Source organism: Ranitomeya variabilis, chromosome 1 (assembly GCF_051348905.1).
Source record: "Ranitomeya variabilis isolate aRanVar5 chromosome 1, aRanVar5.hap1, whole genome shotgun sequence".
Lineage (NCBI taxonomy): Eukaryota > Metazoa > Chordata > Amphibia > Anura > Dendrobatidae > Ranitomeya > Ranitomeya variabilis.
Genome location: NC_135232.1, coordinates 111232016 through 111304104, shown reverse-complemented (window position 1 = coordinate 111304104; position 72089 = coordinate 111232016).

The following is a 72089-nucleotide window of genomic DNA, read 5'->3' as shown; positions in this document are numbered from 1 at the left end:
TTGTGTTGAAACACAATATCTTCACCTTTAATAACAAGACCTATTTGCAGCTCCAAGGTACGGCGATGGGGGCTTCTTGTGCCCCCTCGTATGCCAACTTATTCCTTGGAGCATGGGAGAGAGATATCTTTATGGGAGACAAAATTGTGGAGATAGGGGGGGTCCACAACTGGATGAGGTATATCGACGACATTATGTTTGTCTGGGAGGGTACGAAACAGGGTCTAGAAGATTTGATGAAACAACTAAATAATAATGACATTAATGTAAAACTTACCTTCAAATCCGGCAGGTGTCTTGAGTTTTTGGATATTTGGATTGAGGTCTCGGACACTGGCATCATCAAAACTGACGTATATAGAAAACCGACGGCTACAAATTCGTATCTCCAGGCTGATTCTGCACATCTGGCCAGTACTGTCCGCGGCATCCCTATAGGTCAGTTCTTAAGGGCTAAGAAAATCTGCTCTGATCAATTGAGTTATGACAAACAAAGTATAGAACTGACCAGGAGATTTGAAAATCGAGGATATAGCCGCAGGATGATAAAAAGAGGACAACGGAGGGCGGAAGCAGTTTCTCGTAATGATCTTTTATATAATAATCAACCTAAGAAAAAGGAGGATAATAAACAAGTAAGATTCATCTCTACATTTAATGGCCAATGGCGTAATGTGCAAGAGGCAATTCAACAACATTGGAAAGTGTTGTTTACGGATCCCATTTTGAGAAAGATTTTACCAACATCTCCCCAATGCGTCGCAAGACGTTCTGCCAATTTTAAAGACCTATTAGTGCATAGTCACTACGAGTCAAAAGGAGCTCCGGGTACCAAACCTTTATCTTGGGGCTTTTTCCCATGTGGCTTGTGTAAAGCCTGTGGGAATTTGGATAAATCCAAAAAATTTGGTAATTTTGATGGATCACGACAATTTGACATTCGCAGGCATCTTACCTGCATGTCCAGAGGGGTGGTTTATCATGCTCTCTGCCCATGTGGGAAAGTATATATAGGCCTGACCACGAGAGAACTAAAAATTCGGGTCAGAGAACATGTCTTAGACATAGAAAAAGCTGTTACAGCAAAGGATGATGCTTTGTTAAAAACACTCCCGAGGCACTTTAAAAGGTATCATAAGTGCAATCCTCGTGGCCTGCGAATAAAAGCTATTGATCAGGTGGACTTGGGAGTGAGGGGTGGAGACATTAAAAAATCCTTGGGGAAACTTGAATGCCGTTGGATATACCGTTTAGGCACTCTAAGTCCGGCTGGACTTAATGAGAATATGGGTTTTTCTGCATTTTTATGATTGGCATCCTTTTTAGTAAAGGTTAGGGGAGTTAATTTAGAACTGATATTTGTATATTTATATAAGCTGATTTTAACATTTTTCTTTTCATTTTCATCAATTTTAGCTCTATTTATGCGAGTCGTTGTCCATACTAATGGAAGGGTATAAGAAGACTTATGGATTAATCGTCTGGCCATTATATTACTATTTTCGTGCCCTATGGAGGAAGAGGGAAATATGAAGGAGCATTTTATTCATATCTGGTTTTTTGTGTATAAATAATTGTAGTTATGAGATTAGACGTGTGTATAATGGATTTCTATAGGAAATGGTAGAGTCTTTTATGTATGTGTATATTTTTAATGTATAGGTTTTGGCACAGCAACAATATTTATTTTGCACTGTATATTTTCAAAGTATAGGTTTTGGCACAGTAATAATATTTATTCTGTACTGTATTATGGCAATATTTAATGTTATTATAATATGGAATAATTAGTTCACTATTATAGTCTTAAATCTATAGCAATAAGCACTAATGCACTTTAGGTATATTATTCGTATTTTATAGGTACATATGCACTCTATATACTTAGTTTTGCACTTCTCAGGAGGTACCAAAATTATATGGAATATTATAGTATCCATTGCACTTTATATATATATTTATGCACTAGTTATGGAATATCATATTATTTATATTATATATTTATATATTATTATCATTTCATGTGTACATATGCACTTTATATACATAGATTTGCACTTTTTTAGGAGGTATCAAAATGATATGGAATATTATAGTATTAATTGCACTTTATTTATATATTAATGCACTATTTATGGACATTCCCGGAAATACGAGATATTTCGGCAGTAAATTAGCATAAGTGCAACGAACACAACAGGGATATACACACATTGAGGAGGCACAAAGTATTGTAGATTTTTATTTATTAATATAGTCGCAGTTTGAGATTCCTTAGGAAGATGATCACTTGTCTTATTTCTTTTTCTTTCTCCTCTTTTTATTTCCTCCTGTTCGTCGTTTCTTCTCTCTTATGGCGCGATTCTGTATATATCCTTTTCTTAGTGCCGGTGGGCAGTGCGCATGCGTGCCGGCCCCGGACTCCGTCACTTCCGGGGGACGCTCTCACACTGACGCCGACACGCAAAGGATAGCGTGCGGGTCATTGAGCGTCGGCCTGAAGGGATGACGTAGGAGACGGGGAGGACACGCAATGCGCCGTTTGGCCTGACCGGCGCTGACCATTTCTGATAGGGCACGGCCCGCATAAATACACGGTCTCCCCTCACCTTGACACGCCCCCGGAAGAAGCTGGCGGCGAAACGCGCGTCGGGGTGAGGGGACGCCAGAACTATCCACGCTATAGGTAAATACACTGCTTAAAATTTAAAGTCTATCATTGTTATGTTATAGCCCATCATGCTCCAAATTTTATTGCACTTTAATATAGAGAGGTAGTGTTTGCAGATATTGGCCTGTATGTTAATTATAACACAGGCTTCTAATTATAACACATGCTTGTCATGCTACTGATAACATAGGCTTTTCATGCCATTGATAGTGCATGTTTTGGGACTCACAATTGTTTGGGACTTTCTTTATATGTGAATACCTTGAGTGGGGAATTTTTCTTTATATATACCTGGCGTCCTCTAAGCGGTATTTTGCTTTTTATTGTGGTTTTTTATATATTGTCACATGTGACTTAATAAAAATATTGATTTTATTTATATATACTTTGTGGGATCTCTTCTTTGTCCCTGGAATGAACTAGATGGATTTGGTTGCATAATCCCAGAGTGTCTATCAGCCATATCCTCCTTCTTCACCTCTCGCTTCCTAAAACTCAATGTAGGCAAAACCGAACGCATCATCTTTCCTCCATCTCTCGTATCTCCACTACCTGATTTATCTATTATGGTATATGACATCAGGCTCTCTCCCGCACCTGAAATCCGCTGCCTCGGAGTAACTCTCAACTCTGCCCTGCCCTTCAAACCACACGTCTAAACTCTTGCCACCTCGTGTCGCCTCCAACAAAAATATTGCCAGAATCCATCCCTTCCTCAGCCCTCAATCTACTAAAACTCTTGTGCATACCCTCATCATCTCCTTCCTCAATAACTGCAACACCCTCCTCTCTGGCCTCCCTGCTAATTCTCTTGCACCATTCCCGTCTGTCCTCAACTCTGCTGCCCGGCTAATCCACCTCTCTTCTCGCTACTCCCCTGTTTTTCCCCTCTGCAAATCCTTCCACTGGCTCCTTATTCCCCAATGAATCCAGTTCAAACTACTAACACTGATCTACAAAGCCATCCACAACCTGTCCCCTCCCTATATCTCTGAACTAATCTCGCAATATCTTCCCTCACGGAATCTTCGATCCTCCCAAGACCTCCTACTCTCCTCCACACTTATTCATTCCTCACACAACCACCTCCAAGATTTCTCACGAATATCCCCCATCCTCTGGAATTCCATACCTCAACAATTCCGATTATCCACCACCCTCAGATCTTTCAGACGGAACCAGAAAAACCTTCTCTTCAGGAAAGCCTACAGCCTGCAATAACTATTCTGCTGCCTCATCACCACTCCCGTGAGCTGCCGTCTTACCACCACCAGAGCTGCTGCACCCCTGACCTTCTGTCTCTTCTCCATTATCCCATAGAATGTAAGTCCGCAAGGACAGCGTCCTCTCCCCTCTGTACCAGTCTGTCATTGTAAATATGTTTACTGTAAATGATATCTATAACTCTATATGTAACCCCTTTCTCATGTACAGCGCCATGGAACTAATGGTGCTATATACAGTTATATGAAAAAGTTTGGGCACCCCTATTTATCTTAAGCTTAATGTTTTCTAAAAATAGTTTTTTTTTTTGCAACAGCTATTTCAGTTTCATATATCTAATAACTGTTGGACACAGTAATGTTTCTGCCTTGAAATGAGGTTTATTGTACTAACAGAAAATGTGCAATCTGAATTCAGACAAAATTTGACAGGTGCATAAGTATGGGCACCATTATCATTTTCTTGTTTTAAATACTCCTACCTACTTTTTACTGACTTACTAAAGCACCTTTTTTGGTTTTGTAACCTCATTGGGCTTTGAACTTCATAGCCAGGTGTATGCAATCATGAGAAAAGCTACTTAAAGTGGCCACTTGCAAGTTGTTCTCCTGTTTGAATCTCCTCTGAAGAGTGGCATCATGGGCTCCTCAAAACAACTGTCAAATGATCTGAAAACAAAGATTATTCAACATAGTTGTTCAGGGGAAGGATACAAAAAGCTGTCTAAGACATTTAACCTGTCAATTTCCACTGTGAGGAACATAGTAAGGAAATGGAAGAACACAGGTACAGTTCTTGTTAAGGCCAAAAGTGGCAGGCCAAGAAAAACATCAGAAAGGCAGAGAAGAATGGTGAGATCAGTCAAGGACAATCCTCAGACCACCTCCAGAGAGCTGCAGCATCAACTTGCTGCAGATGGTGTCACTGTGCATCGGTCAACTATACAAAGCACTTTGCACAAGGAGAAGCTGTATGGGAGAGTGATGCGAAAGAAGCCGTTTCTGCAAGCACTCCACAAACAGAGTCGGCTGAGGTATGCAAAAGCACATTTGGAGAAGCCAATTTCTTTTTGGAAGAAGGTCTTGTGGACTGATGAAACCAAGATTGAGTTGTTTGGTCATACAAAAAGGCGTTATGCATGGCGGCAAAAAACACAGCATTCCAAGAAAAACACTTGCTACCCACAGTAAATTTGGTGGAGGTTCCATCATGCTTTGGGGATGTGTGACCAATGCCAGCACCGGCAATCTTGTTAACGTTGAGAGATGCATGGATTCCTCTCAGTATCAGCAGATTCTTGACAATAATGTTCATGAATCAGTGACAAAGTTTAAGTTACGCAGGGGATGGATCTTTCAGCAAGACAATGATCCAAAACACCACTCCAAATCTACTCAGGCATTCATGCAGAGGAACAATTACACTGTTTTGGAATGGCCATCCCAGTCCCCAGACCTGAATATCATTGAACATCTATGGGATCATTTGAAGAGGGCTGTCCATGCTCGGCGACCATCAAACTTAACTGAACTGGAATTGTTTTGTAAAGAGGAATGTTCAAAAATACCTTCATCCAGGATCCAGGAACTCATTAAAAGCTACAGGAAGTGACTAGAGGCTGTTATTTTTGCAAAAGGAGGATCTACGGTACTAAATATTAATGTCACTTTTCTGGTGAGGTGCCCATACTTATGCACCTGTCAAATTTTGTTTGAATGCAGATTGCACATTTTCTGTTAGTACAATAAACCTCATTTCAAGGCAGAAACATTAGTGTCCAACAGTTATTAGATATATGAAACTGAAATAGCTGTTGCAAAAAAAAAACTATTTTTAGAAAACATTAAGCTTAAGATTAATAGGGATGCCCAAACTTTTTCATATAACTGTAAATAAATAATAATAATAACAATAACTGTGTTATTTTCTGCACAAACAAGCCCTGACGGGAATAAGTGATGGTAGTCTGTGGTGGATGAAGAAGATAAGCAAAGATGAATATCTTCAACTAGAGTCTTCACTGGTGACGAGTAGTGTTGAGCGATACCTTCCGATATCGGAAAGTATCGGTATCGGAAAGTATCGGCCGATACCGTCAAAGTATCGGATCTAATCCGATACCGATACCCGATCCCAATGCAAGTCAATGGGACGAAAATATCGGAATTAAAATAAACCCTTTCTTTCCTTGTAGGTTAATTCTACATGAAGGAAAACAACTAAGAATAATGTAGGATGTATTAGGGGAGGTGGCGGAGACATTAAAGGCACAGAGGTTTAGCCCAAACAAATAGAATAGCAGGTTTTTTTGTTTTTTTTTATGACGTTCGGCGTTAGAAAGATTTTGACTATTTTTTTTATTTTTTATTTTGTCAGATATTGATGTTTCACTACTTCCACGTCCTTCACCTTCTTTTTTACTTCCCCCACACTTTCTTCTTCATTATCCTCATCATCAGCTTCTTTGACATCAACTATCTTCACCTTATTCATCTTCTTCTTCTTCTAACTATAATTTTTTTTTTTTACATTGTTCATATTCTTTTTATTTAACTATTATCTTTTTCATATTCAACTTCTTCATCATATTCTTATTTGTGACAGGCATTCCCGTAGTTGTTATCTATAAAAGTTTGAAGATTACACCTTCCGTTCTGCCTGTCACAAAAGAGTTACATTTGTCCGCGTTCAGTTTGGCCTGCAGCATCAGGTTTTATCCAGGGGCACCACGAGGAGGAACGGACTCACCCCCATACACTGCTTAGTCTTCTTCTGCTTATAATTTAGATAATATCTTTTGCTCCGATATTTAGTCTTATGCTTAATGTTCTTCTGCTCTTTGTTCTGCAGCCTCTTGTTCTTCTGCTTCTCGGTCTCCCATGTCGTCGTCGTCTCCAGGGTTGTCGTCTCCGGGGTCGTCGTCATCGGGGTCGTCGTCATCGGGGTCATCTTCAGGGTCATCGTCTCCAAGGTCGTCGTCATCTCGGTGGTTGTCGTCTCTGGTGTCGTCATCATCTTAGGGGTGGTCTTCAGGGTCATCGTCTTTAGGGTCTTGAACTTGGAAATGTAGCAGAAGGTACAAGAAGGCTGAGAAAATGCCGAAAAACAGCTTATGGAACTGGAACTCGGATGGCTACCCGAAGGTCCAAGAGCCAATGGAACTACCGTGGACCAGCTGACGTTACTGGAACCCGGTTACTAAGCAGGAGGTACCCGTGCCTGAAAGCACTACCAAGGACCACCTGACGTTGGTGGAACTCGGATACCCATAGGGAGGCACCTAAGCCAAAGGCTCTGCCCGGAACCAGCTGACGGTACTGGAACCAGGATGGGGAGCAGAAGGTACAAGAGAAAAAGACACTGCCGAGAACCAGCTGACGGTACTGGAACCCGGATGGGTAGCCGAAGGTCCAAGAGCCAATGGAACTACCGAGGACCAGCTGACGTTACTGGAACCCGGTTACTAAGCAGGAGGTACCCGTGCCTGAAAGCACTACCAAGGACCACCTGACGTTGGTGGAACTCGGATACCCAGAGGGAGGCACCTAAGCCAAAGGCTCTGCCCGGAACCAGCTGACGGTACTGGAACCAGGATGGGGAACAGAAGGTACAAGAGCAAAAGACACTGCCGAGAACCAGCTGACGGTACTGGAACCCGGATGGGTAGCCGAAGGTCCAAGAGCCAATGGAACTACCGAGGACCAGCTGACGTTACTGGAACCCGGTTACTAAGCAGGAGGTACCCGTGCCTGAAAGCACTACCAAGTACCACCTGACGTTGGTGGAACTCGGATACCCAGAGGGAGGCACCTAAGCCAAAGGCTCTGCCCGGAACCAGCTGACGGTACTGGATCCAGGATGGGGACCTATTCAAGCTTGTCTTCCTAGAGCCCCAACTGGCGGTGTTAGAGCCCAGGGTCAGCAGAAGGAGGAGCAGGGGGAGGGGAGTGTAGGCCGAAGCCTGCACTGGCGGCAGCTTTGGGTCTGTTGTGCCTGCGTGGCGGTCGCAGGACACGTTGCCGGCTACACAGCAGGGGAACAGCTGGCGGTGCTGAACCCCACTGACACATTGGCGAGGTGTTTGGCTCTGTGCAGCCAGCACTTCCGGACAGCAACTAGCGGTGTTGGAGCCCGGGCTCTGCCGGTGGAGCAGAGTGTAGGCCGAAGCCTAATTGAACCGATTTCAAAGGTAACCTTTAACCCCCCCCTCAGGGGTTACAAACTAGAAGAGCCACAGCTTATGCAGCAGTAGTGCCGCACAAGTCAAAGGTTGCTCTTTTAATTTTTCTCCTTGCACACGCCGAATGAAACACGTATAACATTTAGCCCTTTATACAGTCAAACTGTGTTGGAGGCGTGAGTTCCCTTCTTAATGAGACGCAGCACAGCTGACAAAAATGCCACCTTGGTGCTTTGCGCGGCCTCCTGAGCTTCGTTATTTGCTGCACAGGAGTCTGCGCTGTCGTGTTATCCCTTGGCCTTGCGCTGTTAGCGCTGCCCGTCCTCTGACAACATTTGATGTCGGCCGGTGCGGTACGCGATGACCATGAATCCCAGCCCCGCAGTGTCTTAACATTGTTAAAACACTGCGGGGCTGGAATTCATGGCCTGGCGCAGTACATATGTTCGCCTCTCGCTCGGGTTCTTACACCCGCTTCAGACTATGCGGCGTCAGCTGATCCCTTATCGCATGCCACGGCCATGAAGCCGCACAGTCCAAAGAAGGCGGAAGGAGATGAGGGATAGGCGAAGAAATGCACCGTTCATGCCCGTCAATCACACCCTCGCAGTCAAAATAAATAAGACACCGAGGGGCGTTGTGTGGGGCAAGGCGGCGGCAGAGGCGCAGCCAGCCAAACAATGAGGCCAGAAGACGGGCAGCGCTACCAAGGAGCTTGTTGCGTGTCAATACAAAGGAAAATCACACCTGAGGGACGTTTTAATGGTCTCAGAGGACTCATTTTAGACGTGTTCAGTTCCCCATGGGCAAGGAGAATAAGTTTCCTAGCCACCTTGCACACATGCAGCATTACTGCTGTACAAGGTGGCTGTAAACCATAGAAACACCTGGGGGAGGGGGACAGGTTCCCTTCAATTTCAGTTCTTGTGTCTGCGTGGCTGTCGCAGGACATGTTGCCGGCTACACAGCAGGGGAACAGCTGGCGGTGCTGGACCCCACTGACACATTGGCTGGTGTTCTTCTCTGTGCAGCTAGCAGTACCGGGCCCCAACTGGCGGTGTTAGAGCCCAGGGTCAGCAGGAGGAGGAGCAGGAGGAGGAGCAGGGGGAGGGGAGTGTAGGCCGAAGCCTGCACTGGCGGCAGCTTTGGGTCTGTTGTGCCTGCGTGGCGGTCGCAGGACACGTTGCCGGCTACACAGCAGGGGAACAGCTGGCGGTGCTGAACCCCACTGACACATTGGCGAGGTGTTTGGCTCTGTGCAGCCAGCACTTCCGGACAGCAACTAGCGGTGTTGGAGCCCGGGCTCTGCCGGTGGAGCAGAGTGTAGGCCGAAGCCTAATTGAACCGATTTCAAAGGTAACCTTTAACCCCCCCTCAGGGGTTACAAACTAGAAGAGCCACAGCTTATGCAGCAGTAGTGCCGCACAAGTCAAAGGTTGCTCTTTTAATTTTTCTCCTTGCACACGCCGAATGAAACACGTATAACATTTAGCCCTTTATACAGTCAAACTGTGTTGGAGGCGTGAGTTCCCTTCGTAATGAGACGCAGCACAGCTGACAAAAATGCCACCTTGGTGCTTTGCGCGGCCTCCTGAGCTTCGTTATTTGCTGCACAGGAGTCTGCGCTGTCGTGTTATCCCTTGGCCTTGCGCTGTTAGCGCTGCCCATCCTCTGACAACATTTGATGTCGGCCGGTGCGGTACGCGATGACCATGAATCCCAGCCCCGCAGTGTATTAACATTGTTAAAACACTGCGGGGCTGGGATTCATGGCCTGGCGCAGTACATATGTTCGCCTCTCGCTCGGGTTCTTACACCCGCTTCAGACTATGCGGCGTCAGCTGATCCCTTATCGCATGCCACGGCCATGAAGCCGCACAGTCCGAAGAAGGCGGAAGGAGATGAGGGATAGGCGAAGAAATGCACCGTTCATGCCTGTCAATCACACCCTCGCAGTCAAAATAAATAAGACACCGAGGGGCGTTGTGTGGAGCAAGGCGGCGGCAGAGGCGCAGCCAGCCAAACAATGAGGCCAGAAGACGGGCAGCGCTACCAAGGAGCTTGTTGCGTGTCAATACAAAGGAAAATCACACCTGAGGGACGTTTTAATGGTCTCAGAGGACTCATTTTAGACGTGTTCAGTTCCCAATGGGCAAGGAGAATAAGTTTCCTAGCCACCTTGCACACATGCAGCATTACTGCTGTACAAGGTGGCTGTAAACCATAGAAACACCTGGGGGAGGGGGACAGGTTCCCTTCAATTTCAGTTCTTGTGTCTGCGTGGCTGTCGCAGGACACGTTGCCGGCTACACAGCAGGGGAACAGCTGGCGGTGCTGGACCCCACTGACACATTGGCTGGTGTCCTTCTCTGTGCAGCTAGCAGTACCGGGCCCCAACTGGCGGTGTTAGAGCCCAGGGTCAGCAGGAGGAGGAGCAGGAGGAGGAGCAGGGGGAGGGGAGTGTAGGCCGAAGCCTGCACTGGCGGCAGCTTTGGGTCTGTTGTGCCTGCGTGGCGGTCGCAGGACACGTTGCCGGCTACACAGCAGGGGAACAGCTGGCGGTGCTGAACCCCACTGACACATTGGCGAGGTGTTTGGCTCTGTGCAGCCAGCACTTCCGGACAGCAACTAGCAGTGTTGGAGCCCGGGCTCTGCCGGTGGAGCAGAGTGTAGGCCGAAGCCTAATTGAACCGATTTCAAAGGTAACCTTTAACCCCCCCTCAGGGGTTACAAACTAGAAGAGCCACAGCTTATGCAGCAGTAGTGCCGCACAAGTCAAAGGTTGCTCTTTTAATTTTTCTCCTTGCACACGCCGAATGAAACACGTATAACATTTAGCCATTTATACAGTCAAACTGTGTTGGAGGCGTGAGTTCCCTTCGTAATGAGACGCAGCACAGCTGACAAAAATGCCACCTTGGTGCTTTGCGCGGCCTCCTGAGCTTCGTTATTTGCTGCACAGGAGTCTGCGCTGTCGTGTTATCCCTTGGCCTTGCGCTGTTAGCGCTGCCCGTCCTCTGACAACATTTGATGTCGGCCGGTGCGGTACGCGATGACCATGAATCCCAGCCCCGCAGTGTCTTAACATTGTTAAAACACTGCGGGGCTGGAATTCATGGCCTGGCGCAGTACATATGTTCGCCTCTCGCTCGGGTTCTTACACCCGCTTCAGACTATGCGGCGTCAGCTGATCCCTTATCGCATGCCACGGCCATGAAGCCGCACAGTCCGAAGAAGGCGGAAGGAGATGAGGGATAGGCGAAGAAATGCACCGTTCATGCCCGTCAATCACACCCTCGCAGTCAAAATAAATAAGACACCGAGGGGCGTTGTGTGGGGCAAGGCGGCGGCAGAGGCGCAGCCAGCCAAACAATGAGGCCAGAAGACGGGCAGCGCTACCAAGGAGCTTGTTGCGTGTCAATACAAAGGAAAATCACACCTGAGGGACGTTTTAATGGTCTCAGAGGACTCATTTTAGACGTGTTCAGTTCCCCATGGGCAAGGAGAATAAGTTTCCTAGCCACCTTGCACACATGCAGCATTACTGCTGTACAAGGTGGCTGTAAACCATAGAAACACCTGGGGGAGGGGGACAGGTTCCCTTCAATTTCAGTTCTTGTGTCTGCGTGGCTGTCGCAGGACACGTTGCCGGCTACACAGCAGGGGAACAGCTGGCGGTGCTGGACCCCACTGACACATTGGCTGGTGTTCTTCTCTGTGCAGCTAGCAGTACCGGGCCCCAACTGGCGGTGTTAGAGCCCAGGGTCAGCAGGAGGAGGAGAGGGAGTAGAGTGTAGGCCGAAGCCTGCACTGGCGGCAGCTTTGTGTCTGCGTGGCTGTTGCAGGACACGTTGCCGGCTACACAGCAGGGGAACAGCTGGCGGTGCTGAACCCCACTGACACATTGGCGGGTGTTTTTCTCTGTGCAGCCAGCACTTCCGGACAGCAACTAGCGGTGTTTGAGCCCGGGCTCTGCAGGTGGAGCAGAGTGTAGGCCGCAGCCTGCACTGGAGCAAGTTGAAAGGGAACCTTTAACCCCCCCCCCCCCAGGCGTTTGTAGCTGAAAGAGCCATCTTGTACAGCACTAATGCTGGAAAAGGTAAACTTAGCTCTTTTAATTATGGTCCTTGCACATGCTGAACCTAACACTTTTGAAATGTGTCCCCTCACACGGTTAAACCGTCCGGTCGGTGGAACTTTCCTTTGTCATGTGACGCAGCACAGCTGTCATTCTTACCCCCTTGGCGCCGTGCGCCTCCTCCTCAGCGTTGTTTGAATCTGTCCCGGAGTCTGCGCTGTTATGTTATCCCTTGGCCAGGCACACTTAGCGCTGCCCGTCTTCTGACATCATTTGGTGTCAGGATGGCTGCGCCTGTGCGGCCGCGCTGGATGAGATCCCGCCTCGCCGTGTCATCTAATGTAATCACTCTGCGGACCTGTGATCTATGGGCATGAGCAGTGCATATCCTTGCCTCTCACTCCCCTCCCTACGGCTTCTTCATACTGTGCGGCGTCACGGCTGTGGCATGCTATTAGGGATCAGCTAACAGCGCACAGTCTGAAGAAGGCGTAGGGAGATGAGTGAGAGGCGGAGGTTAAGATATGCACTGCTAATGTCCATGGATCACAGGTCTGCAGTGGGATTAAATCAGAAGACACTACGAGGCGGGATCTCGTCCAGCGCGGCCACACAGGTGCAGCCATCTTGACACCAAATGATGTCAGAAGACGGGCAGCGCTAAGTGTGCCTGGCCAAGGGATAACATAACAGCGCAGACTCCGGGACAGATTCAAACAACGCTGAGGAGGAGGCACACGGCGCCAAGGGGGTAAGAATGACGGCTGTGCTGCGTCACCTGACAAAGGAAAGTTCCACCGACCGGACGGTTTAACCGTGTGAGGGGACACATTTCATAAGTGTTAGGTTCAGCATGTGCAAGGAGCACCACGAAAAGAGGCACTTTTTCCCTTTGCATCACTACTGCTGCACAAGGTGTCTCCTTCAGTAACAAACGCCTGGGGGGGGACAGGTTCCCTTAAATTTAACTTGTTGTGCCTGCGTGGCGGTCGCAGGACACGTTGCCGTATACACAGCAGGGGAGCAGCTGACGTTACTGAACCCCAATAACAGAGGAGGGACTGTTGGGACTGTGCGTACAGCACTACCAGGCAACAACTAGCGGTGTTGGAGCCCAGGGACAGGGGGAGGAGGAGGTGGAGGAGATAGGAGGGATTGCCACACACACAGCAGGGGAGCAGCTGACGTTACTGAACCCCAATAACAGAGGAGGGACTGTTGACTGTGCGTACAGCACTACCAGGCAACAACTAGCGGTGTTGGAGCCCAGGGACAGGAGGAGGAGGAGGAGGTGGAGGAGATAGGAGGGATTGCCACACACACAGCAGGGGAGCAGCTGACGTTACTGAACCCCAATAACAGAGGAGGGACTGTTGGGACTGTGCGTACAGCACTACCAGGCAACAACTAGCGGTGTTGGAGCCCAGGGACAGGGGGAGGAGGAGGAGGTGGAGGAGATAGGAGGGATTGCCACACACACAGCAGGGTTACAGCTGACGTTACTGAACCCCAATAACAGAGGAGGGACTGTTGGGACTGTGCGTACAGCACTACCAGGCAACAACTAGCGGTGTTGGAGCCCAGGGACAGGGGGAGGAGGAGGTGGAGGAGATAGGAGGGATTGCCACACACACAGCAGGGGAGCAGCTGACGTTACTGAACCCCAATAACAGAGGAGGGACTGTTGGGACTGTGCGTACAGCACTACCAGGCAACAACTAGCGGTGTTGGAGCCCAGGGACAGGGGGAGGAGGAGGAGGTGGAGGAGATAGGAGGGATTGCCACACACACAGCAGGGGAGCAGCTGACGTTACTGAACCCCAATAACAGAGGAGGGACTGTTGGGACTGTGCGTACAGCACTACCAGGCAACAACTAGCGGTGTTGGAGCCCAGGGACAGGGGGAGGAGGAGGAGGTGGAGGAGATAGGAGGGATTGCCACACACACAGCTGGGGAACAGCTGATGTTACTGAACCCCAATAACAGAGGAGGGACTGTTAAGACTGTGCGTACAGCACTACCAGGCAACAACTAGCGGTGTTGGAGCCCAGGGACAGGGGGAGGAGGAGGTGGAGGAGATAGGAGGGATTGCCACACACACAGCAGGGGAGCAGCTGACGTTACTGAACCCCAATAACAGAGGAGGGACTGTTGACTGTGCGTACAGCACTACCAGGCAACAACTAGCGGTGTTGGAGCCCAGGGACAGGAGGAGGAGGAGGAGGTGGAGGAGATAGGAGGGATTGCCACACACACAGCAGGGGAGCAGCTGACGTTACTGAACCCCAATAACAGAGGAGGGACTGTTGGGACTGTGCGTACAGCACTACCAGGCAACAACTAGCGGTGTTGGAGCCCAGGGACAGGGGGAGGAGGAGGAGGTGGAGGAGATAGGAGGGATTGCCACACACACAGCAGGGGAACAGCTGACGTTACTGAACCCCAATAACAGAGGAGGGACTGTTGACTGTGCGTACAGCACTACCAGGCAACAACTAGCGGTGTTGGAGCCCAGGGACAGGGGGAGGAGGAGGTGGAGGAGATAGGAGGGATTGCCACACACACAGCAGGGGAGCAGCTGACGTTACTGAACCCCAATAACAGAGGAGGGACTGTTGACTGTGCGTACAGCACTACCAGGCAACAACTAGCGGTGTTGGAGCCCAGGGACAGGAGGAGGAGGAGGAGGTGGAGGAGATAGGAGGGATTGCCACACACACAGCAGGGGAGCAGCTGACGTTACTGAACCCCAATAACAGAGGAGGGACTGTTGGGACTGTGCGTACAGCACTACCAGGCAACAACTAGCGGTGTTGGAGCCCAGGGACAGGGGGAGGAGGAGGAGGTGGAGGAGATAGGAGGGATTGCCACACACACAGCAGGGGAACAGCTGACGTTACTGAACCCCAATAACAGAGGAGGGACTGTTGACTGTGCGTACAGCACTACCAGGCAACAACTAGCGGTGTTGGAGCCCAGGGACAGGAGGAGGAGGAGGTGGAGGAGATAGGAGGGATTGCCACACACACAGCAGGGGAGCAGCTGACGTTACTGAACCCCAATAACAGAGGAGGGACTGTTGACTGTGCGTACAGCACTACCAGGCAACAACTAGCGGTGTTGGAGCCCAGGGACAGGGGGAGGAGGAGGTGGAGGAGATAGGAGGGATTGCCACACACACAGCTGGGGAACAGCTGATGTTACTGAACCCCAATAACAGAGGAGGGACTGTTGGGACTGTGCGTACAGCACTACCAGGCAACAACTAGTGGTGTTGGAGCCCAGGGACAGGGGGAGGAGGAGGTGGAGGAGATAGGAGGGATTGCCACACACACAGCAGGGGAACAGCTGACGTTACTGAACCCCAATAACAGAGGAGGGACTGTGGACTGTGCGTACAGCACTTCTGGACAGCAACTAGCGGTGTTGGAGCCCAGGGTCAGGAGGAGGAGGAGGTGGAGGAGATAGGAGGGATTGCCACACACACAGCAGGGGAGCAGCTGACGTTACTGAACCCCACTAACACATTGGCGAGGTGTTTGGCTCTGTGCGTACAGCACTTCTGGACAGCAACTAGCGGTGTTGGAGCCCAGGGACAGGAGGAGAAGCAGAGGAACACAATGTAGGCCGAAGCCTGATTGGAGAAAGTCGAAAGGGAACCTTTAACTCCCTCCCCCAAGGCGTTTGTAGCTGAAAGAGCCAGCTTGTGCAGCACAAAAGATGCAAAAGGAAAAGGTGGCTCTTTTCATTATGCTCCTTGCAAACACAGAACTAAACACTTATAAAATGTGTCCCCTGAAACCGTGAGACTGTCCCGGAGGTGGGACTTTCCTTCGTAATATGACGCAGCACAGCTGTCATTCCTACCCCCTTGGCGCCGTGCCCCGGCTCCTCAGCGTTGTTTGAATCTGTCACGGAGCCTGCGCTGTTATGTTATCCCTTGGCCAGGCACACTTAGCGCTGCCCATCTTCTGACATCATTTGGTGTCAGGCTGGCTGCGCCTGTGCGGCCGCGCTGGACGAGATCCCGCCTCGCAGTGTCGTCTAATGTAATCCCACCGCGGGCCTGGGATCCGTGGCCATGCGCAGTGCATATCCTCGCCTCTCACTCCCCTCCCTACGGCTTCTTCAGACTGTGCGGCGTCACGGCCGTGGCATGCTATTAGGGATCAGCTGACGGCGCACAGTCTGAAGAAGGCGTAGGGAGATGAGTGAGAGGCGGAGGTTCAGATATGCACTGCGCATGTCCATGGATCTCAGGCCCCTAGTGGGATTAAATCAGAAGACAATGCGAGGCGGGCTCTCGGCCAGCGCGGCCGCACAGGCGCAGCCAGCCTGACACCAAATGATGTCAGAAGATGGGCAGCGCTAAGTGTGCCTGGCCAAGGGATAACATAACAGCGCAGGCTCCGTGACGGAATCAAACAACGCTGAGGAGCCGGGGCACGGCACCGAGGGGGTAGGAATGACAGCTGTGCTGCGTCATATTACGAAGGAAAGTCCCACCTCCGGGACGGTTTTACGGTATCAGTGGACACATTTTATAAGTGTTAAGTTCTGCGTGTGCAAGGAGCATAATGAAAATAGCTACCTTTTCCTTGTGCAGCATTACTGCTGCACAAGGTGGCTCTTTCAGTAACAAACGCCTTGGGGGGGGACAGGTTCCCTTACATTTCAGTTGTTGTGTCAGCGTGGCGGTCGCAGGACACATTGCCGGCTACACAGCTGGGGATCAGCTGACGTTACTGAAACCCAATAACACTGGGTCATATGTTTTGACTGTGCAGACGGCACTTCTGAGCCTCAACTGGCGGTGTTGGAGCCCAGGAATTTAAGTTCAGGTGGTGGAAAGATGAACACAACAGGAGACCTGGATAACGTAGACAGTCACCTAATTATTTAGTCAGGAAGAGGAGTGGCAAATTCTTTCGAGATCCAGGCCTTGTTCATTTTCAGGAAAGTAAGCCGGTCAACGTTATCGGAGGATAGTCGCATGCGACGGTCAGTTAGTACACCACCTGCAGCACTAAAGACGCGTTCCGATAATACACTAGCCGCAGGGCAAGCCAGCACCTCCAATGCATACTGGCTTAGCTCTGGCCATGTATCCAGCTTTGAGACCCAAAACTTGAAAGGGGAAGAGCCGTCTGGGAGTACAGCAAGAGGGCAAGACATGTAGTCTGTCACCATCTGACGGAACCGTTGCCTCCTGCTGACTGGAGCCGTCTGTGATGGTGTAGACTTTTGTGGCGGGCACAGAAAACTGTGCCACAGTTGGGCCATACTGGTCTTGCCTTGGGCAGAGGCACTGCTTCTGCTCCCTCTTTGTGCAGAGCCTCCACCACTGCCTGGACGCACTGAGCTGCTTTGTAATGCACTAGCAGCACTTCTCTCACTTGGAATGGAGAAGATGATGGAATTCACCAGTGTGTCTTGGTACTCCCGCATTTTTCGCTCCCGGTTCAACGGTGTGATGAGGCTTTCTACGTTGTCCCGGTAGCGAGGATCGAGGAGGGTGAACACCCAATAATCAGACATGTTGAGAATGTGGGCGATGCGGCGGTCGTTTCTCAGGCACTGCAGCATGTAATCCACCATGTGCTGCAGACTGCCAACTGGCCAAGAAACCCTGTCCCCTGCTGGAGGCGTGATCTCTGCCCGCTCGTCATCACCCCACCCTCGCTGTACACACTGAGTACTGGACAATTGTGTAACTCCCTCCTCTGGACGGATGTCTTCCTCCTCCATTGACTCCTCCTCATCCTCCTCACAAACTGTCCCCTGCCTACGCGTTTGTGAGGAACCACGTGGCGCTGACTGTCCAGAAGATGATGGAAGTGGTGAATCCTCATCCTCCACCTCTTCCACAACATCATCCCTTAGCGCTTGCAGTGATTTTTCAAGCAGGCAGATAAGGGGGACAGTCATGCTGACTAGTGCATCATCTGCACTCGCCATCCGTGTGGAAAAATCAAAGGGACGCAAAACCTGGCAGACGTCATTCATAGTGGCCCACTCTGTGGTTGTGAAGTCTGTACGGCGCGGAGTGCGACTTCTTTGCACCTGATACAGCTGGTACTCCATTACAGCTTGCTGCTGCTCACACAACCGCTCCAACATATGTAACGTGGAATTCCACCTGGTAGGTAGGTCACATATGATGCGATGTTCCGGCAGGTGGTGTCGGCGCTGCAGAGCCGCAATGCGCGCTTTTGCCGTGCTGGAACGCCGCAAGTGAGCACACTCTAGGCGGACCTTGTGCAGCAGCGCATCAAGATCCGGATAGTCCCTCAAAAAACTCTGCACGACCAAATTGAGCACATGTGCCAGACATGGGATGTGAGTGAGGTTGCCGAGGCCCAGAGCTGCCACCAGATTTCAGCCATTATCACACACTACCATGCCTGGTTGGAGATTCGCTGGCACAAACCACACATCGCTCTCCTGCTTGATGGCATTCCAGAGCTCCTGCGCTGTGTGGCTTCGATTCCCCAAAGAAATTAATTTCAAGACGGCCTGTTGACGTTTGGCCACGGCTGTGCTCATGTCGGTCGTAACAGGTAAACGTTCATCATGGGTCCATGTGGAGGTGGACTGTGATGGCTCCTGCAGCGATGATTCTGAGGAACTGGTGTAAGAGGAGGAGTCAATGCGTACAGAATGGATTCCTGCAATCCTTGGAGTGGGCAGGACACGTCCTGCGCCACTCGCACGATCTGTACCCGGCTCAACGACATTAACCCAATGGGCAGTGAGGGAAAGGTATCGCCCCTGTCCATGTTGACTGGTCCACGCATCGGTGGTGAGGTGGACCTTGCTACTGACGGCATTCAGTAGCGCGTGTTTTATGTGTCCCTCCACATGCTTGTGCAGGGCAGGGACGGCTTGCCTGCTGAAGTAAAAGCGGCTGGGCACATTGTACTGTGGGACTGCCAATGACATCAAGTCACGGAAGCTGTCAGTCTCCACCAGCCTGAATGACAGCATTTCCAGTGACAGAAGTTTGGCAATGCCTGCAGTCAGAGCCTGTGCTCGTGGGTGGTTTGATGAGAAAGGCCGCCTTTTCTCCCATGCCTGTACTACCGATGGCTGTAGACTGGGCTGGGAGTGTGTGGATGACTGGGAAAGTGGTGCTGCGGGTGGAATTACAGCGGGTCTCTGGACAACAGGGCCAGAGGTTCTTCCACGGCGATCCTGGGAGGAAGCCGAACCAGCTGCGTGTGAGCTGGAGGAAGAGGCAACACGAGCTGAAGAGGTGGTAGCTGCCGCTGTTGGTTGGCCTAGCTCTTCAGTGTGTTTTTGTAACTCCGCCGCGTGCCTGTTGCGCACATGTTTCCACATGTTGGAGGTATTGAGGTTGCTGACATTTCGACCTCTTTTTACTTTGTGATGACACACCTTGCATTTGACATAGCAAATGTCATCTGCAACTGTGTCAAAAAAGGACCAGGCACTGCAAGTCTTGGGAGCGCCCTTTTTGGCTTTTGGAAGAGACATGCTCCTAACGGGTGCCAAAGCGGAGGCTGCAGGATCCGCAGTCTTCCCCCTCCCTCTCCCTCTTTGGGCCGTACGGGGAATCTCTTCCTCAGAGCTGCTCCCACCACCTTCCTGTCCCTCACACCAAGATGGGTCAAGGACCTCATCATCTACACTACCCTCTGCCCCCAACTGCTCCTCCTGGGTAGTCTCAGCAGCAGAGCACGCACCAGCAAGTGGCACCTGAGTGTTGTCATCAGCGGATGCGGCCTGCGATGTGGTGACCGGAGGCACTGGCCCACCCGCCTCTTCAGACTCAGAGAGAAAAAGCTGTTGGGCATCACTGCACCCTGCCTCTTCTTCCATTTCTCCAATGCTGCTTGGCTGGCCCCCTGTTTCCAAGCCAAGAGATTCAGAGAACAGAAGTAGAGACGGCTCCTGTCCTGGGCTCTCTGTCTGCCTGGGCAATTTGGCAGGTGGTGAAGAGACAGATGGCTGCTCTCCAGTGCTCTGTGTCTGAGAGGATGTGGCACTAATTGAAGTTGATGCATTAGCTGCCATCCATCCGACAACGGCTTCAATTTGTTCTTCACGCAGCAGCGGTGTACGGCGCTCTGCGACAAAGCTGCGCATGAATGACTGTTCCCTGGTGAAAGTGGGTGCTGATGAGTCACCGGTGCCCGCAGCAGGCACAGAATCCCCACGTCCCCTCCCTGCTCCGCACCCACGCCCACGCCCACGTGCCTTACTCACTGCCTTCTTCATCTTGGTTGACTGATAAAGATAAGCAGAAAAGTACTAACGGCTTTGTGTGCTTATTCCTGAGCAACTCCTCCTAACAGGTATAAGAAACACTAATTTTCTAAAGTGTGGACTAGACTTTAATATGAGCTAATGTGGCCTACACAAATGTAAAGTGGTGTAACTGGTGTGTTTGGTGAACTTTATTATTTATTTATTTTTGGGGGGCTGAACTGACAACGGATAGAGCTGCAGTCACACGGAGACCGTGCAGACAGCCGTAAACGGCGCTGCAAGGCCCAAAAACCCTCCTCTACGTTATCCTATGTAGTGTTTTTCCACAAATTAGCTGGAGACGGGTGGAAAGACACTAATAGGATTTTTTTGAATAAATTAGCAGCAGACTACACTACTTAAAACAAAATGAAAATTGATTTGGCGGTATGACGCAGTGAACAACCCTGAGCTGGAGACAACCAGGCTATGGCTGCTCACAGACTACAGGGCGAGCTGCAGTCACACGGAGACCGTGCAGACAGCCGTAAACGGCGCTGCAAGGCCCAAAAACCCTCCTCTACGTTATCCTATGTAGTGTTTTTCCACAAATTAGCTGGAGACGGGTGGAAAGACACTAATAGGATTTTTTTGAATAAATTAGCAGCAGACTACACTACTTAAAACAAAATGAAAATTGATTTGGCGGTATGACGCAGTGAACAACCCTGAGCTGGAGACAACCAGGCTATGGCTGCTCACAGACTACAGGGCGAGCTGCAGTCACACGGAGACCGTGCAGACAGCCGTAAACGGCGCTGCAAGGCCCAAAAACCCTCCTCTACGTTATCCTATGTAGTGTTTTTCCACAAATTAGCTGGAGACGGGTGGAAAGACACTAATAGGATTTTTTTGAATAAATTAGCAGCAGACTACACTACTTAAAACAAAATGAAAATTGATTTGGCGGTATGACGCAGTGAACAACCCTGAGCTGGAGACAACCAGGCTATGGCTGCTCACAGACTACAGGGCGAGCTGCAGTCACACGGAGACCGTGCAGACAGCCGTAAACGGCGCTGCAAGGCCCAAAAACCCTCCTCTACGTTATCCTATGTAGTGTTTTTCCACAAATTAGCTGGAGACGGGTGGAAAGACACTAATAGGATTTTTTTGAAAAAAGTAGCAGCAGACTACACTACTTGGAAAAAAAAAAAAAAAAAAACAGTATGAGGCAATGAACCACCCTCCCTGAACTGAATACAACCAGCTATGGATGGCCTATGTGGCTGCACTCAGACTAGAGAGTGGGCTGCACTCACACACACACACACACACAGACCTTGCAGATCGCTGTGAAAACAGCGCTACAAGGCAAAAGCAAGGTGAATAGTAGGTGAACACAGCGGTTGCTAAATTAGCCTTTGAAAAGCACAAAAAAGCAAATCGCTATCTCTAAACTGGCCCTCAGTCAGCAAACAGCGTCCTGTCACTAACTGAATTCACAGCAGAGTGAGCGCAAAATGGCGCCAGCGACTTTTAAACTGCATCATGACATCATTTCAGCAGCCAATCACAGCCATGCCAGTAGTTTCATGCCCTCCATGCTGAACAGGATGTGCACACACTTGGAATCATTGTCATTGGCTGAATTTGTGCAGTTTGAATCTGGGAACTTCCGATTCCGGTATCCGATACGCGGCAAGTATCTGAATCCCGGTATCGGAATTCCGATACCGCAAGTATCGGTCGATACCCGATACTTGCGGTATCGGAATGCTCAACACTAGTGACGAGTCATTGTGTTACCTGTACACTTACACTATACACTATATACAGCGCTCCAATATATAATATCACTAGTGTTCCCTGTATTACCTGTATACTAAATACAAAGCTCCTGTGTATAATGTCACCAATGATCCCTAAATTACCTGTACACTATACACAAGAGCTCTGTATATAGTGTATAGTGTACAAGTAACTCAGGGATCATTGGTGACATTATACACTGGAGCTTTGTATATAGTATACAGGTAATACAGGGATCGCCAGTGCCATTATACAAAAGTGGCATGGTGATCACTGTATTACCTGTGCACTGACACTATATACAAAGCTCCTGTATATAGTGGCAATTCTGATAATATTAGTGTTGTTTTTTAATGAATGATCAGTATTACAGTATTCGATCACTATGTGGTGGTAATATGTGGTTTAATCATGGTGTGGAGATATTTGTCCCTTGAATTTGGTATTCTTCTGTCACTATGTGGTGGTAATGTGTGGTCTAGTCATAGTGTGGTGGTATTTGTTACTTGTATGTTGTAGAATTTGGTCACTATGTGGTGTGTTGTGAACTCTGTTTTCAGGCTCCCTCTTGTGGTCACAGGTGGTATTGTGTGACTTTTGTTTTGGGCTCCCCCTGGTGGCTTTGTTTGTTATCCTGCGGGTCTTTGGCTGGATCAGCTGCCTCGTTATTCACTTGGGAGTTTCCTATTTAGCTATGTTTCACTTCCATTTGTTGCCGGCTGTCAATGTATTCAGTGCTATTCTGATTACTCCTGATTATCTTCGGTTTCAGTCTCTTCAGGAGAAGCTAAGTTCTGTTTAATTATTTTTTGCTCATCAGTCTGCAATATGATTTCTGTGTATGATGAGTTTAGTCCAGCTTGCTAATATGTGATTTCTTGCTGCTGGTTAGCTCTGGGGTACAGAGTTGCTTCCCCCGCACCGTTAGTTGGTGCGGGGGCTCGAGCAATCTCTGCGTGGATATTTTGAATAGGGTTTTTAATTGACCGCACAGTTCCCTTTTTATTTTCTGCTATCTATTGTTAGCGGGCCTCATTTGCTAAATCTAATTTCATCTCTGCATTTGTGCTTTCCCCTTAACTCACCGTTAATATTTGTGGGGGGCTATTCTATATCTTTGGGGTCATTTCACTGAGGCAAGTGAGGACTTTCTTTCCCTCTAGGAATAGTCAGTTTCTCAGGCCGTGAAGAGACGTCTAGGATTTTCAGGTAACGTTCCACGGCTACCTATAGTTGTGTGCGGTTAGGATCAGGTTGCGGTCAATTCAGTTAGCACTTCCCCAGAGTTTGTAGTCTGTTCAGTTACTTAGCTAGTCCTACTTGCGATCCTTGCCACTAGGATCATAACAGTACAGCCGGCCAGTAAAGTGTTAATTGCATGGCAGAAGCAGGAGAAAAGAAGCCTTGAGAATTTTTTTTTTTTTTTTTTTGCCGTGTGTCTAGCTGCTGTGTGTCTAGCTTCTCTCCTCCTCTTAATCTTGGTGTGGCTCTGAACTCAGCTGCTGATATGGATATTCAGAGTTTGGCCTCCAGTGTAGATCATCTTGCTGCAAGGGTACAAGGTATTCAGGATTTTGTTGTTCACAGTCCTATGTCAGAGCCTAGAATACCTATTCCGGAGTTGTTTTCTGGAGATAGATCTAGGTTCCTGAATTTTAATAACAATTGTAAATTGTTTCTTTCTTTGAAACCTCGTTCCTCTGGTGATTCCGTTCAGCAAGTTAAAATTATAATTTCTTTCTTGCGTGGTGACCCTCAAGATTGGGCCTTGGCATTGGCGCCAGGGGATCCTGCATTGCTCAGTGTGGATGCGTTTTTTCTGGCCCTTGGATTGCTCTATGAGGAACCTAATCTTGAGAACCAGGCTGAAAAAGCGTTGTTGGCCCTCTCTCAGGGGCAAGATGAAGCAGAGGTGTACTGCCGGAAATTTCGGAAATGGTCGGTGCTTACTCAGTGGAATGAGTGTGCCCTGGCTGCAAATTTCAGAAAAGGTCTTTCTGAGGCCATTAAGAATGTCATGGTGGGGTTCCCTACGCCTGCAGGTCTGAATGAGTCAATGACTCTGGCCATTCAGATTGATCGGCGTTTGTGGGAGCGCAAACCTGCGCACCATTTGGCGGTGTCTTCTGAACAGACACCTGAGTCTATGCAATGTGATAGAATTCTGACCAGAAGTGAACGGCAAAATTATAGACGGCAAAATGGGTTGTGCTTTTACTGTGGTGACTCAGCTCATGTTATCTCAGCATGCTCTAAGCGCAAAAAAAAAGGTTGATAAATCTGTCACCGTCGGTACTTTACAGCCTAAGTTCATTTTGTCTGTTACCCTGATTTGTTCCCTGTCAACTTACCCGGTTATGGCTTTTGTAGATTCAGGTGCTGCCCTGAGTCTGATGGACTTGTCATTTGCCAGGCGCTGTGGTTTTGTTTTGGAGCCTTTAAAATTCCCTATTCCACTAAGGGGAATTGATGCTACACCATTGGCTACGAATAAACCTCAGTACTGGACACAAGTGACCATGTGCATGACTCCTGTTCATCAGGAGGTGATTCACTTTCTTGTACTGCATAATTTGCATGATGTTGTCGTGTTGGGTCTGCCTTGGTTGCAGACTCATAATCCAGTCCTGGATTGGAAAACAATGTCTGTGTCAAGTTGGGGTTGTCAGGGAATTCATGGCGACGCTCCTGTGGTGTCAATTGCTTCATCCACTCCTTTTGAAGTCCCTGCGTTTTTGTCAGACTACCAGGATGTATTTGATGAGCCCAAACTCAGTTCTCTACCTCCTCATAGGGATTGTGATTGTGCTATAAATTTGATTCCTGGTAGTAAGTTTCCTAAGGGACGACTTTTCAATTTGTCAGTGCCGGAGCATGCTGCCATGCGGAGTTATATAAAGGAGTCTTTGGAGAAAGGACTTATTCGCCCCTCCTCCTCCCCTCTTGGTGCGGGGTTCTTTTTTGTGGCTAAGAAGGATGGTTCTCTGAGACCTTGTATTGATTATCGCCTTCTAAATAAAATCACGGTCAAATTTCAGTATCCTTTGCCATTGTTATCTGATCTGTTTGCTCGCATTAAGGGCTCATTTCCACATGCGAGGCACACGTCCGTATCTCGCATGTGGAAACCAAGCTGTGGAGCCGGCACTCCAGAGCGGAGCGTGCGGCCGCATAGGAACACATGGAGCTGCACAGCTCCGCTCCAAAGTGCCGGCGCCAGAGCTTGGTTTCCACATGCGAGATACGGACTTGTGCCTCGCATGTGGAAATGAGCCCTAAGGGGTCTAGTTGGTTCACCAAGATAGATCTTCGTGATGCGTATAACCTTGTGCGTATTAAGCAGGGTGATGAATGGAAAACTGCATTTAATACGCCCGAAGGCCATTTTGAGTACTTGGTGATGCCTTTTGGACTTTCTAACGCTCCTTCTGTCTTTCAGTCCTTTATGCACGACATCTTCCGCGAATATCTGGATAAATTTATGATTGTGTATCTGGATGATATTCTGTTTTTTTCTGATGATTGGGAGTCCCATGTTAAGCAGGTCAGGATGGTGTTTCAGGTCCTGCGTGCCAATGCTTTATTTGTGAAGGGCTCAAAATGTCTTTTTGGAGTCCAGAAGGTTTCTTTTTTGGGTTTCATTTTTTCTCCTTCTACTATTGAGATGGACCCAGTCAAGGTTCAGGCTATTCATGACTGGACGCAGCCTACATCTGTTAAGAGTCTTCAGAAGTTCTTGGGTTTTGCTAATTTTTACCGTCGCTTCATCGCTAATTTTTCTGGTGTTGTTAAGCCTTTGACGGATTTGACCAAGAAAGGTTCTGATGTTACTAATTGGTCTCCTGCGGCTGTGGAGGCCTTTCGGGAGCTGAAGCGCCGGTTTTCTTCGGCTCCGGTCTTATGTCAGCCAGATGTCTCTCTTCCTTTCCAGGTCGAGGTTGATGCTTCCGAGATTGGAGCGGGGGCTGTTTTGTCGCAGAGAAGCTCCGATGGCTCTGTGATGAAGCCATGTGCTTTCTTTTCAAGAAAGTTTTCGCCTGCCGAGCGGAATTATGATGTCGGTAATCGGGAGTTGTTGGCTATGAAGTGGGCATTTGAGGAGTGGCGACATTGGCTTGAGGGAGCTAAGCATCGTGTGGTGGTCTTGACTGATCACAAGAATCTGATTTATCTCGAGTCGGCCAAGCGGCTGAATCCTAGACAGGCTCGTTGGTCGTTGTTTTTCTCTCGTTTTGATTTTGTGGTCTCGTACCTGCCTGGTTCGAAGAATGTTAAGGCTGATGCTCTTTCTAGGAGTTTTGTGCCTGACTCTCCTGGAGATTCAGAGCCGGCTGGTATTCTCAGAGAAGGGGTGATTTTGTCTGCCATCTCCGCAGATTTGCGACTAGTGCTGCAGGAGTTTCAGGCGGATAGACCTGACCGTTGTCCACCGGAGAGACTGTTTGTCCCAGATAGATGGACCAGCAGAGTTATTTCCGAGGTTCATTCTTCGGTGTTGGCGGGCCATCCTGGAATATTTGGTACCAGAGATTTGGTGGCCAGGTCCTTTTGGTGGCCTTCCTTGTCGCGGGATGTGCGTTCCTTTGTGCAGTCTTGTGGAATTTGTGCTTGGGCTAAGCCTTGCTGTTCTCGTGCCAGTGGTTTGCTGTTACCTTTGCCTGTCCCGAAGAGGCCTTGGACGCACATTTCCATGGATTTTATTTCGGATCTCCCTGTCTCTCAGAGAATGTCTGTCATCTGGATGGTGTGTGATCGTTTTTCTAAGATGGTCCATTTGGTGCCCTTGCCTAAGTTGCCTTCCTCCTCCGAGTTGGTTCCGCTGTTTTTTCAAAATGTGGTTCGTTTGCACGGGATCCCTGAAAATATTGTTTCCGACAGAGGATCCCAGTTTGTGTCTAGATTTTGGTGGACTTTTTGTGCTAAGATGGGCATTGATTTGTCTTTTTCGTCGGCCTTCCATCCTCAGACGAATGGCCAAACCGAGCTAACTAATCAGACCTTGGAAACCTATTTAAGATGTTTTGTTTCTGCTGATCAGGACGACTGGGTGACTTTTTTGCCATTGGCCAAGTTTGCCCTTAATAATCGGGCTAGTTCTGCTACTTTGGTTTCTCCTTTTTTTTTCTAATTCGGGGTTTCATCCTCGTTTTTCCTTGGGTCAGGTGGAGCCTTCTGACTGTCCTGGAGTGGATGTTGTGGTGGATAGGTTGCATCAGATTTGGAATCATGTGGTGGACAATTTGAAGCTGTCACAAGAGAAGGCTCAGCGCTTTGCCAACCGCCGTCGCTGTGTGGGTCCCCGACTTCGCGTTGGGGACTTGGTGTGGTTGTCTTCTCGCTTTGTTCCTATGAAGGTCTCCTCTCCTAAGTTCAAGCCTCGGTTTATCGGTCCTTATAAGATTTTGGAAGTCCTTAACCCTGTGTCATTTCGTTTGGACCTCCCAGCATTGTTTGCTATTCATAATGTGTTCCATCGGTCATTGTTGCGGAGGTATGTGGTGCCTGTGGGTCCTCCGGTTGAGCCTCCTGCCCCTGTGCTGCTTGAGGGAGAATTGGAATATGTGGTGGAGAAGATCTTGGATTCTCGTATTTCTAGATGGAGGCTTCAGTATTTGGTTAAATGGAAGGGCTATGGTCAGGAGGATAATTCCTGGGTTTTCGCCGCTGATGTTCATGCGGCCGATTTGGTTCGTGCCTTCCATGTGGCTCACCCTGATCGCCCTGGGGGTTTTGATGAGGGTTCGGTGACCCCTCCTCAAGGGAGGGGTACTGTTGTGAACTCTGTTTTCAGGCTCCCTCTTGTGGTCACAGGTGGTATTGTGTGACTTTTGTTTTGGGCTCCCCCTGGTGGCTTTGTTTGTTATCCTGCGGGTCTTTGGCTGGATCAGCTGCCTCGTTATTCACTTGGGAGTTTCCTATTTAGCTCTGTTTCACTTCCACTTGTTGCCGGCTGTCAATGTATTCAGTGCCATTCTGATTACTCCTGATTATCTTCGGTTTCAGTCTCTTCAGGAGAAGCTAAGTTCTGTTTAATTATTTTTTGCTCATCAGTCTGCAATATGATTTCTGTGTATGATGAGTTTAGTCCAGCTTGCTAATATGTGATTTCTTGCTGCTGGTTAGCTCTGGGGTACAGAGTTGCTTCCCCCGCACCGTTAGTTGGTGCGGGGGCTCGAGCAATCTCTGCGTGGATATTTTGAATAGGGTTTTTAATTGACCGCACAGTTCTCTTTCTATTTTCTGCTGTCTAGTGTTAGCGGGCCTCATTTGCTAAATCTAATTTCATCTCTGCGTTTGTGCTTTCCCCTTAACTCACCGTTAATATTTGTGGGGGGCTATTCTATATCTTTGGGGTCATTTCACTGAGGCAAGTGAGGACTTTTGTTCCCTCTAGGAATAGTCAGTTTCTCAGGCCGTGAAGAGACGTCTAGGATTTTCAGGTAACGTTCCACGGCTACCTATAGTTGTGTGCAGATAGGATCAGGTTGCGGTCAATTCAGTTACCACTTCCCCAGAGTTTGTAGTCTGTTCAGTTACTTAGCTAGTCCTACTTACGATCCTTGCCACTAGGATCATAACAGTGGTGGTAGTGTGTGATATGGATATGGTGTGGTGGTACTTGTCCCCTGTATGTGGTATTATTTGGTTACTTTGTGGTGGTAATATGTGGTCTGGTCATGATTTGGCAGTATTTGCTTCTTGCATGTGGTATTATTCGGTCACTATGTGGTGGTAATATATGGTCCGGCCATGGTGTGGTGATATTTGTTCCTTGTATGTGGAATAATTTGGTCATTATGTGGTGGTGATATATGTTCTGGTCATGGTATGGCAGTATTTGTTCCTTGTACAGTATGTGGTATGATTCGGTCACTATGTGGTGGTAATATGTGTTCCGGCCATGGTGTGATGGTATTTGTCCCTTGTAAGTGGTATTATTGGTAATTTTAAAAGCTGTATGTTACACATTCCTTTAAAGAAAAATTAATACAAATACATCTAAAAAGTATTCGATATTTTAACAATTTTTTAAATAGATTAGAGTAGACTAGGGCCTGGCCAAAAGAGTCTATTTGTTCATGGTTGTGACTTAAAAAATCTTTTGACCAAAACAAAAGCTGATGGCTATGAATGTGATATGGTGTTTGATGGGAGCTATTAGCATGTGATTGGTGAGGATGTGGTGCAGCAATGGAGTTTTCCGAGAGTGGGCAGTGGGACTGTGGAGACACAAGGGATGGAGGCAGAGCTGCGGTGGAGCCTCGGCAGAGTCTCAAGGGGGCCTGGAAATTTTGCCAGCATGGGGCCCTGAAATTCCTTGTGGCAGCCCTGACTGTTATGGACCTGGTGGTTAGGAGCACCTAGAATGACCTGATAGTCACACTGCCAAAATAGAGTGAACTCTGGGAAGTGGGAGCTCTGCTGACCGCAACCCTAATCCTATTATCACACACACTAGAATTAGCCGTGGATCGTGCCTGACTCTGCCTAGACGACTCTTCACAGCCTGAGAGGTAACTACCCCTAAAGAGAAATATAGCCTCACCTTGCCTCAGAGAAATACCCCAAAGGGAAAGGGCAGCCCCCCACATATATTGACTGTGAGTTAAGAGGAAGGCACAAACATAGGAATGAGACAGATTTCAGCAAAGGAGGCCAGACTTACCAAATAGGCAGAAGATAGATAAAGGGATATTTGCGGTCAGCACAAAAAACTACAAAAAGCCACGCAGAGTGAGCAAAAAACCACCGCACCGACTCACGGTGCGGTAGGTGCCACTCTGCAACCCAGAGCTTCCAGCTAGCGAGACAATATCATAATAGCCAGCTGGACAGAAACTTAGTAGGTACTTAGAAATATATTCAGCACACAAATGAACAACAAAATGAGCTTAGCAGGGACTTAGCTTCGGCTGAAGTAGACAGGTCATCAGGAGATCCAAGTGAGATCTGAACCAGTACTGATACAATGACAGCTGGCATCAAGTAACGATCTGAGCAGAGTTAAATAGAGGAACCAGCCCAGTCCTAAATGATGCAGCTGAGGAAGCCACTTCCAGACCAGCAGCTCCACTTTCAGCCACCAGAGGGAACCCACGGACAGAACTCACAGAAATACCATTCCTAACCACAGGAGGGAGTTCAAGAACAGAGTTCACAACAGTACCCCCCCCTTGAGGAGGGGTCACCGAACCCTCACCAGAACCCCCCGGCCGATCAGGACGAGCCAGATGAAAGGCACGAACCAAATCGGCAGCATGGACATCGGAGGCAAGAACCCAGGAATTATCTTCCTGACCATAGCCCTTCCATTTGACCAGATACTGAAGTTTCTGTCTCGAGATACGAGAATCCAAGATCTTCTCCACCACATACTCCAATTCTCCCTCGACCAACACCGGAGCAGGAGGGTCAACGGAAGGAACTATAGGCGCCATATATCTCTGCAACAACGACCTATGGAACACATTATGGATGGCAAAAGAAGCTGGAAGGTCCAAACGGAATGACACAGGATTGAGGATCTCAGAAATCTTATAAGGCCCAATAAAACGAGGCTTAAACTTAGGAGAAGAAACCTTCATAGGAACATAACGAGATGACAACCAAACCAGATCCCCAACACGAAGTCGAGGACCAACACGGCGACGGCGGTTAGCGAAACGTTGAGCCTTCTCCTGTGACAATGTCAAATTTTCCACTACATGAGTCCAAATTTGCTGCAACCTATCCACCACAGAATCCACACCAGGACAGTCTGAAGGCTCAACCTGCCCTGAAGAGAAACGAGGATGGAAACCAGAATTACAATAAAAAGGTGAAACCAAAGTAGCCGAACTGGCCCGATTATTAAGGGCAAACTCAGCCAATGGCAAGAAGGTCACCCAATCATCCTGATCAGTAGAAACAAAGCATCTCAGATAGGTCTCCAAAGTCTTATTGGTTCGTTCAGTTTGGCCATTTGTCTGAGGATGGAAAGCAGAAGAAAAAGACAAATCAATGCCCATCTTAGCACAAAAGGACGGCCAAAACCTCGAAACAAACTGGGAACCTCTGTCCGACACAATGTTCTCCGGAATGCCATGCAAACGAACCACATGCTGGAAAAACAACGGAACCAAATCAGAGGATGAAGGCAACTTAGGCAAGGGTACCAAATGGACCATCTTAGAGAAGCGATCACAAACCACCCAGATGACCGACATCCTTTGAGAGACAGGGAGATCTGAAATAAAATCCATGGAAACATGCGTCCAGGGCCTCTTCGGGACCGGCAAGGGCAAAAGCAACCCACTGGCAGACAACACTGAACAATGAACCTCCGAGATAACCCTACTAGTCCATCTATCAGGGACAAACAGTCTCTCTGCAGGACAGCGGTCAGGTCTATCCGCCTGAAACTCCTGTAGAACCCACTGCAAATCAGGGGAGATGGCAGACAAAATTACCCCCTCTTTGAGAATACCAGCCGGCTCAGAAACTCCCGGAGAATCAGGCACAAAACTCCTTGAAAGGGCATCAGCCTTCACATTCTTAGAACCCGGAAGGTATGAAACCACGAAATCGAAACGGGAGAAAAACAGTGACCATCGAGCCTGTCTAGGGTTCAACCGCTTAGCAGACTCGAGAGAAGTCAGATTCTTGTGATCTGTCAAGACCACCACGCGATGCTTGGCGCCCTCAAGCCAATGTCGCCACTCCTCGAATGCCCACTTCATGGCCAACAACTCCCGATTGCCAACATCATAATTACGCTCAGCAGGCGAAAACTTTCTAGAAAAGAAAGCAAATGGCTTCATCACAGAGCCATCAGAACTTCTCTGAGACAAAACAGCCCCTGCTCCAATCTCAGAAGCATCAACCTCGACCTGAAAAGGGAGCGAAACATCTGGCTGACACAACACAGGGGCCGAAGAAAAATGACGTTTCAGCTCCTGAAGCGCCTCAACGGCCGCAGAGGACCAATTCACCACATCCGCACCTTTCTTGGTCAAATCAGTCAGTGGTTTGACAACACTAGAAAAATTAGCGATAAAACGACGGTAAAAATTCACAAAGCCCAGGAATTTCTGAAGGCTCTTTACAGATGTAGGCTGAGTCCAATCATAAATGGCCTGGACTTTAACTGGATCCATCTCGATAGTAGAAGGGGAAAAATAAAGCCCAAAAAGGAAACCTTCTGAACTCCGAAGAGACACTTAGACCCCTTCACAAACAAGGAATTAGCACGAAGGACTTGGAACACCATTCTGACCTGCTTCACATGAGACTCCCAATCATCCGAAAAGACCAAAATATCATCCAAATATACTATAATGAATCTATCCAGGTACTTTCGGAAGATGTCATGCATAAAGGACTGGAATACGGATGGCGCATTAGAAAGCCCGAATGGCATCACCAGATACTCAAAATGGCCCTCGGGCGTATTAAACGCGGTTTTCCATTCATCGCCCCGCTTAATACGCACAAGATTATACGCTCCTCGAAGATCTATCTTGGTAAACCAACTAGCCCCCTTAATCCGAGCAAACAAATCAGACAATAGAGGCAAAGGGTACTGAAATTTGACCGTGATTTTATTAAGAAGGCGGTAATCTATACAAGGTCTCAGAGAACCATCCCTCTTGGCCACAAAAAAGAACCCTGCTCCTAACGGTGATGACGACGGGCGAATATGCCCTTTCTCCAAGGACTCCTTTATATAGCTCCGCATAGCAGCGTGCTCTGGCACAGATAAATTGAAAAGTCGGCCTTTAGGAAACTTACTACCAGGAATCAAATTAATAGCACAATCACAATCCCTATGAGGAGGCAGGGCACTGGACTTGGGCTCATCAAATACATCCTGGTAATCCGACAAAAACTCAGGTACTTCAGAAGGAGTGGAAGAAGAAATTGACAACGCTGGAACATCACCATGGGCCCCTTGACAACCCCAACTGGACACAGACATTGATTTCCAGTCCAATACTGGATTATGGACCTGCAGCCATGGCAAACCCAAAACGACCACATCATGCAAATTATGCAACACCAAAAAGCGAATATCTTCCCGATGTGCAGGAGCCATGCACATGGTCAACTGGGTCCAGTACTGAGGCTTATTCCTGGCCATAGGCATAGCATCAATTCCCCTTAATGGAATAGGATGCTGCAAGGGCTCCAAGAAAAAAACACAGCGCCTGGCATACTCTAAGTCCATCAAATTCAGGGCTGCACCTGAATCCACAAACGCCATAACAGAGTAGGATGACAAAGAGCAAATCAAAGTAACGGACAAAAGAAATTTAGGCTGTATAGTACCAATGGTGACAGACCTAGCGGACCGCTTAGTGCGCTTAGGACAATCAGAGATAGCATGAGTGGAGTCACCACAGTAAAAACACAGCCCATTCCGACGTCTGTGCTCTTGCCGTTCAGCTCTGGTCAAAGTCCTATCACATTGCATAGGCTCAGGCCTCTGCTCAGAGGACACCGCCATATGGTGCACAACTTTCCGCTCCCGCAAATGCCGATTGATCTGAATAGCCAAGGACATTGATTCCTTCAGACCAGCAGGCGTGGGGAACCCCACCATTACATCCTTAAGGCCCTCAGAAAGACCCTTTCTGAAAATAGCTGCCAGGGCACACTCATTCCATTGAGTAAGCACAGACCACTTTCTAAACCTCTGACAATACTTTTCAGCATCATCCTGACCCTGACATAGAGCCAGCAAGATTTTCTCTGCCTGATCCACAGAATTTGGTTCCTCATAGAGCAATCCAAGCGCCAGAAAAAACGCATCAACATTAAGCAATGCAGGATCTCCTGGCGCAAGGGAGAATGCCCAGTCTTGAGGGTCACCACGCAACAAGGAAATAATGATTTTTACTTGCTGACTAGGGTCACCAGAGGAGCGAGGTTTCAAAGCCAGAAACAGTTTACAATTATTCTTGAAATACAGAAACCTAGATCTATCCCCAGAAAACAAATCAGGAATTGGGATTCTAGGCTCTAACATAGGATTCTGAACTACATAATCCTGAATGCTTTGTACCCTTGCAGTGAGATTATCCACACAAGAGGACAGACCTTGAATGTCCATATCTACACCTGAGTCCTGAACCACCCAGAGGTTTAGGGGAAAAAAAAGACAAAACACACTGCAGAAAAAAAAATGATCTCAAAACTTCTCTTATCCCTCTATTGAGATGCATTAACACTTTCGGGCCAGCTGTACTGTTATGGACCTGGTGGTTATGAGCACCTAGAATGACCTGATAGTCAAACTGCCAAAATAGAGCGAGCTCTGGGAAGTGGGAGCTCTGCTGACCGCAACCCTAATCCTATTATCACACACACTAGAATCAGCCGTGGATCGTGCCTGACTCTGCCTAGACGACTCTTCACAGCCTGAGAGGTAACTACCCCTAAAGAGAAATATAGCCTCACCTTGCCTCAGAGAAATACCCCAAAGGGAAAGGGCAGCCCCCCACATATATTGACTGTGAGTTAAGAGGAAGGCACAAACATAGGAAAGAGACAGGTTTCAGCAAAGGAGGCCAGACTTACCAAATAGACAGAAGATAGGTAAAGGGATCTTTGCGGTCAGCACAAAAAACTACAAAAAGCCACGCAGAGTGAGCAAAAAACCACCGCACCGACTCACGGTGCGGTAGGTGCCACTCTGCAACCCAGAGCTTCCAGCTAGCGAGACAATAACATAATAGCCAGCTGGACAGAAACTTAGCAGGTACTCAGAAATATATTCAGCATACAAATGAACAACAAAATGAGCTTAGCAGGGACTTAGCTTCGGCTGAAGTAGACAGGTCATCAGGAGATCCAAGTGAGATCTGAACCAGTACTGATACAATGACAGCTGGCATCAAGTAACGATCTGAGCAGAGTTAAATAGAGGAACCAGCCCAGTCCTAAACGATGCAGCTGAGGAAGCCACTTCCAGACCAGCAGCTCCACTTTCAGCCACCAGAGGGAACCCACGGACAGAACTCACAGAAATACCATTCCTGACCACAGGAGGGAGTTCAAGAACAGAGTTCACAACACCTGACTGTCTAGTATACCTACAACCCATAAGGTTGCTGTATGGCCCTTGGAGAAAGGTGGCCATAGTCATTTGTTGGTCTAGCCTGCTTTATTGTTAAGTGTTGTGCAATACAGGGACAACCACCAGAGGGCGAGGAAGGGATGTATCAGGAGCTCACATCAAGCGAATACCTGCAGAGCTGAGCAAACACTGATAGGGGGCAGTAGAGAGAGGTCGTACAAGCCAAGTCAGCAACAGCCAGGAATGCGGTGTCAGAGGGGCAGGCAGGAGCAAGGTCTGAAGCAAGCCAAGGGTCAAAAAGCCAGTTGGGAGCATGGTAACAAGAGGATGAGATGAAAGCACAGCCAGAAACACAACAAAGGTCAAAGCCAGACAGATCAATTCAAAACAGGAACGGGAAGACTGAAGAGCTGGTAAGAAGTCAAGCAGAAAAGATTAACTCCCGCCTGACCTGGTCAGAAAGCCGAAAGCAAACCCCAACCTGGATTATGACATTAAGGAGATAAAACCAGTAAAGGACTCTAGGATCTTAGCTGCAGGCACACCACATTGCTTGTTTACATCATGAGGAATTGGTCTGAATGTTATTATAAAGGTATAAGGACATTTTTTAACTGCACTTTTAGCCATTTTTTTCTGCAGGTGTCTGCACAAAAATATGCACCAGCAAACTGCTCTGATTATTTGATTCTTGCAGCATTTTTATGAGCTTTGCTTTTTAGTCACATTTTTGTGGAGCCTTTTTTTAATGTACTTTTAGTGCAAAAATGGTGGGAACTACATTTATTTTTTCAGGTTACCCATGGAAGCCTATAGGGAAAAAATGTTCCAAAAAACATAGGAATAGTAGTTCAATAAAGTCTTTAAACGCACAGTGGCCAAGAGTTTTCATGAAATCACATATACTTTGATTAAACTGTTTAATGCAGCAAATATTGTGCACTACATGGGAACATAACCTGAGGGAGGAAACCCTAGACTAGTGTTGAGAATTCCGATACCGCAAGTATCGGGTATCGGCCGATACTTGCGGGTATCGGAATTCCGATACCGAGATCCGATACTTTTGTGGTATCGGGTATCGGTATCGAAACAACATTAATGTGTAAAATAAAGAATTAAAATAAAAAATATTGCTATACTCACCTCTCCGACGCAGCCTGGACCTCACCAAGGGAACCGGCAGCGTTCTTTGCTTAAAATGTGCGCGTTTACTTCCTTCCGTGACGTCACGGCTTCTGATTGGTCGGGTGCCGCCCATGTGGCCGCGACGCGACCAATCACAGCAAGCCGTGACGTAATTTTCAGGTCCTCAATGCCTAATTCTAGGCATTCAGGATTTTAAAATTACGTTCCGGCTTGTGATTGGTCGCGTCGCGGTCACATGGGCGACGTGACCAATCACAAGCTGTGACGTCACGGGAGGCAGGAAACGCGCGCATTTTAAAATTACGTCACGGCTTGTGATTGGTTGCGTGCCGCCCATGTGACCGTGATGCGACCAATCACAGCAAGCCGTGACGTAATTTCAGGTCCTGAATGCCTAATTCTGCATCCAGGACCTGAAATTACGTCACGGCTTGCTGTGATTGGTCGCGTCGCGGCCACATGGGCGGCACGCGACCAATCAGAAGCCGTGACGTCATGGAAGGAAGTAAACGCGCGCATTTTAAGCAAAGAACGCTGCCGGTTCCCTCGGTGAGGTCCAGGCTGCGTCGGAGAGGTGAGTATAGCAATATTTTTTATTTTAATTCTTTATTTTACACATTAATATGGATCCCAGGGCCTGAAGGAGAGTTTCCTCTCCTTCAGACCCTGGGAACCATCAGGGATACCGTCCAATACTTGAGTCCCATTGACTTGTATTGGTATCGGGTATCGGTATCGGATTAGATCCGATACTTTGCCGGTATCGGCCGATACTTTCCGATACCGATACTTTCAAGTATCGGACGGTATCGCTCAACACTACCCTAGGCCCCTCGTTTGTAATTGGCAAATCTGGGCCCAATGATTAAAATGTCAAATGTGTAAGAGAAAAATTAATAGACACATTAATTGTCAATATATGACAACAATTCCATATTAAACTGCAGTGTAGATTATGCTATTATTCACATAGGGTTTTTTTACATGGATTTTGAAGCGGAGCTATTAGTGTGAACATTTGCTAACTTCTCTTGAAAGCTAAAAGCTGCAATATAGTAAATCTATAACTATGAGTGGAGAAAACGTTTTGGTGTTATCATTCATATTCTCTGAAAAAAGGCCAAGAAAGCAAACTTTCTGTGTAAACTTTTGAGCACAACTGTATGTCCCTGTATAGTGATATTGATGAAGATGGTGATTTAGATTTACTCTAGGTCTCAGTAGCAACACTGCAAACTACATAAATTAGAAAATAACATTTTGTTACCAGTTTTTACTTAATTGGTTTTGTAACTTCGAACAATCAATTTTACATTTTAGAAAAAAAGTGTAAGTATAAAGCATAAAAAAAGCATCCACAATTTCTTTTTTGCTCGAACAGTGAGTAAAAATTAAACTACAATCTAAGGAATGTTCTATATAATTACATTTTTTTCCAAAATGGGAAACAGTTACATTTTTGCTTGATGAAGATGTTCTCTAAATGACCTATAATTACTGTAATTACTTTGATAAGTTAGGTGTGGTTCAGAGACATAGGTGAAAAATAGAAAAATGTATCTTTATAAGCGTGCTGGAATGTATTATTTGGCCTGCGGCAGGTACATTCATTTGGGTATGATTTCTTTCAATAGACTTTCTGTCTCCCTTTCTTTGATTTACACACTTTGTTGTGCTATTTCTTTAAAATAGTGTTCTTATTGCTTACAGCATGTAAAGTTGCAAGGTCACCAAAATAACTATCAGAACAGTATGCATCTATCTTCTTTTATGTTTTGTGGACACCTGCTTAGCTGGCCCCCAGGATGACCCGTGACCAAGCCATAAAAACTGTATCCAGTGCACTTTCTTACATTAAAGAAGTTGTCCTACCAACAATGTACATTTTAATAGATATTTTAATAATAATAAGCTCCGCAAATAAATGTGTTAAAAAATGTTTCCCTGTTGAGATAATCTTATAAATGTGCCCCTGCTATGTCCTGTTTAATTGCTGCGTCTCACCATGCTGGAACATGGTCTGAATGTGCCACAGCTCCTGGGCTGGCAAGGAAGATTGCATAGCTCTGAGCTGCTCAAGAAACAACTTGAGAATAACCCTTTAAGTTCCCACAATAAGTTTTTGACATTGCATATTTTCACTGCCCAAAAAGAGCAGAATCTTACAGTTTTAAAAGGGATGTGATGTATATAAGTCTCATGCCCAGTACACTTTTTACGTTGCGTAAACTGACCTGCGGTGCATTTTTGAAATCTGCAAATGTCATCATCTCTTGAGGGTACACTGAGATTTATGCCACATTCACACATTCAGTATTTGGTCAGTATTTCACATCAGTATTTGTAAGCCAAAACCAGGAGTGGGACAATCAGAGTAACAGTATAATAGAAACACGCCACCACTTCTGTATTTATCACCCACTTTTGGTTTTGGGTTGCAAATACTGATGTAAAATACTGACCAAATGCTGAACATGTAACTATGGCCTAATATGTAGATTTTCCCCATGCAGAAAATCAGGTAAAATACGCAAATGGGTTTTAGTGCATTTCCACTGCACTAAAAACACATGTAATTCGCACCAGTAAGCATTAAAATGAAAGCAGCTTCATTTTAAACATTTAGGGTAAGTCTCCACGTTCAGGATTGCATCAGGATTTGGTCAGGATTTTCCATCAGTTTTTGTAAGCCAAAACCAGGAGTGGAACAATCAGAGGAAAAGTATAATAGAAACATATGCTCCACTTCTGTATTCATCACCCACTCCTGGTTTTGGCTTACAAAAACTGATGGAAAATCCTGACCAAATCCTGATGCAATCCTGAACGTGGAGACTTACCCTTAATACCAAAAAGAGACAAAAACAAGTGCATCAAAAATGGGCTAAAAATGCAATAAAAAAACGAATATATATAGTAGGGCAGAAATGCTGCAGAAAATCTGCAACATCAAAAGCTCGAACAAAAAACTCATTGAGCGAACCTAGCCTAAGTCCACAGCATGCATGCCTTTGATTAGTCGAAGATTTGTTACAGATTTGGAGAATTTCCACATTGAGTTCAATAGGGAAGTAAAAATCCCAAATAAAACTCAATAGTTGCATATCTTACAGCGGATTAACCAGAGTGCCTCTGCATTAATCTGCTTTAGTTTAATTTGAAATTGATGTGGAAATTTTCCAGAACAATTCTGTTACAGTTCTGTTCTGTTGCATGAAATAATAAAATGACACAATAGTCAGGGTAAAATAATAGTTTTTGCCTATTTACAATTGTTTCCTTTCTTCAAAGATACTTGTGTTGCATCTTGAATTTAATTAATTTTGGCACAGTTAATCTTCATATTTAAAATACGGAAAAAAACAGTAGTGCTTTACTTGTCATTTTTCTCTTCAATAAAATGCATTATAAGTATACTATTCATACAGTAGCTTGCTAAAGTATAAACACTACTTGACATTTTTTGTGTTTTGGTACCTCACAAACTGGAATTTCCCTTTTTTTGAGGGTTTGCATCAGTTCATAAAAAGAAAATGCCTACAACTGTGAACGTGAACATTTGGTTCTCTATTGTGAAGCAAACAACAAATAACTGAAAACTTCAGTGGGAATAACTATTTACCCCCCTAAAGTCAGTACTTTGTAGAGCCTCCTTTTGCAGCAATTACAACTTTAAGTCACTTTGGATAAGTCTCTATGAGCTTTCCACATCTTACCACTGGGATTTGTGCCCATTCCTCAAGGCAAAACTGCTCCAGCTTCTTCAAGTTAAATGGTTTCCTCTGGTGAACAACAAGCTTCAAGTCTGACCACAGATTTTCAATTGGATTGACAGACTGAAATAGATTTGCTTAAGAACATCCTTTATTTTGCACCATCCATCTTCTCCTCGACTAGGACCATTTTCCATGTCCCTGCTGATGAAAAACATTTAGGGTGTCTCCCACATGTCTTTTAGCAAACTCAAAACGAGCCTTTCAATTTCTGTGTGTAAGTAAAGGCTAATTTTTTTTCTGCCCACTATTCCACCTCTATGGCCACTTCTATGGAGTGTATGACTTATTGTGCTCATATGGACAGATACTCCAGTCACTGTTTGGGAACTCTGCAGCTCCTTCAGGGTTACCTTTGGTCTCTGTGCTGCCTCTCTTTTTAATGTCCTGTGAATTTTTGTGGGTGGCCCTCTGTTGGCAGATTTGTTGTGATACTATGTTCTTTGCATTTTATAATGATGGATTTGATGATGCTCCATGGGAACATCAGAGATTGGGATACTTTTTTATAACCCAACCTTGACTTGTACTTTTCAATAACTTTGTCCTTGACTTGTTTGGAGATCTCCTTGGTCTTCATGGTGTTTGGTTAGTGGTGCCTCTTGCTTTGTAACAAGGTGGCATGGGTTGGTAGTCTTGGGCGATTTCACTAAGGCACAGTCAGTGAGCATCCCGGCACCTTGCACATGAAAAGACAAGAGAAGTCCCAGTCCTGTGGTACAGTCAGTTACCTTCAACGCACATTCACTTCAGTTGCAGAGGATTTCAGGAACTTTACTGAACACGGTGCAAACAAGACAATGCGTCCTGTACTTTCCCTGCAGCCTCTGTATGTTGAATCTCTCCAGCTCCTATCCAGGCCCTGAACCCCGTATTTTTCCTGGGGGTGATCCCGCAGGGCCAGTGTCCATCCACGCTGCCCATCAAGCTAGGGCAATGTTTATTCCCACAACAGGGGAATCCTCTGTCCTTGCTATGGTACAGGTTTTGCCCTGGGCAAGCCTGTCCGGTCTCTGCTTTAAAAGCATGAAGTGCCTTCCCTAAGTCCCTGAGGCTTCCTGTCCCTCTTTTAACTCCTCCCAACGGTTTAACCCTTCTGTACCCCATTATGTCCCTGAGCTAAAGCCCATAGGTACAAATACATTTAGGTTTTGGTAATAAGACATTAGGAGAACATACAATCACTAAACCGCACATTACATTAATAACACATTAGGAAGCCGCACGTAACACTTTTGCTCAGTGTTCAGGAGAGGGAAGGCAATTGAATGTCCCCGCCACCTCCTTACACTTCTCTCTCCTAAAATATGGTTATCCCCGACCATGGTGGCATCTGTAAACCATACAACAACATATGTAAAGAATCAACAATAACATTAATACAGTCTTTGCTGAACACTGCCAATGGGTCAACCGTGACCTCGGCTCCACTTGTTTGGAGCCCTGGAACCAAAAAGTTCATGTTCCTTTTAAAGTGAATCCAACTGACTCGGGTCCTATGGCTCCTAGGACCCATCCACATGAGGTACCAAGTATCAACAGTTCAGAGGTACCACATAACATCAGTTTAGGCAGACAGGCCAGTCCTTTCCTGCTCCAGTTATCTGAACACAGGAGACTGACAAGAACAAGCACACTGGCCTGATAGCCAACTTGACAACAGTCCATGTAGTCATGACCCGGATCACTCCTCAGGTCCTCCTGCACAGATCTTTCCCCCTACCTCCATTTAGCAGGTCACGGGCCCTTAAGTACACAGTTCAGGTAAAATCAGGTAAAATTCGGGGCAAATGCAGGCAAGATGTAGGTTTAAAATAACACAGTTCTCAAGGCACACCCAGTCCATAATGATTAACCCTTTCAGGGTTTTAATCCCGTAATCCAGCAGGGGATGCGCAACTGTGCACAAAGAAAATTTGGAAGAGAGGGAAACAATCAGTCTCTTACTTGTGACCGCACTGGCCATCACTGACACCCAGTCCTGGTGCTATATAGGGCTCACTGCTATTTCATGCAGAACAGTTTCTTTTATCCAGCAGGTGCAACCAGCACAACACATTTTCTCAAAACAGGACCACAACAGTCTATGCACGGCCGCTGATGAGAGTAATGGGCCGCATTTGGGCCCTGCACCACAATGTATGAGCCGAGGATCCACTGGAGGAGGAGTCTCCACTATTTCTCCTACTCCATGCCCCCTCCGGCGGCGGTCCCATGCTCCCAGAACTTCCTGCTCTGATGACTCAACTGTGGCTTCCTCATTGCGGCCAGGTATCGCTTCCTCCTGGCTAGCCATCACAGCGAATAGACCCGGCATTGACGTAGACCTTCTCTTGGGTCTCAGGCTCATAGATGAAGCCATAAACATAAGGATGAATGACCTCGGGGAGATCAAAACATCCAACACCGCGGAGACACCATCACGTGTTTCTCAACGCAGTGATCCAGAACACTGCCCCCATCCCTAAAGGGAAATATGCAAATGCATGTAGAAAAGCCATGGAGACACCATCACGTGTTTCTCAACGCAAGCAATGAATAGCCAGGTCTTTGACTGGGAAGGAACAATCACGGGAAGGGCAGCATCCAATAAAGGAAAACCACCTACGCAAAAACATGGTATCCATCCACAGACAGCTGTTTTGGGGTATTTGCCCCTCATCAGTGTGGAGTAGGAAACTGGCTATTAGGAGCAGTGCCTAGTGAAAAGACTATAAACATAAGGATGAATGACCTTCGTGAGATCAAAACATCCAACACCGCGGAGACACCATCACGTGTTTCTCAACGCAGTGATCCAGAACACTGCCCCCATCCCTAAAGGGAAATATGCAAATGCATGTAGAAAAGCCGCGGAGACACCATCACGTGTTTCTCAACACAAGCAATGAATAGCCAGGTCTTTCACCAGGAAGGAACAACCACGGGAAGGGCAGCATCCAATAAAGGAAAACCACTTATGCCAAAACATGGTATCCATCCACAGACAGCTGTTTCGGGGTATTCATCCTTATGTTTATAGTCTTTTCACTAGACACTGCTCCTAATAGCCAGTTTCCTACTCCACACTGATGAGGGGAAAATACCCCGAAACAGCTGCTGCCCTTCCCGTGGTTGTTCCTTCCCGGTGAAAGAACTGGCTATTCATTGCTTGCGTTGAGAAACACGTGATGGTGTCTCCGCGGCTCTTCTACATGCATTTGCATATTTCACTTTAGGGATGGGGGCTGTGTTCTGGATCACTGCGTTGAGAAACAAGTGATGGTGTCTCCGCGGTGTTGGATGTTTTGATCTCCCCGAGGTCATTCATCCTTATGTTTATAGTCTTTTCACTAGGTACTGCTCCTAATAGCCAGTTTCCTACTCCACACTGATGAGGGGCAAATACCCCGAATCAGCTGTCTGTGGGTGGGATTGCTCCTCGGCCTTTTGGCTGCGATCTTGTGTCGTGGTCAGATGGTGCCAGTATTTCTTGGCAGCGTGCTGCTAATTTTCGTCTGCGGTATTTGTATCAGCAGTGAAGACTGAAGATGTTCATCAAGAATATGATTCGTGTGGTGGTGGAAGGTGGTGCCAGAAACAACGTGGTGTATGTGGTTCGTGACCTGCTGGAGGGAAAGGCTGGAGCTCATCGGACTGATATCTTCAGTGTGAATGAATTTCACAACCAGGGTACATATGATGTTACCTTTGTGAGTGAGCCTTGCTGTCTAACTGTTTTTGAGTGGTTCAGAAGCCATGATGGTGACCCATGCCTGGATGGAGTGTGAGTGGAGCCTCTGTTTGGCTTTGTGAAAAAAAAAAAAAAAAAAAAAGAGAGCATGAACCGCACATCCCAAAATCATACGTTGATCTAAAGCCGCTAGGCAAAAATTTAAATACTGAACATGAGGTTTTCAGTTTAACATTCTGATCAGACTGTATGAAGCCCACTGCCCCTTCACGGCAAACCTCGTAGTGGGTCCTAACGCCCTAACGGAGCGGAGCCGTGCGGCGACCACCGCCGCAGCGGCCATGCACCAGCAGGGCGGACGGCCTGTTGCCCCACAGCACCCATGCTGTGAGACTGAGCCCCCATGACTCCAGACCGCGCCGCCCCACCAGCACAAAGCCACAGCAACAATGGCCGCCACACAGCACCAGCACCAAAATGAAAAGGAGCATTTAAACTCACCTTCCTCCAGCTCTTCAGTGAGAGCCAAAATGGGCTAGACCCCTTACTTTGCAGCCTCCTGCTAATTATAATCACCTGAGCCAAATGGGAGGAGTGCTGGTCCAAAAAAAAACAAGTACATGATTTGTGCAAAAAGAAAAAAAAGAGCATGAACCGCACATCCCAAAATCATACGTTGATCTAAAGCCGCTAGGCAAAAATTTAAATACTGAACATGAGGTTTTCAGTTTAACATTCTGATCAGACTGTATGAAGCCCACTGCCCCGGCAAACCTCGTAGTGATTTTTATTAGCAGGAGACTGCAAAGTAAGGGGTCTAGCCCATTTTGGCATTCTGATCAGACTGTATGAAGCCCACTGCCCCGGCAAACCTCGTAGTGATTTTTATTAGCAGGAGACTGCAAAGTAAGGAGTCTAGCCCATTTTGGCTCTCACTGAAGAGCTGGAGGAAGGTGAGTTTAAATGCTCCCTTCATTTTGGTGCTGGTGCTGTGTGGCGGCCATTGTTGCTGTGGCTTTGTGCTGGTGGGGCGGCGCGGTCTGGAGTCTTGGGGACTCAGTCTCGCAGCATGGGTGCTGTGGGGCAACAGGCCGTCCGCCCTGCTGGTGCATGGCCGCTGCGGCGGTGGTCGCCGCACGGCTCCACTCCGTTAGGGCGTTAGGACCCACTACGAGGTTTGCCGTGAAGGGACAGTGGGCTTCATACAGTCTGATCAGAATGTTAAACTGAAAACCTCATGTTCAGTATTTAAATTTTTGCCTAGCGGCTTTAGATCAACGTATGATTTTGGGATGTGCGGTTCATGCTCTTTTTTTCTTTTTGCACGGAGCCTCTGTTTGGGCTCATGGAGAAAGTAACTGTTACCGTGTACAATCCTTACACAGAAGTAAGTCTGCTGGAGCAGTTCCTGGCTCGGTACTGCGAATGTGTGAAGGGTGGAGAGAAACAGAGAAATTGTTTGGGCATTTTTAATTGTAAATATGTGTTTCGTGTGAAACTGAGGAAAGACCCAAGTTGTTTGGTAGGTTTCACCCATCCCCCGGCGAACTTTTCAGTGGTGGGTCATAGGGGCTTTCTGTTGTATGCAGGGCAGCCTCTATACTGCAGGAAGTGTTTCCAATTTGCGCACTTACAGAACACGTGTGAGAAGAGCATGGTTTGTCATAACTGTAAGCAAGAAGGCCATGCGGCGGCTCAGTGTCCGATGCCACGTGAATGTGACCAGTGTGGTAATACAGGGCACCTGTATAAGGACTGTCCATATGGTTGGCCAGGGAGGCCAACTAGAGAGAAGGAGAGGCAGGAGGAGGAAGAAAAGAAACGTGAGGAGGAGCGGAGGCAGGAGGAGAAAAAAACGAGAGAGGGGGAGGTCAAGAAACGGGAGGAGGAGAGGAACCGGGAGGAAAGCGAGGCATCTGCGCAGCAAAGCGCTGAGGTAAATCCGCCCTCTATGATTGAGAGATGGCGGGATAAACGGCAGGAGGACAAGGAGGCTGAAAGGAGGAAAGAGGAGCTGGAGGACAAGTTATTCTGGAGAGCTGCAAAGTGTGAAGAACGTGCTATGGTTAAAAATATAAAAAAAGGAAGCCCCAGTTACCAAAGCTGAGGAGTTGGGTGTTTTGATGGATTTTGACACTTCTGGGGTGGAGGAGATGGCTGCGTTGTTGATTCTTGATTCTGATCCAGGAAGCATTGGCGTTTTTTCCTCAGAAGAGGAGCCTGGAGGTCGAAAGTGTCCCAGGGAGCGTGGTGGGGAAATCTGTGACTCTGAGGTTCGTGAAGGTGGAGGGCCCCAGAGGAAGGCTGGGCAGAAGAAGACGCGTGTGGAGGAGTGTATGGAGGTCAGCAGCTCTGAAAGCTGCTCAGCACAGATGGTGGAGGAGGACAGTGGCGGTGCTATGTAGTTATGTGCTATTATTTCAGTAGCTAGGTGGTTTTGTATATAGCATTTGCCTTTAAAAATGTTTTTTGCTTTTTGTGTTTTTCATGTAAGTTGAGTAATGTCATGTTCGTAGGTTGGTTTTTTTAGTATTTTTTTCGGGGTATGTGATGGGTTTTGTAATCATATCACAAAATGTGAGGGTCTTTAAAAGCAGGTTGCGGTGGGCGGCCATTTTGGATTTTTTTTTGCAACCCAGAATGCAGGAATTTTTTGTCTGCAGGAGTGTGGGATTGAGGATGGTGTGAAGGGGAGTGAATGGCCTCATGGTGCATCTGTGTGGTCAGGGAGTGCCTGTAATAAAAATGATGGTGTGGGTTTTTTGGTGAAGGGAAATGATTGCAGAAATAGTCCAGAAATCGGCCAGACGGTAAGACCAATCACTATCTTCTAAATTTACTTGCCTTTCTTTTCCTCCCCTGCTCTTTAACCATGCTCACATTATCCCCACCATTTTTGCTCCACTAATCCTCATTTTCCTTCACCCACCTGTTTCCCTTCTCTCCGCTTATTCTCACTGCTGGTGACACATCCCCCAATCCTGCCCCCCGCCTCATACATTACTACCCCTTACCCTATCCTTCTCACACTATGAGAAACCACCGCAACCCCTCACACTTAAAACCTGTGCAACTGACCCCCACCACACTGCTTCCCCTCTCTGGGGCACTTTGGAATGCCGGCTCTGTCTGCAACAAGCTCCACATGGTCCATGATCTCTTCACTTCTCGCAACCTTTTCTTCCTGGCCCTCACTGAGACCTGGCTGACGCCCCCTGACATGGCCTCGCCTGCAGCACTGAGTTACGATGGCCTCCAATTTACCCACACTCCTCGCTCTGGCAACAGACATGGTGGAGGAGTGGGTATCCTTCTTTCTAAAAACTGCTCCTTCAACCATATCCAACCCCCACCCTCCCTTATCCTCCCTTCTTTCGAGGTTCACTCTGTCCGTATCTACTCTCCCTCTAATCTCCAAATGGCTGTCATATACCGACCACCTGGCTCAGCCACTGCCTTCATCGACCAATTCTCCACCTGGCTCCTTCACTTTCTCTCTGCCGACATCCCCACCATCATCATGGGCGACTTTAATATCCCTACTGACACCCACCAGCCAGCAGCCTCCAAACTACTGGCCCTTACTTCATCCTTTGGGCTCACCCATTGGTCCACCACAGCCACCCACACAGACGGACATACACTAGACCTCATCTTCACCCGCCTTTGTTCCTTAGCTAATCTCACAAACTCTCCCTTCCCCCTATCTGACCACCATCTACTCACCTTCTCATCCTTGTCCTCCTCACCTGCCCCCCATGTCCAGCCATTACCACATCCTCGCAGAAACCTCGCACATCTAGACACTCACAGACTCTCAGACTCTCTCCTACCCCTGTCCTCCATATCTTCACTGCACGACACGGACAGCACCATGGCTTTCTATAACTCGACCCTAACATCAGCCATAGACTCAGTCGCCCCTCTCACGCATGGCACAGTACGACAAACCAATAGGCAACCTTGGCATAACAATGTCACAAAAAAACTTCGACAAGCATCCAAGGTTGCGGAGCGGCGTTGGAAGAAAACACGCCTGCCGGACGACTTCACTGCCTTCAAACAAGCTACATTTGACTTCAAATCAGCCCTCACCTCTGCTAAACAGACCTATTTCACTAACCTTGTATAACCTTCACTATCCTACAACCCAAAACAACTGTTCAGCACATTTAACTCCCTCCTCCGCCCACCACTGCCACCTCCAACGCCCTTCATCTCTTCCAAGGACTTTGCCACCTACTTCAAAAACAAGATCGACCAAACAAGGCAAACCTTTACTTGTCCACCACCCCAACCACTCCTTATACCAGACCTCTGCCCTTCCCTAATAACCTCCCTCTCCAACATCACTGAAGGAGAGCTTACTCGCCTCTTTTCCAAATCACACCTCACCACCTGTGCACTTGACCCCATGCCTTCCCACCTGCTCCCCAACCTCACTAACACGCTTATTCCAGCCCTAACCCATCTCTTCAACCTATCACTCTCTTCTGATACCTTCCCCTCTGCCTTCAAACATGCCACCATCACACCCATCCTCAAAAAAACTAACCTTGACCCAACTGCTATGCCCAGCTATCGCCCCATATCACTGCTCCCGTTTGCTTCAAAACTCCTTGAGCAGCATGTCCATGGTCAACTTTCCTCCCACCTCTCATCTAACTCTCTCTTTGACAACCTCCAATCTGGCTTCCGAACCACTCCACTCCACCAAAACTGCCCTGACAAAAACTACTAATGACCTAGTCACAGCCAAAGCTAACAGACAGTTCTCCATCCTCCTCCTTCTTGACCTGTCCTCTGCTTTCGACACAGTCGATCACTGCCTACTGCTACAGATTCTTTCTTCCCTTGGCATCAAAGACCTCGCCCTGTCCTGGATTGCCTCATACCTATCCAACCGCACATTTAGCGTTTCCCACTCCCACACTACCTCCTCATCCCGCCCTCTCTCTGTCGGAGTCCCTCAAGGCTCTGTCCTAGGACCCCTACTTTATTCCATCTATACCCTTGGCCTAGGACAACTCATAAAGTCCCATGGCTTCCAGTACCACCTGTATGCAGACGACACTCAGAGCTACCTCTCTGGCCCAGATGTCACCTCCCTGCTGTCCAGAATCCCGAAGTGTCTGTCAGCCATATCCTCCTTCTTCACCTCTCGCTTCCTAAAACTCAATGTAGACAAAACCAAATTCATCATCTTTCCCCCACCTCACGTATCCCCCCTACCCAATCTATCTATTATGGTGAACGGCATCACGCTCTCTCCCGCTCCTGAAATCCGCGGCCTTGGGGTAACTCTTGACTCTGCCCTGTCCTTCAAACCTCACGTCCAAGCTCTTGCCACCTCCTGTCGCCTCCAACTCAAAAATATTGCCAGAATCTGTACCTTCCTCAGTCTACAATCTACCGAAACTCTTGTGCATGCTCTCATCATCTCCCGCCTCGATTACTGCAACACCCTCCTCTGTGGCCTCCCCGCTAACTCTCTCGCACCACTCCAGTCTGTCCTCAACTCTGCTGCCCACCTAATCCAGCTCTCTCCTCACTACTCCCCTGCTTCTCCCCTCTGAAAATCCCTCCACTGGCTCCCAATCCCCCAACGAATCCAGTTCAAACTACTAACACTGATCTACAAAGCCATCCACAACCTGTCCCCTCCCTATATCTCTGAACTAATCTCCCACTATCTTCCCTCACGTAATCTTCATTCATCCCAAGACCTCCTACTCTCCTCCACACTTATTCGTTCATCACACAATCGCCTCCAAGATTTCTCCCGAATATCCCCCATCCTCTGGAATTCCATGCCTCAACACATCCGATTATCCACCACCCTCGGATCCTTCAGACGGAACCTGAAAACCCATCTCTTCAGGAAAGCCTACAGCCTACAATAACCGAGCCGCCGCCTCACCACCGCCAGGGCCTCACCCCTACCTTCTGTCTCTTCCCCACTATCCCATAGAATGTAAGTCCGCAAGGACAGGGTCCTCTCCCCTCTGTACCAGTGTGTCACTGTAAACCTGTTTACTGTAAATGATATCTATAACTCTGTATGTAACCCCTTTCTCATGTACAGCACCATGGAATTAATGGTGCTATATAAATAAATAATAATAATAATAATAATAATAATGTGAGTTTGTGTGACTATATGGTGATTGAGGTTGGAAGGTGTGTGTTGGCTAATTTTGAGTTTAGAAATGTTCATTTTTGCGTTATTAATGTATATGCGCCTGTGGGAAAACAGGAGCGTAGAGTTTTATTTGAAAAAATTAAGTTTTTTATTCCAGGAAGAGTGCCTGTTATGATAGTGGATGATATGAACTGTGATGTGGAAAGTGTGAATGTCGATGCGTCAGGGAAAGTGTTAATAGATATGGTGAGTGATTTTGGTTTAAAAGATATGCAGCGGGCATGCAAGATAACTCCGTTGTTAAATACGTTTTTTTCTGACAGTGGGAGGGTGGAGTTTAGATTGGACTATTGTTTTGTTTCAAAAAATCTGATTCCTGGTACCGTCACACTAAACGATATCGCTAGCGATCCGTGACGTTGCAGCATCCTGGCTAGCGATATCGTTTAGTTTGACACGCAGCAGCGATCAGGATCCTGCTGTGATGTCGCTGGTCGCTGAATAAAGTTCAGAACTTTATTTGGTCGTCAGATCGCCGTGTATCGTTGTGTTTGACAGCAAAAGCAACGATACCAGCGATATTTTACACTGGTAACCAGGGTAAACATCGGGTTACTAAGCGCAGGGCCGCGCTTAGTAACCCGATGTTTACCCTGGTTACCAGCGTAAAATGTAAAAAAAACAAACAGTACATACTTACATGCGTCCCCCGGCATCCGCTTCCCACACTGACTGAGCGCCGTAAAGTGAAAGTGAAAGCATAGCACAGCGGTGACGTCACCGATGTGCCCTGCTACTGCCGGCGCTCAGTCACTGCAGGAAGCGGACGCCGGGGGACGCATGTAAGTATGTACTGTTTGTTTTTTTTACATTTTTTGCTGGTAACCAGGGTAAACATCGGGTTACTAAGCGCGGCCCTGCGCTTTACAACCCGATGTTTACCCTGGTTACCCGGGGACCTCGGCATCGTTGGTCGCTGGAGAGCGGTCTGTGTGACAGCTCTCCAGTGACCAAACAGCGACGCTGCAGCGATCGGCATCGTTTTCGCTATCGCTGCAGCGTCGCTTAATGTGACGGTACCTTTAGTTATGCACAGGAGAGGGTGTTTTTTTAGGATCATGTGTGTATGAAGTGTGAATTGGATTTGCATGTTAATGAGATGGCTGGGAAAGGTGTGTGGAAGTTGAATGTGAGTTTGCTAGAAGGAGGGGGGTGAGAGAGGAGTATGAAAGACATTATGCAGAGTGGTGTAGGTGCAGGAGTGATTTCAGAAATGTGTGTGAATGGTGGGATTGGGTTAAATGGAAAACCAAGAGTTTTTTTAAAAAAACTCGGGTACAAGTGTGCGGCTGCAAAGAGAGAAAGGTTTGTTTTTTTAAATGCAAGACTGTGTGTGTTGTATAAGCTGAGGGCGGGAGGGTTGGATGTGAGTGAAGATTTAGTGAAAGTGAAAAAAGAAGTGAATGATTTTTTGTTAGAAAAAGGGAGGAGTATTGTGTATAGGGCCAAATTAGAGAATTTGGAGAAGAATGAAAAGTGTTTGCGTTTTTTCTTTAAAAAAGTTTTTGGGAAGAGACAGAGTATGAGTGTTTTGAATGGGATGGATGGAAATTAAGTGAGTGGAGCGGACTTGTGTGAGGAAGTGGCAAAGTTTTATGATGATTTGTATGCTGTGAAATGGAGGGATGAAGGTTTGGAGGGTGAGGTGTTGAGTGTTTTGGAAAATAGTTTGAATAGGATAGAAAGGGAAAGTTTGATGGGTGATGTGATGGGTGAAGAAGTATGGAAGGTCGTGTGTAGCATGGCGTTGAATAAAACACCGGGGGAGGATGGTCTACCGGTGGAATTTTATCATGTAATGTGGGATGTGATTGGGAAGGATTTTGTGGATGTATGTAAGTATATGTGGGCGAATGCAGAGGTGGCAAATGGTATGCGTGCAGGGGTGGTTGTTTTATTGCCACAAAAAGGTGATTTGAAAAATCTAAAAAATTGGAGGCCGATCACATTGCTAAATTGTGATAATAAGATTTATGCAAAACTTTTGGCTAACAGGATGCGTGGCATGGTTGGTAGTGTGGTAGGTGAGGAGCAATGTTGTGCGGTACCTGGAAGACTAATACATGGAAGTTTGTGTATGTTGAGAGATTGTTTGTGGGATTGCATGAATCGTAAGAAAGGGGTGTATGTGTTGAGTTTGGATTTTGAGAAGGCGTATTATAGATTGGCGCATGGTTTTTTGTTTAGTGTGTTGGTGAAGATGGGTTTTCCTTCTAAGTTTGTTGAGAGAGTGAGAAGTTTGTATAAGAATATTTATAGTTGTGTGTTGTTGAATGGAAATGTGGGGAGGAGAGTAAATGTATTTTCGGGTGTTCGGCAAGGGTGTCCTTTGTCCCCTATCGTTTTTATTTGTGCAATTGAGCCTTTGTTACGTCTGTTAAGAAAAGATAAGGTGATGGCGTGAAAAAGATCTTAGGAGCCCAGTGGCTTTTGAGGTTCCTGTGTGGTATGTGTGGGTATACAAATTTTTAGTGAAGTATGAACTGTGTGATGTGGATGTGAGATTGTTAGAAAAGAAGAAAGCTGTATATAAGATGATTGAGCGTAGAGAGGTGGAATGTGACATTATTGTTGGACGAGCCCATAGGCTGTCCTTGCCAGATCTTAAATTGGTAAGAGGGGATGATGTGCAGAAAGTATGGAAGAAGGTACGTGTGAATGGTATGACAAATAGACAGAGTGAGATTGTATGGCAGTCATTGCATGAGCTGTTGCCGGTGAGGGAGTTTCTGAAAAATCGGGGTTTAATGAGGAGTGAGAGGTGTCCGAGGAGTGGATGTGGTGGGAGTGAGAGTGTGGTGCATTTGTTTTGGAATTCTCAGTATGCTAGAAGTGTGATTGCAGGTCTGGGTCGTTTGTGTAAGGAGCTGTGTGAGGTGAATCAGTTGTCTTTTGAGCTTTTTATGTTTGGATTGGGTATGTGTGGGGAAAAGGAGAGAGTATTGTGGTTGATGATGGCATGTATAAAAGAGGTTTTGTGGGATGTGAGGAATGTGTATGTGTTTAAAAGGAAGGATATTGAGGTTAAAAATTGTATAAAAATTATTTTGGGAAAATTGTATTTTTGTTTTGTGTGTGATCAGAGGAGGAGAGGGGAGGTGGATGCCGAGGGAATTTGGAAGGTGTTTTTTAGTTGTTAATAAAAATTTTGTTGTGTTTTCCAATGATGATGGGAATAGCGGGTGCACTGAGTATGTGGCACGCTGTTTTGGGAGATGAGTTCCTTATAGTTTTGGTTACCTGACTGTGGAACGTCCCATCTGAGGGAAAAAACAAAGAAAAAAAAAAGCTGTCTGTGGATGGATACCATGTTTTGGCATAGGTGTTTTTTATTTATTGGATGCTGCCCTTCCCGTGGTTGTTCCTTCCCGGTGAAAGACCTGGCTATTCATTGCTTGTGCTGAGAAACACGTGATGGTGTCTCCGTGGCTTTTCTACATGCATTTGCATATTTTCCTTTAGGGATGGGGGCAGTGTTCTGGATCACTGCATTGAGAAACACGTGATGGTGTCTCCTCGGTGTTGGATGTTTTGATCTCCCCGAGGTCATTCATCCTTATGTTTATAGTCTTTTCACTAGGCACTGCTCCTAATAGCCAGTTTCCTACTCCACACTGATGAGGGGCAAATACCCCAAAACAGCTGTCTGTGGATGGATACCATGTTTTGGCATAGGTGGTTTTCCTTTATTGGATGGTGCCCTTCCGGTGGTTGTTCCTTCCCGGTGAAAGACCTGGCTATTCATTGCTTGCGTTGAGAAACACGTGATGGTGTGTCCGCAGCTTTTCTACATGCATAGATGAAGCCATATCCCTGGGTGGGATGGAAGTACTTAATGTTACCACGGGTTACCCAGTCTGACATGGCTCCCCTCCGGAGCGTTACAACTCCCTCACAATTTGGCGTTCTCGCCGCTTCTTCTCACTGATCACCCCTTGAATCTACCGGATCTCCTCAGGAGAGCATACTCTGGACTCCTCCAGGTATGTGCCGAGGGAGGCAGCAGGAGTCGGCGAAGATGGTGGGGCCGAGGGAGGTGAGGAGGTAGGAGTCGATGTGGCAGTCTGGTTGGACACTGGTTCACTACTCACCACCGCTGCGCCCGGTGATGATCCTTTCACACAACCGCGGGAGCTTGGAACTACGGTCGCGACTCCTCCTCTCAGAAAAGCCTCCAAAGTCTTTCGGGTCTGCTGATCTCACGAGATCATCATCCTTGACCGCCTGCTGTTCTGACCATTGAAAAGGGCGCCACTACTCCCACTCACTCATTCACCAGGTCCCAAAGCGTAGGCCCATCACCGCCCGGGCCACGGATCGCTTCCATGGGTGGAGTAACTTCCGGATGCTCCACCTGTTTTCTCACACTCTGTTGGAAACACTGAAGCTTCTTCTTCGCCTGCACCAATTTCGTGTGGGCCTTAATCAGTGGGATGTGTCCTAGGCTCAGGCCAAGGCCTCCTTCCTTTTGGTGCCAGTCTGTTTCTAGGATGCCCATGATAGGTGGCACCGCCCTCCATTTTCATGACACTGACTGTCTCCTCTCCTTCTCGACAGTGTTTGGTGCCATCTTGGACCACAGCTCAATCATCAGTCTGCTAGTCCGTGGACTCTTTTCCACTAGTCCTGTAGCTTCAGGGTTTCTGGATTTGATCCTGCTGACTACGCCAAATATAGCAAGGTGGCACGGGGTGGTAGTCACGGGCGAGTTCACTAAACCACAGTCAGTGAACATCCCGACACCTTGCACATGAAAAGATAAGTGAAGTCCAAGTCCTGCAGTACAGTCAGTTACCTTCAGCACACGTTCCCCTCTGTGGCCTTTCAGAAAAGGTGTGTATATCAGGCCATGTGACACTCAGATTGCACACAGTTGGACTTCCTTTCACTAAGCATGCGACCTTTGAAGGTAATTGTTTGCACCAGAAATTTTTAGGGGATTAATCGCAAAAGGGGTGAATATATATGCCCATGCCAATTTTTAGTTATTTGATCCCATAAATTTAAAGCTGTCCCTCGCAAAGGAGCTGTCTCCGGATGTTCGAGTTCCTGGAAACTGGTCTGCACCAAGCAATGCAGTGTCTGCAGCCGATGACGATGTTCTCGGACCCAGGTGGACACCCCTGTCCATGGGTAGTCCTCCTCTGGGTCCAGTTCTAACTCAGTGATCTCTTTTCCCGGCTGGCCAAACATTAGGAAATGGTGCGTGTATCCAGTGGTGCGGTGTACTTGGTTGTTATATACCCACAACAACTCAGCTGCAAATTCAGGTCACCGGGCCTTCTGGTCTTCCTCTAGTGTTCTTAACATTTGGATAAGAGTTTGATTGAACCATTCACAGGCTCCATTTTCCTGAGGGGGATACAGCGTCGTCTGTGATTTTTTGATCTGGTACAGGCGGTGCAGTTCTTCCATTACTCGCCCTAGGAAACAGGCACCTTGATCAGAGTGGGTTCTCTTCGGGCAGCCGTACACTTGGATACAATTTTTACAGATGACATGTGCTGTGGACTCAGCAGTTTGGTCATGTGTCGGGGTCACAATAGTAAACTTAGTGAAATGGTCCATCATTACTAGACAATGTTCGTATCCCTGGTGGGCTGGACCTATAGTAAGATAATCTATCATCAAAACTTACAGAGGTGTGGAAGTCACGATGGTTTGTGTAGGAGCTCTTTGCTCCAGAGAATCAGCTAATTCACAGTTTCTACATTGCTGAAAGGCCTCTTCCACGGCAGCTTTTAAATGAGGATGGTAAACCAGCTTTTGTAACCACTGAAAGGTCTTCTTTTGACCAAAGTGAGCTCCTCTTTCTTGTGCTTCCTTAGCTGTCGGTGGCAGGGATGACCACCTGCCAGGTGACTCCCAGTTCCCATTGTAACTGGATCTCCCTGTATAATAGCCCATTCTTCAATTGAAGTCTTTCCCACTGTTGTATGATTTGCAGAGCCCCTGGGAACAGGGCGTCCCTTTCTCCTTGGCTGGGTAGTTGTTTTAGAGTCACCCACTGTCTCATTTGAGCAAGCTCCTCATCTTCTTGTTGTATCCGGACCCACTCATCCCGGGACCACCTGTACCTGATCCTGCATAGCTGCCAATGTCCTGGCAGAATCCTGGAACTCAGGAACTTCTTGTGCCTCCAACTCTTCATCACGGTTGGGCCCAGGTCTTTCATAGGACATTCTGGATAGTGCGTCACCGTGAGTATTTTAAGCTCCCCTCTTGTAAGTGATCTTATATTGGAATTTTGCCATCTGAGCCACCAAGCGCTGCTCCACAGCTTCGAGTTTTGCATTTTCTAGATGGGCCAAAGGGTTATTATCAGTGTGGACTAAGATGTCAGAGCCGGACAAGTATTCCGCAAACTTCTCAGTCATCGCCCACACTAATGACAACAGCCCCAGTTTGAACGAACTGTTGTTGTCTGGATTCCGTTCAGAGTCATGCAAGGATCTACTCTCGTAAGGGATCTCCCGCACTTTTCCATTTTGAATTTGAGATAACATGCAGGCTTCCATCAGTGTGGAGGATAAACGGCTGGGAGAAATCTGCATAGGCTAACACTGGCGCTTCAATTAAAGCCACCTCCAGTGCTCAAAACGCTTTCTATTCTTGCTCTCCCCACTGGATAGTCTTATTCTTTGCACCACATGGCACCCCTTTCAGTAGTTCCAGCAGCGGGTTCACAATGCGAGTAAAGTTCTTCACGAATCGCCGATAATATCGGGTGAGGCCCAGGAATGCCCATACATCTTTCACGGTCTTTGGGATGGGCCAATCTTGCACTGTTGCAACTTTTTCACGGGACGGTCTCACCCCGTCTGCAGAGACAACATGTCCCATGTACTCAACCTGGGTGCGGAATAAATGACATTTCTGAGGCTTTACTTTCAAATCATCTCCAGGCCTTTTATCTGCTTAATTGAGAATGACATAACGAAGGGATTGCCCACACCTGTCCATGAAATAGCCTTGGAGTCAATTGTCCAATTACTTTTGGTCCCTTTAAAAACAGGGTGGCACATGTTAAGGAGCTGAAACTCCAAAACCCTTCATCCAATTTTAATGTGGATACCCTCAAATGAAAGCTGAAAGTCTGAACTTCAACTGCATCTGAATTGTTTTGTTTAAAATTCATTGTGGTAATGTCTATCACCAAAATTATAAAAATGTTGTCTCAGTCCAAATATATATGGACCTAACTGTAAATATAGATGTACATACTGTATATAATTATAATATGTGGGGCAAGATGATCACATATTCAGCCAAAGCCAGGGTAGTTCAATTGCAGCCTCCATATGGACATCATGGCCAAAAGAAAACAAATCACTAAAAACTAAAAAGAATAGAGTTAAAATCAATCTAAATAAAAACAAACCATGCGGATGTCAACACATTATAGATGCAGAGCAGCCAGAAGACTAGAGGATAGGAGCAAAAGAAAGGCATTCATTAAGACCAAAAGGTTGAACCGTATTTAATTGCCAAATCCATCTCATCTCCAGTCTACCCAAACGTTTGGACAAACCGCCACCTCTAGTGTTAATCTTAATGGTATCAATACCCCATACCCTCAAAATGGTACTTTCACAGTTGTGAAATTCTTTGAAGTGTCGAGGTGTGGTTTTTAGATGGAGGCGTCCATGTGGCTGGTTGCCGCCTGAATCCCCAAGACATGCTTCCTGGTGCGAACTTTAAGCTGTCGTGTTGTAAGACCAACATACATTTGACCACATGGGCACATGGCATAATAGACAACATATCTTGTCATACAAGTAATATGTTGTTTGATTTTATAGAGCTTAGTGCCATCAAAGTTGACAAAGGTGTCACAGCGATCAATATTGGGAAAGGCGACACATTCGCCACACGGAGCACAACCCACCCTTTTTGGAAAGTGGTCCAAAAATGTGTATTTTTTATAATTAGTATAGTGACTGGATACGAGATGGTCCCTCAAGTTTTTGACACGTCTGAAGGCCGTGGAGGGTTCCTCAGGGATAAATTTGGAAATAACGGAATCAACCCTAAGGATCGGCCAAGCATTTTGTACGTTGGACCTGCTGTGGTGTGAGTTCTGTTAGTTCAGCCCGCATTTGTTCCAGAATATGGTGCCCCTCTTGCAGGTGCTGAGGTTCTGGTGTCATAGACGCATCTACGGTCACGGTCCAAGGATCCCCCTGTTTCACTGTCAACTGAACAGCTTGTGGTGGTATCAAATCTTTGGGCAGGCTGTTATGATCTGGTGACCCTGGAGCCGCATGAGACTATCTCTGCAGTAGGTGGCACCTGTACTGACCGCAAACCCTAAACTGACACCGCAACTAGAAGTAGCCGTGGGGTGTACCTAACACAGCCTAGACACCTCGACACAGCCGGAGGACTAAATACCCCTATAGTTGGAAATGGGAATTCTATCTTGCCTCAGAGCAGAACCCCAAAAGGATAGGCAGCCCCCCACAAATATTGACTGTGAGTATAAAAGGAAAGACAGGCAGAAAACAGGATTTAGCAAAAGAGGCACTTCTAGCTAAATAGAAAAGGATAGGACAGAATTCTAAGCGGTTAGCATTAAAACCCTAAAAATATCCACAGCAGATAATACAAATATTCTACATCCACCTAAAGACATAGAATGTACATCTGCATCTCCAGAAAATCCAGCATGACTGAAAAATCTAAACAAAGTCAAAGCTGGACAAAAACACAATAAATTGCACTGAACTGTAAAGCACACTGCATGTGGGCTACAGAGACAAAAAGCCAGACACTTATCTTAGCTGAATTGACAGCAGGGCATGAGGAGCCAGAGATGCAATCCCTCCAAGAACAGTGGACAACTGGCAGGGACTCATGGATCCTGCACACCTAAATACCTAATAGAGCTGAAATCAGCAGAAACACCTGCCCTGGATTACAACCCAGAGACAACTGCACTACCACTAACAACCACCGGAGGGAGCCCAAGAGCAGAATTCACAACAGTACCCCCCCCTTGAAGAGGGGTCACCGAACCCTCACCAGAGCCCCCAGGCCAATCAGGACAAGCCAGATGAAAGGCACGTACCAAATCAGCAGCATGGACATCAGAGGCAAAAACCCAAGAATTATCCTCCTGGCCATAACCCATTTGACAAGGTACTGAAGCTTTCGCCTCAAAAAACGAGAATCCAAAATCTTCCCAACCACATACTCCAACTCCCCATCAACCAACACAGGGGCAGGAGGATTAACAGAGGGAACAATGGGCACCACATATTTCCGCAATAAAGATCTATGGAGAACATTATGGATGGCAAAGGAGGCCGGAAGGGCCAAACGAAAAGACACCGGATTGATAATCTCAGAAATCCTATAAGGACCAATAAACCGAGGCTTAAACTTAGGGGAAGAAACCTTCACAGGAACATGACGGGAAGACAACCAGACCAAATCCCCAACCCGAAGCCGGGAACCAACACACCGACGACGGTTAGCAAAATGCTGAGCCTCCTCCTGAGACAACACCAAATTGTCCACCACATGAGCCCAAATTTGCTGCAACCTGTCAACCACAGAATCCACACCAGGACAATCAGAAGGCTCTACCTGCCCCGAAGAAAAACGAGGATGAAAAACAAAATTACAAAAGAAGGGTGAAACCAAGGTAGCCGAACTAGCCCGATTATTAAGGGCAAACTCGGCCAATGGCAAGAAAGCCACCCAATCATCCTGATCAGCAGACACAAAGCATCTCAAATAAGTTTCCAAAGTCTGATTAGTTCGCTCGGTCTGGCCATTTGTCTGAGGATGAAATGCGGAAGAAAAAGACAAATCAATGCCCAGCCTAGCACAAAAGGCCCGCCAAAACCTAGAAACAAACTGGGAACCTCTGTCGGACACAATATTCTCCGGAATACCATGCAAACGAACCACATGCTGAAAAAACAACTAAACCAAATCAGAAGAGGAAGGCAATTTAGGCAAAGGCACCAAATGAACCATCTTAGAGAAACGGTCACAAACCACCCAGATAACCGACATCCTCTGGGAAACCGGAAGATCTGAAATAAAATCCATAGAAATATGCGTCCAGGGCCTCTCAGGGACCGACAAAGGCAAAAGCAACCCACTAGCGCGGGAACAACAAGGCTTGGCCCGCGCACAAGTCCCACAGGACTGCACAAAAGAACGCACATCCCGCGACATAGAAGGCCACCAAAAGGACCTACCAACCAAATCTCTGGTACCAAAAATACCAGGATGGCCAGCCAACACAGAACAATGAACCTCAGAAATCACTCTACTAGTCCATCTATCAGGAACAAACAGTTTCCCCACTGGACAGCGGTCAGGTTTGTCAGCCTGAAATTCCTGAAGAGCCCGTCGTAAATCAGGGGAAATGGCAGAAAGGACCACCCCTTCCTTCAGAATGCCGACCGGTTCAAGGACCTCAGGAGAATCAGGCAAAAAGCTCCTAGAGAGGGCATCAGCCTTAATATTCTTAGAACCCGGAAGATACGAGACCACGAAATCAAAACGGGAGAAAAACAGGGACCATCGAGCCTGTCTAGGATTCAGCCGTTTGGCAGACTCGAGGTAAATCAGATTTTTATGACCACAATACGGTGCTTGGCTCCCTCAAGCCAACGTCGCCATTCCTCAAATGCCCACTTCATAGCCAACAACTCCCAATTGCCGACATCATAATAGCGTTCAGCAGGCGAAAACTTACGGGAAAAGAAGGCACATGGTTTCATCAAGGAACCATCAGAATTCCTCTGAGACAGAACGGCCTCTGCCCCAATCTCAGAAGCGTCAACCTCAACCTGAAACGGAAGAGAAACATCCGGCTGACGCAACACCGGGGCAGAAGTAAATCGGCATTTAAGCTCCTGAAAGGCAGAGACAGCCGCAGAGGACCAATTCCCACATCAGCGCCTTTCTTCGTCGAATCGGTCAGGGGTTTAACCACACTGGAGAAGTTAGCAATGAAACGGCGATAAAAATTAGCAAAGCCCAAAAATTTCTGAAGGCTCTTCACGGATGTGGGCTGAATCCAATCATGAATGGCCTGAACCTTAACCGGATCCATCTCTATAGATAAGGGAGAAAAAATGAAGCCCAAAAAAGAAACCTTCTGCACTCCAAAGAGACACTTAGACCCCTTCACAAATAAAGCATTATCACGAAGGATCTGAAATACCATCCTGACCTGTTTCACATGAGACTCCCAATCATCGGAAAAAATCAAAATGTCATCCAAATATACAATCATGAATTTATCAAGATAATTCCGGAATTTGCAAGAGCAAATTATGCAACACCAGAAAACGACAATCTTCCTGATGGGCTGGCGCCATGCACATGGACACCTGTGTCCAAAACTGGGGTTTATTTTTAGCCAAAGGTGTAGCATCAATGCCCCTTAAAGAAATAGGGTTCTGCAAATACTGCAAGGGGAAACCACAACGCCTGTCAAATTCAAAGTCCATTAAGTTCAAAGCGGCGCCTGAATCCACAAACGCCATGACAGAAAATGACGACAATGAGCAGATCAAGGTCACAGATAACAGAAATTTAGGTTGTACAGTACTGATGGTAACTGAACTAGCGATTCTCTTTGTACGCTTAGGGCAGACTGAAATGACATGAGAAGCATCACAACAGTAAAAACACAACCCATTCTGACGTCTGAATCCTTGTTCCGCTCTAGACAGAATCCTATCATACTGCATAGGCTCAGGTATCTGCTCTGAGGACAACGCCACAGTGCGCACAGTTCTGCGCTCCCGCAAGCGCCGATCAATCTGAATGGCCAGAGACATAGAATCACTCAGACCAACAGGCGTGGGAAACCCCACCATAAGATCTTTAACAGATTCAGAAAGACCATTTCTGAAAATTGCCACCAAAGCATCCTCATTCCATTTAGTCAGCACAGACCATTTTCTAAATTTCTGACAATACAATTCTGCCGCTTCTTGACCCTGAGACAGGGCCAACAAGGTCTTCTCCGCATGATCCACAGAATTTGGTTCATCATATAATAACCCTAGAGCCTGAAAAAATGTGTCTACATTAAACAAGGCCAGATTCCCAGATTCCAGGGAAAATGCCCAATCCTGAGGATCGCCACGCAGCAGGGAGATGACAATTTTAACCTGCTGAATGGGATCACCAGAGGAACGAGGTTTCAGAGCAAAAAACAGTTTACAATTGTTTTTAAAACTCAAAAATTTGGACCTGTCCCCAAAAAACAAATCAGGAGAAGGAATCCTAGGCTCTAAAACCGGAGTCTGAACAATATAATCGGAAATACCCTGTACCCTAGCAGCAAGCTGGTCTACACGAGAAGCTAATCCCTGAACATCCATGCTAGCACAAAACTCCTCAGTCACGCAGAGGAAAAGAGGGAAGGAAAGACAAAACAGGCTACAGAAAAAAAATGGCTCAACACTTTTCTTCCCTTCTTCTGAGATGCATTTAACTCATTGTTGGCCAGTTGTACTGTTATGATCCGGTGACCCTGGAGCTGCATGAGACTATCTCTGGAGTAGGTGGTACCTGTACTGACCGCAAACCCTAAACTGACACCGCAACTAGAAGTAGCCGTGGGGTGTACCTAACACGGCCTAGACACCGCGACACAGCCGGAGGACTAAATACCCCTATAGTTGGAAATGGGAATTCTATCTTGCCTCAGAGCAGAACCCCAAAGGATAGGCAGCCCCCCACAAATATTGACTGTGAGTATAAGAGGAAAGACGCAGGCAGGCAGAAAACAAGATTTAGCAAAAGAGGCACTTCTAGCTAAATAGAAAAGGATAGGACAGAATTCTAAGCGGTCAGCATTAAAACCCTAAAAATATCCACAGCAGATAATACAAATATTCTACATCTACCTAAAGACATAGAATGCACATCTGCATCTCCAGAAAATCCAGCATGACTGAAAAATCTAAACAAAGTCAAAGCTGGACAAAAACACAATAAATTGCACTGAACTGTAAAGCACACTGCATGTGTGCTACAGAGACAAAAAACCAGACACTTATCTTAGCTGAATTGACAGCAGGGCATGAGGAGCCAGACAGAGATGCAATCCCTCCAAGAACAATGGACAACTGGCAGGGACTCCTGGATCCTGCACACCTAAATACCTAATAGAGCTGAAATCAGCAGAAACACCTGCCCTGGATTACGACCCAGAGACAACTGCACTACCACTAACAACCACCGGAGGGAGCCCAAGAGCAGAATTCACCACAGCACGCCCAGAACTTGTGCAACTTCACTCTGGGGTGAGAGCATGAGATTATTTTCTATTAGATTTACACATTGCGTTGCGACTGTCCCATCGTGCACAGTGGCTAATGTCCGTGCAACAAGGAGCCCTGGAGGTAATTGCTCCATAGCAGCTGGCTCTATCTGGATCTCTACTCTTTCCAGAGGGGTACAGGCTCGAATGGGCTGGGTAGCACGGTCTGTCCTGGAGGTAGAACCTGTTTGACTGCGGCTGGGACAATCACTCTCCCCAGCATCTTCCCATCAACAGAGGTTTCTTGAGCTTGAGCCATCCGGATGAGCTGTTGGAACACCCTCCTTTGAGGAGTGTGAGAACTCCATTGTTTTAGAAACACTTCTGGAAACTCATTGATGAGAAGACTTCCGAATTCCTTCAATATGTTCATCCCTAAACTGACATGTCCGTTACCGGCTTCTCCGGCAGTTAGCACCACTCCGTTTCGGCCCAGACCTTTGCCACAGATGGTGATTTGCAACCATACCACCCCTGCGACCAGGATGGGTAGGTGATTGGCAGCCCTCAACTTTATTACCAGGCCACATTGCTTCAGGAAAATGACAACAGAATTATGCTTCAGGCATCGTGGTCACCTGTGAGCTGGTGTCAACCAGACATCAGATGGCCCGACCATCCATCTCAGCCCAGATGAGAGGGCACATGGAAACTAGTCTTGTGGGACTTCTGACTCTCTTTCTTGACTGTTCAGGCTCCAGGCGGCATACCTCAGCCTCGGAGCCCACTAGTTTAACGGACGGCGCTGCTGGGGTTGGCTTTGTCATTTACAGTCCTGTGCCAAATGTCACAGTTTACCACAGTTGTAGCATGTAGGGGGTTCTGCTCTGTGAGACATCCTAACTTCACAACGAGGTTCAAAGACAGTTCTTCCCCCGGGCAGGTTGGATGTGGCTACTTTCTTCTGGGATTCAGCCAGTTCTTCTCGTATCTCCTGGATTTCTTTCTGCAATTCTTCCACCCATCTTGGTTCGGTGGCCATTATCATGGATACCTCCCCGCTCTGAACCTTCCCTGCCGGGACTGTCACCCCCTGCTCCTGCTCGCACGTGCGTGCTTCACTCCCCACTTCAGAGAAGGTCATGCGTGGATTCACACGTAAGCGCTCGCGTAAGGCCTGCTTCAGCAGTATAGTATATCTCGCAAGCATGTGACCAACTGGTCCTGCAGCACTATGTTCGTAGACCCTATACCCCTGCTGTCTTTCCTAGTAATGGTAGTGTGGATTTCTTGTAGCGCATTCATGTACTGGGTCACTGTCTCCCCCTCATTTTGCAGCTGGCAGAATAAATGCATGCGTAACTCCCCTACCTCCATGGGGTCCCCATGTGTCTCCTCCAGTATCAGTAACACCTTATCAATAGTATCCTCACCTCTCCATCTAAAGCCATCATGGCAACCTCCGCCTCTAGTGCAGGCGTCATGGGGTGCATCCTCATCATTCCTTAGATCCGCTCATTCCAGCTCCATTACATGATGTTATTTCCAGTAAACTTTGGTAGGTTACTTAACATGGCTCTTAGAGATAAGCTGGACCTTGACCCTCCGTTATCGCTTGGTCTGCTGCCTCTGTTCTGTTGGACTGCATCCTGTTGACTACGCCAAGTGTTAGCAGGTTGCAGGATGCAGTAACGGATAGGAGGCAGAGGGTTAAAATTAACTTTACTATAACTTTACTGTAACAGGGGTATACTCCACACAGGGAGGAGAGAAAGTATAGAACGGTGGTATTAACACTTTCTTACACCGATGGAGGGAGTGAGGGCAAAGGGTATAAACAATGTTCAACAGAGTCTGGCAGAAGTAAGTGAGTGAGTAAGGGTAAAGTTCTCGGTAAGTCACCCGCATTATACAGTGCGCCATGACATTAAGTTACTTGAGCACTGGGGGCCAACAGACGGTAAACGGTTCTCCGGTCACAGTCTTTGTAGGGAGCAGCCGGACCAATGTAGCGTGGTCCTGCGCTGTCATGGTGCTCAGAGGATGGAGTACCTAAATTCCCCTGCTGCGCACTGCATCTTCCCACCAAGTCTGCCTGCCATTTTGCACTCTCTGATCTTTTTATCCTCACTCCGCCCCCTCAGAGCACGGGACCAAGGGCAAACACCCCCCTCTGCCCCCCCGTAGCTATGCTACTGGGCAAGAGGGATCCATAAAGGAGTGGTCGAGAGGTCAAAGAAATTTTAATTTAAATCCCTATCTATTTGATAACGTAATCTAAACTAATTTTTTACATGCTTGCATTGAAAATTTCCTACTGTTCCCTAAAGCTGGGTTCACATTACGTTATATGCATCCGTTAGACGGACTACGTTACCCCGTGGCATAACGCGGTGTAACGTAGTCCGTTAACGCCGCCATTAAGTTCTATGTCGGAGGCATCGCTCGTGCACGCCCACAATGGGCGTGCGCTAGCCATGTGCCGTCATTAAGTGACGGACCCTGGAACGTAGGCTGCAGCATTTCCGGGTCCGTCACTGCTAGCGCAGATAGACTTAGCAGATGCTCTATCTGCACTAGCGATGTGACAAGTCGGCACTTGCGTTAACATCAGCCCATTAGCGTATGTGTTGAACAGGCTGCTGTTAACGCAGTGTGAACCTAGCCTATCTAAACTAAAACCAGCTATTGTACTTTTTTCCTTACTTTCTGTGTGATGATGGTTGGTTTGAGAATCCTGGAGCATGCTGGGATAGTCAAATAAGCGTAGGAGCAGGTCACAGAGTCTACGGTCACTGTCACAGCATTTGCCCACTTCCTCAAATGAAGTCATCATTGACACTCATTTCAGGGGCTGGGCTAGTCCATACTCTGTCCCTGCATGCTGTGATTGTAGGATGTGTACAATCACAGTGTGCACTCTGGGATTCTGAAACAAAGCATCCTCACACAGGAAGTAGGGAAAATGTACAATAACAGTATAGTTACAGTATAGGGTTGAGCGACTTTTACTTTTTCAGGATCGAGTCGGGTTTCGCGAAACCCGACATTGTCAAAAGTCGGGTCGGGTGAAATCGGCCGATTATTGCGAAAAGTCGGGGATCCAACCGAAACACGAAACACAATGCAAGTCAATGGAGAATCAAAGTCGGCAGTGAGTGGAGGACAGGAAAACACCAACAGAGCCCATTTTAATGCCAAAAACATCAATTCTTGTTACTTAAGCTTGTCAATCTTAATTTACCTTATAATAATAGTTAGCCATTGAAAATTTGGGGGTCATTTGGCAACAGTTGTGGGGGGAGTAGGGCTGGCTCAAGTTTTTCATGGGCCCAGGAAACGCAGACTACGTCACGGCGGTGGAGCAGGGAGAGGTAAGTATTTCAACTTTGCAAGTGCTGTGATCCTGAGCAAGCAGGGGGTGCACACTCGTTCGCATTGCCACTGGCACAGGGCCCCTCAAAGTACGGCATTGTGATTGACGGTGGGGGCACCTCCCACCGGCAGAGACACTTTTGCATACTATGAGGGGCCCTGTGCCAGTGACGTCGCCAACGAGTATGCCCCCCCCCCACCTGTTGAAGGAACATGCACTTTCATCTGCACCTTCCTCTTTGTCCCCGTGTAAGGTGGTATAGTATGCAGGAAGGGGAACCAGACTTTCTGCAGGGTCAGATACTGGCTATGTAGACTGCAAGGGGAATGTAGTGGTCTGGGTCAATTATCCGGCAGACTTATCTAGCAGTGGCTGGGCAATGGGCAGGATGAGGAGGAAACACAGATATAGGCCCAAAGAATAAAGTAGGCTAAATGCAGTTCAAAATTGGTAACAGGAGTAAACAGGCAGCACTGCTTTGTTCAGTGGAGGAGAACAGCAAGGAGCGGCAGACACCGTTAGTAGGCCCAACAAAACCAGTAGGCCAAATGCAGTTTTAAAATTCCTATAGGCCGAAAGCCTGAAGATTGAAGCTCAGGAGAAAAACACAGGAGAATACCAAGGAGCGGCAGACACTTTTAGTAGGCCCAACCAAACTAGTAGGCCAAATGCACTTTAATATGTGATATCGGCTGCAAATTGAAGCTCTGCTTTGTTCAGTGAAGGACAGCTGTATTGAGTGGCGCAAACAGACATAGGTAGTAGGCCTAAATTAAAAAAGTTGGCTCAATGCAGTTTAAAATTGGTTACAGGGGTACACAGGCGGCAGAGTGTTGTTAAGCAGAGGACGATTGTCAGAACTGGAGTGGCCCAGACAGACTTAGTAGGCCTAAAATAAAAAAGTTGGCTCAATGAAGTTTAAAATGGGTAACAGGGGTACACAGGCAGCACTGGTTTGGTCAGCGGAGGACGATTGCTAGGAGTGGCGCAGACAGACTTACTAGGCCTAAAATAAAAAAGTAGGCTCAATGCAGTTCAAAATGGGTAATGGGTACACAGGCAGCATTGTTTTGGTCAGCGGAGGATGATTAATAGGAGCGGCGCAGACAAACTTACTAGGCCTAAAATAAAAAAGTTGGCTCAATGCAGTTCAAAATGGGTAACGGGTACACAGGCAGCATTGTTTTGGTCAGCGGAGGACGATTAGTAGGAGTGGCGCAGACAGACTTACTAGGCCTAAAATAAAAAAGTTGGCTCAATGCAGTTTAAAATGGGTAACAGGGGTACACAGGCAGCACTGGTTTGGTCAGCGGAGGACGATTGCTAGGAGTGGCGCAGACAGACTTACTAGGCCTAAAATAAAAAATTTGGCTCAATGCAGTTCAAAATGGGTAACGGGTACACAGGCAGCATTGTTTTGGTCAGCGGAGGACGATTAGTAGGAGTGGCGCAGACAGACTTACTAGGCCTAAAATAAAAAAGTTGGCTCAATGCAGTTTAAAATGGGTAACAGGGGTACACAGGCAGCAATGGTTTGGTCAGCGGAGGACGATTGCTAGGAGTGGCGCAGACAGACTTACTAGGCCTAAAATAAAAAAGTTGGCTCAATGCAGTTTAAAATGGTTAACAGGGGTACACAGGCAGCACTGGTTTGGTCAGCGGAGGACGATTGCTAGGAGTGGCGCAGACAGACTTACTAGGCCTAAAATAAAAAAGTAGGCTCAATGCAGTTCAAAATGGATAACGGGTACACAGGCAGCATTGTTTTGGTCAGCGGAGGACGATTAGTAGGAGTGGCGCAGACAGACTTACTAGGCCTAAAATAAAAAATTTGGCTCAATGCAGTTCAAAATGGGTAACGGGTACACAGGCAGCATTGTTTTGGTCAGCGGAGGACGATTAGTAGGAGTGGCGCAGACAGACTTACTAGGCCTAAAATAAAAAAGTTGGCTCAATGCAGTTTAAAATGGGTAACAGGGGTACACAGGCAGCAATGGTTTGGTCAGCGGAGGACGATTGCTAGGAGTGGCGCAGACAGACTTACTAGGCCTAAAATAAAAAAGTTGGCTCAATGCAGTTTAAAATGGTTAACAGGGGTACACAGGCAGCACTGGTTTGGTCAGCGGAGGACGATTGCTAGGAGTGGCGCAGACAGACTTACTAGGCCTAAAATAAAAAAGTTGGCTCAATGCAGTTTAAAATGGTTAACAGGGGTACACAGGCAGCACTGGTTTGGTCAGCGGAGGACGATTGCTAGGAGTGGCGCAGACAGACTTACTAGGCCTAAAATAAAAAAGTAGGCTCAATGCAGTTCAAAATGGGTAACGGGTACACAGGCAGCATTGTTTTGGTCAGCGGAGGATGATTAGTATGAGTGGCGCAGACAGACTTACTAGGCCTAAAATAAAAAAATTGTCTCAATGCAGTTCAAAATGGGTAACGGGTACACAGGCAGCATTGTTTTGGTCAGCGGAGGACGATTAGTGTTATGGACCTGGTGGTTAGGTGCACCCGAAATGACCTGATAGTTAAACACGGAATCGGGACGAGCTCTGGGGAAATGGGAACTCTGCTGACCGCAAACCCTACTCCTATCAACACACACTAGAAATAGCCGTGGAGCGTGCCTGACTCTGCCTAGATGCCTCTTCACAGCCTAAGAGCTAACTACCCCTAAAGAAAGGAAACAAAGCCTCACTTGCCTCAGAGAAATTCCCCAAAGGTAAAAGCAGCCCCCCACAAGTATTGACTGTGAGTTAAGAGGAAATCACAAACACAGGAATGAAATAGGTTTTAGCAAAGGGAGGCCAATCTAACTAAACAGATTAAGGATCGAAAAGGGATCTGTTATGACCCCAATGGCGAGGGTCTCAGAGGAACGTGGAAGTCTGCAGAATACAAAAATCCAGCTCATAGGGTAGTGGTAACTGGGTTGACCATATATCTACTCCTAACGCCAACACTAGAAGTAGCCGGGGATCATTCCTACGTTGATTCTAGATGACACGCGCCAGCCGGAGAATCTAGCTACCCCTAGTAGAGGAAAACAAAGACCTTTCTTGCCTCCAGAGAAGGGGACCCCAAAGCTGGATAGAAGCCCCCCACAAATAATGACGGTGAGGTAAGAGGAAATGACAAACACAGAAATGAACCAGGTTTAGCACAGAGAGGCCCGCTTACTGATAGCAGAATAAAGAAAGGTAACTTATATGGTCAACAAAAACCCTATCAAAATCCACACTGGAAATTCAAGAACCCCCGAACCGTCTAACGGTCCGGGGGGAGAACACCAGCCCCCCTAGAGCTTCCAGCAAAGGTCAGGATATAGATTTGGAACAAGCTGGACAAAAATACAAAACCAAAACAAATAGCAAAAAGCAAAAGGCAGACTTAGCTGATATAACTGGAACCAGGATCAGTAGACAAGAGCACAGCAGACTAGCTCTGATAACTACGTTGCCAGGCATAGAACTGAAGGTCCAGGGAGCTTATATAGCAACACCCCTAACTAACGACCCAGGTGCGGATAAAAGGAATGACAGAAAAACCAGAGTCAAAAAAACTAGTAACCACTAGAGGGAGCAAAAAGCAAATTCACAACAGTACCCCCCCCTTAGTGAGGGGTCACCGAACCCTCACCACGACCACCAGGGCGATCAGGATGAGCGGCATGAAAGGCACGAACTAAATCGGCCGCATGAACATCAGAGGCGACCACCCAGGAATTATCCTCCTGACCATAGCCCTTCCACTTGACCAGGTACTGAAGCCTCCGCCTGGAGAGGCGAGAATCCAAGATCTTCTCCACCACGTACTCCAACTCGCCCTCAACCAACACCGGAGCAGGAGGCTCAGCAGAAGGAACTACAGGCACAATGTACCGCCGCAACAAGGACCTATGAAATACATTGTGAATAGCAAACGACACAGGAAGATCCAGACGAAAAGATACAGGATTAAGGATTTCCAATATCTTGTAAGGCCCAATAAAACGAGGTTTAAATTTGGGAGAGGAGACCTTCATAGGAACAAAGCGGGAAGAAAGCCATACCAAATCCCCAACGCGTAGTCGGGGACCCACACCGCGGCGGCGGTTGGCAAAGCGCTGAGCCTTCTCCTGTGACAACTTCAAGTTGTCCACCACATGATTCCAGATCTGCTGCAACCTATCCACCACAGAATCCACCCCAGGACAGTCAGAAGGCTCCACATGACCCGAAGAAAAGCGAGGATGGAAACCAGAGTTGCAGAAAAAAGGCGAAACCAAGGTGGCGGAACTAGCCCGATTATTAAGGGCAAACTCAGCCAACGGCAAGAATGTCACCCAATCGTCCTGATCAGCAGAGACAAAACACCTCAAATAAGCCTCCAAAGTCTGATTGGTTCGCTCCGTCTGTCCATTAGTCTGAGGATGGAAAGCAGACGAAAACGACAAATCAATGCCCATCCTACTACAAAAGGATCGCCAGAACCTGGAAACGAACTGGGATCCTCTGTCTGACACAATATTCTCAGGGATGCCGTGCAAACGAACCACGTTCTGGAAAAACACAGGAACCAGATCGGAAGAGGAAGGCAGCTTAGGCAAAGGAACCAAATGGACCATCTTGGAGAAGCGATCACATATCACCCAGATAACGGACATGCCCTGAGATAGCGGAAGATCAGAAATGAAATCCATGGAGATATGTGTCCAAGGTCTCTTCGGGACAGGCAAGGGCAAGAGCAAACCGCTGGCACGAGAACAGCAAGGCTTAGCTCGAGCACAAGTCCCACAGGACTGCACAAATGACCGCACATCCCTTGACAAGGAAGGCCACCAAAAGGACCTGGCCACCAGATCTCTGGTGCCAAAAATTCCCGGGTGACCTGCCAACACCGAGGAATGAACCTCGGAAATGACTCTGCTGGTCCACTTATCCGGGACAAACAGTCTGTCAGGTGGACAAGACTCAGGCCTATCAGCCTGAAATCTCTGCAACACACGTCGCAGATCCGGAGAAATAGCTGACAAGATAACTCCATCTTTAAGAATACCAACAGGATCAGCGACTCCAGGAGCATCAGGCACAAAGCTCCTAGAAAGAGCATCGGCCTTCACATTCTTAGAACCTGGTAAATACGAGACAACAAAATCAAAGCGGGAGAAAAACAATGACCAGCGGGCCTGTCTCGGATTAAGGCGTTTAGCAGACTCGAGATACATCAGATTTTTGTGATCAGTCAAGACCACCACACGATGCTTAGCACCCTCGAGCCAATGACGCCACTCCTCAAATGCCCATTTCATGGCCAACAACTCCCGATTGCCCACATCATAATTTCGCTCGGCAGGCGAAAACTTCCTAGAGAAAAAGGCACAAGGCTTCATAACAGAGCAACCAGGGCCTCTCTGCGACAAAACGGCCCCTGCCCCAATCTCCGAAGCATCCACCTCAA